The following is a 72,089-nucleotide window of genomic DNA, read 5'->3' on the forward strand; positions in this document are numbered from 1 at the left end:
CAGGAGTTACCCTGGGAGCAGCCCTCAACCAACAATAAACAAGATTTGGTGGATAAAGATTTTAAAGTACAGAAAGCTTGCCCAGTCTTTTCTTTCTGTCTCCGAGAGGGAGATTGCTCCGTAATGGAGTGATTCAAGTGGTGAGAGCTATCAAAGTAGACCCCTCCTGCTTATTTGCTATCACAATCCTTTTCAATGAATCAATGAGTGGATAAATTCCACCCCAAGACAGAGTTAGACATGATCTCATACATGAAGTTCTTGGTAACACAAAGGTGACTGAACATAGAAAATACCAGACGTAGATGTTCTCTATCATCTTTAAGGTTTAGCTCAACAAGAGACTGAACCACCAGCTTCTATGGCAAGAATTTCAAATATGAAAAATCACATTCAGGCTTATTCTAATGCAAATGAGTAAAAGCCCAAGTTTGAAATGCAGATACGCACACACGTAGAGCAGAAGAGGCTCACTTGTGGGCATTAGAATTCCTGGGAAGACTTTTGGACCTTGGGATCAAATGCTTCAGGGAACAGAATCGAGAACAGTGGAGAATCTTGCATAGGATGAAGACCCCTCCGGCTGCATACATGTGCGTGGTAGTCTGTCAAACCCAAAAGACTATTGCAATGGAAATATTAAAATCATGGGGCCAAAGCATCATTTCTTGGTGTAAAGTGAAGGGAGCTGTTCTTTTGCAACTGGCCAGCTGGGACCTTGATGTAGTGACCGATGTGGTGTGGGGTCCCTTCGCGCTCTCACCAGGTCCATGTCCATCCCCCAGCTTCCAGGGATTCAGACTGGCCGACAGCTCACAGTGGCTCCATTTCCCGCTAGCGCGTTGCCTGGACCACGAAGCACAGCCTTGCAGGAAGCCATGCCCCTCCCAAGGGCTGGCCCATGACAATGAGTGATTGATGTGGAGATTCAAAGCCCAGCCCCACTCTGAAGGGCCATCTGAGCTCCAAAGTCCCCAGGGCGGGACCAACTGCAGGAGCTGTGGGCCCTGACCTCAGAAGGACCGCATCCTTGGTTTAATGTTCTGCTGTTACCATCTTGAAATTCTTAATAATCTTATTTTTGAGTTTGTGCTTTGTAGGTGAAGTCCATCCGGACCGTGGAGCACGCACTCGAGCAGAGGAGACGGGCAAAACATGGATGGTCTCCTTCAATGCAAACTGTCACCTGATTTGCATGTATTGTTCTCAATCCCCCAGGAGCACAGGGGTGTTCCAGGGACCAGGATGCATAGGGGTTCAGCAAGACTCGAAGCAAATTAAAGTTAAATGTGTCACATCTACCGCTGAGGCCACGTGTTTCCTTCAAGCCAGAACTTGCTTCAGACACAGAAAGAAGGCAGCAGCGTTCTAAGAAACACGAATCCCACCATACCCTTTCTTATTCCTGCTATGTCTCTGTATTAGGCAGCCATGTTTAGACACTTACTTCTCCTTTCAGAGTATTAGCAGAATATGCCCATGTCAATACTGAAATAAAATCAGCTGAGTTCGTTTTGTGCATTTCCACTGTTCTGATAAAAACAAAATATTGACACATATGCACGCATGAGCTACAAAATACAAAATGTGTGTTTTGGTGATTCTCCATGCAAGGGAAATGCTATCACATCTGCATTTAACACCGGTGTTACCGAGTCCAACCTCACTCTGCTCACCGCACCACAGGCCAATGAATCGGAGAGATGGTGTTGAGGCAAGGAAGACGACTTTATTCGGAAAGCCGGCAGACGGAGAAGATGGCGGACTAGTGTCTCTGAAAAACCATCTTATCGGGGTTTCTTGCCAGTTTCTTTTAAAGCACAGAGAGGGGAGGATATGAGGAAGTAAAGTAAAAAGGCCATAAATTTTGCAGATATCCCCTGGAATGACCAATCTCAGGGAGGGGATGTGTTCATTTCTTCTTTGGCGCAACCATCACAGGTGGGCAGAGTCAGATTTTCTCCCTGTGAGCTGAACAGAGACACTTTAGTTTAACATTCAGGCAGGGGGCAGGGTTCCCTGAGGCAGGCCATTATGTGTGATTATAATAACGAAAGCAAAGGTCAAAGTCAAAGAAACAGATGAAACATGGAGTCCGATTTAGTTCTTTCCTGTTACACCGGCAGTGCATAACATGGGAAAATTCATGCTAATGGTTTAGCATTTTATTTTTTCTTTTCTTAAAACAGAAAATAAAAACCACCATGATAATTTGAGAGACGACAGAAGAAAGAAAAAGGTGTATATTTTAGTGCCTGCAAAGGTACTTTTTCCTGCTTTTGAAACCAGAGGCCCTGCATTTTCCTTGTGCACTGGTGAAACCGTGCACCTCAGATTGGGACTTGAAACCACGTGCCGGGACTCGAACCTGGCCAAAACCCACAGTCTTCCAACTGAGATCACACACCTGGTTTCAGGACTTAATGAAGTTCATGTTCTTGATGTCTCATTACAGACAGAATTCAGTGAGAGACAAAGTGATAGGTAAGAAGAGGTTTTATTTAGAGAGAAACACACTCAACAGACAGAGTGTGGGGCATCTCAGAAGGTGAGAAAGGCACCAGGGTATGGGGTTGTCAGTTTTTATAGGGGTGGATAATTTCATAGGCTAATGAGTGGGAGGAGTATTCCAGCTATTTTAGGAAGGGGCGGGGATTTCCAGGAATTGGACCACTGCCCACTTTTTAATCCTTATGGTTGGTCTTGGAACTGTCATGGGGCCTGTGCGTGTGTCCTTTAGCTTGCTGATGTGATCGTATACTGAGGCTCAAGGTCAAGTGGAAAAAGTCGACTTGTCCACCATCTTGGACCCATTTGGTTCTAATCAGTTTATGACATGTCCTCAGGTTATGTCATTCTTTCAAAGGTTGTGCCCTGCCTCCTTCCCTCCTGTTTCACTATTATTCACATAAGTCATGGCACAAAATAAAGAATTATTGCTAGGAAACAAAGAAAAATTCAAATGACTTCTGACCACTAAGGGAAGTGGTAGTGAAGAAAAAAATATTAGCAAATATTAGAAAGAAAATTGTTTCCTTTTTCTCACATTGAAAGACAGAGATTGAATGAGAATTTTGTGGAAATGTGTGTTCATCTCCTCACCCCACAGCAGTTTGGAAATGTTTGCAAAACACTGTCCACAAATATTATTCTGTTTGTTAGTTTTTGTTTTGACTTCTTTCCTCTAATGTTTTGGAGAAAGTTAGTAAAATTCTCCTCAAAGTCCTTTCCTTAATCAAGGTAATTTGCCCTTGATGACCTTGACCAATGTGGTCATCAAGGGATGCTTTGCCTGCTCATTCTCAGTGCTCCCACTGCTAGGTGAGCCACTGTTAAGTGCCTGCTGTATACCAGGCTCTGTTCTGGGCAAGCACTGGGGATACAGTGATGAACAAAACAGGTACTGTCCCTGCTGTTTTATTTTAAAAAAGAAAAATCGAAATGGAGAGAGTATGTCCACTTTTTGTAGTGTTGGTTGGTTCTGATGTTTTTGATAAAGCATATAAACTGTAATAAGAAAACTTTAGGGAAAAGAAGCTTAATCATAAGGCAACTGTAGAAGAAAAAACAGAAACACTCCCTTTTCAGGATTGCCGTAACTCAAAACCGTGTGCATGATGCCTTAAAGTGCTCTGAGTCTAGAGGATATATTTTAATTAGCTTTACAGAGTTTTATGAAGAATTTAGTGCTCATTTTCATTATGAAGGAACTGAGTCATTATTTTTGCACACTTAATAGGTTTTTAAATTAATAATAAGGCAACCATATCCCATGATGGTAGCATTATCTGTCATCTTCTTCAGTCTAGGATAGGTAGCGATCTCTACATTCCTAATTCTTAAAAGTCAGTGTATAAAGTACATCAAATGTATGGAAAACTGTAAAGATAAACCTTGATATGTTAAGACTGGTTCTCTCTCACGGTGAGTGGCTGGGTGATTTAATTTTCTTCCTTACCCCTGTTTACATTCTTCAGCTTTTCTTCAATGAACACAATTGCTTTAATGTTAAGAGAAGAAAACAAGTGAAAAGATAACAAGACAATTTATGTGTATACCATAGAGTCCATGTAAAAATGTGTGTGCAGGTGAGAAACAGCATGTATTGCGGGGAGGGGAGGGGGCAAGAGGACTATGTATACATCTCTTTCTCATCTGGTCTTCTTTTTCCAAAATTCTTACTTCAGGTAGGAATGTCTTAAAGCTTCAAGTAAGAGAAAACCCAAAGAACTCGGCTTAAATCCCAGAGACATTGAGTCTTTAGTTATGGAGAAGTCTGTAGGTAGGCAGGCTCTTCAACTCCAGACGATGCCAAGAGGGTTCAGGCTCTGTCTTCCTTCTGACCCCCTCCCTGTGTCAGCATGGATCCCGCCCTGTGCACCACATCCCCACTCACAGAACAGCTTCCCGTGCAGGAAGCAAAAACAGAAGAAACAAAGGGCGTCCTTTTCCTACACGTCTGTCTAGTCAAGGAAAGCAGCATTTCCCAGAATCTTCTAGAAGACTGTCTCTTACATGTTATTGGGCAAAATTAGATGCCCTACCATCATCCTAGGAAAAATTGTATAGATGAAGTAAAATAAGACACCATGATTGGTTCATACCAGCCTTGTGCAGTGGAACTTTTTATGACGATGGGACTTAATCCACATCCGCCTGCTGGACATCGGCCACTAACCGTGTGTGTCAATTAAACACTTCAAAGGTGGCCTATGTGATGAAAACCTGAATTTTTGATGCCGTTTACTTTTCATGAATTTAAATGACTCATGTGGCAACTTATTGGACAGTGTAGGTTTAGACAACTCACCCCCTCTCGTATTGGAGTCACATTAGCAAAGAGCAGGAAAGGAAGGCAAGGTCGTTGGATAGACACCAATAACACCATTGGTTTGTGTCTTGAACTGTACTTATTAACTTTTATTTTTAACAAAAACAACAAATAAGGCAATGCTTCAAGAACCCTGGGTTTGAGAATTCTGCACACTTCTACGTTCCCAGAAACAAGAGCTGAACTAAGTCATGGCACAGCAGGAAAGACCTGGTGAAGGGCTGGCTTTTCCATCCCAACTGCAGCTGAATATCAGACCACCTGTTCCATGTTGATTGGTGAGAACCAACTTAATGTTCATTTTTCCACATAAGAAAGTGGGTATGGTAGGATGTCAGAGGGCTAAAAATAACCATGGATTAGAGCATTTGAGCTGCCTTTAACAATGGTTGTTTTAGCCACACCCATCCATGTGTGAGGCTCTGACCCTGGAGTGGATGTTGGACTCATCTTCCTCTCTTGCCTCTCACCATAGCTCATCCCTTCGGAGGAGCATATGCGACCATTTCTAACAGGGACACTGATGAGTGGTGGGGAAGAACACTCCCATCTGGAAACCTGTAGGTCTAACAACTGGTTTTCATCACCACCACCTGAGTCTGAATCCCAGCGTGGGGAATCCAGGTTCAGTGAGAGCTGGAATTCCCCCTCCCCTCCAGAAGGCTGGGTTTCTGAAAGCGAGTATGAAGAGTTTTGGAAGTAAAATTTTATTGAGGATCAAACCCTGTGAAAGGAAAGGGGAGAACGCAGGATTGGGCAGAGGAGAAAGTCTAATTGAGGTTGGGTCATGATAAAGCTTGAGCATCACGACGGGGACCTCCAGTCACCACACATCAGGAAGAAACTGTCAGACTTGTCTCTCTTTTTCACACAGTCACAAGGCACAGACCAGCCTGGGAAGGGTGTGAGGTCAGGCAAGGCTGCTTTCTGTGGCTGAGGCAGACCCTGCAGGAGCCCACAGCTAGGAATCCCCGTGCTCACACCTCCACAGCTGCGAGCAAGTCCTGCCTCGAAGGGGAGTCTGACAGCACATCTCCATGCCCGCAACACGTGGCCAGGATAACTTCCTGTGGGAAGCTTACTGGAGCAGAAACACTCAACAAGGACTTCCCTGGTGGTCCAGTGGTAAAGAATCTGCCTTCTAATGAAGGGGACTCAATCCCTGGTCAGGGAAATAAGATCCCACATGCCTTGGGGCAACTAAGCCCCTGTGCTTCAAGTAGAGAGCTGGTGTGCCGCAACCTACAGAGCCCGCGTGCCCTGGAGCCCGCGCGGCACAACTAGAGAGAAGCTCACGTGCCACAACAAAGAGCCTGCACTCTGATGTGTTTTTTGTTGTTGTTGCATTCATTTTCCAAGCTGTAAATCTGCACCATTGAATGGATGAAATGCCCTATTGAATTACCTGCTTTTCTCCATTCTATTACTTCCAGGAGTTCTTTTAAAATAATGTCACCCAATTTTTGAACGTCTTTTTAAAAAATTTCAATTGTTTTCCCCTTGGCTGTTTTTATATGCACATACCATGCACATAAAAATAGCTTTTTACAAATTTTTTGTTGTGAAAAAATATCTCATCAGTATGTATACTTTTTTGAAGACGCATTCAATCAGTAAGAATATTTGATGAATGCTCATTAGGAAGGAGAAATGTAGCCCTCATGCCTCATGCTGATTTCTGCATGCAAAGCACTTTTGCATTTTATTTATTTATTTTTTAACACTTTTACTGGAGTATAATTGCTTTACAATGTTGTGTTAGTCTCTGCTGTATAACAAAGTGAATCAGCTATACATATACATATATCCCCATATCCCCTCCCTCTTGCATCTCCCTCCCACCCTCCCTGTGCCACCCCTCTAGGTGGTCACAAAGCACCGAGCTGATCTCCCTGTGCTATGCAGCAGCTTCCCACTAGCTAGCTATTTTACATTTGGTAGCATATATATGGCAATGCATCGTATTGCCTTTAACTCCTGCAACAGCTTATGAAGTGGGAAGAATAAGAAAGAACGTCCTCATCTCACAGACTAGGCGTCTCCCTCAGAGCAGCTGAGTGGCTGCCAAAAGACACCCTACCCCCAAATTACAAAGCAGCCTCTCATGCCCAATTCTCCCCATAAATCGAAGTCTGCAGAGTTGCATTTGTGGGACACATTTATCCATGTTGTATTCTGTATCTGCTCGCCCTCGCCAGGAGATTTGGGTGTCCAGAGCTATGGTCATAAAGAAAGAAAAAGAGGTGAAGGGTGAGGTGAAACTAGTGAAGGGCAGTTTATTGAGTGCCCCATGCAGAATGTGATGGGACCTCTGTGTAGCTCACCTAACTGAATCTCCACCAAGACCAAGTACACAAGCGTTGCTATATCCATTTTATAGATGGAGAAATCAGAACTTAGAAAATTTCGCATATGTTGCTAAGAGCAATGAGCTCTCAGTAGTTGTGGAACTGGCCATTCCAGTCTGTGTCATCTGATGTCAGACTCCTGGCATCCTCCTGGGCTCCCTCTTCTTCTCCAGTTCCCACAACACCCCTTCCCCACCAATGCTTCTTTTCTCCTTGAAAGAATTCATGCAACTATGACAAAGAATTTTAGTATTCTGTAACTACCTTATTTTTTGTTTAATAAAAACAGTTATAGGAGAAAAATTAGAGACATTGTCTTGGATGCACTAGACTCAAAGTTAGCAGTTTCCCCCAAATGTTACATTTCAGAAGAAAAGCAGCTTTCCAAATGGGTTCCACTTGTAACTAAAAGTCATCCAGAGTTTTGCCCTGAACTTGGAACTCGCTCAGACCATCTCACCCTTTTAAAGCTCTACTCATTGATTCTCTACAATGATCTGGGTCATCATCACAGGGATAGGACTTTAGGGTGGGTGTGCTTTTCCATGTCTAACCCAGCTCATCTTCAAATCTGCTCCAGTCACCAGTGGGCAACATGTTGATCTTCATGCACAGGTAGATGATATAGATCTGGAAGACTTTATTACACTCACTGCAAAGAGCTAGGTCACCAATGTTTTGAGGATTGAAAGTCTGGGCTTTCTCCGTGTTAAAAGTTAGTTCAGCCATTGCAGAAACTCAATTACTCTTTGCTCCAAATGAAAAAAAAAAAAAGAAAAATGAGAATCAGCCTTTGGCCTCCTGCAATTTTTATTTTATATGGGGAGTATTAATACGAATTAAAAGGAAAAAATATTTACGTGTGCCTTCTGTGTTGTAGGAAATATTCTAGATAATTTTAATGACGCCTTTAATCCTTATAATAACCTTGTGTAGTGGATTGACCTCATTTTCCTGGTGAGGAGCAAAAGAACAAATAGACTTTGGGGGGGACCAGGCTAAGGTGGAGGCAAGAAGCATGGACTCTGCAGCCAGACTGGATTCATCCCCAGCTACCACCCACTAGCTATGAGACCATGGATATGTTACTTAATCTCTCTCAGCCTCAGTTTTCTCACCTGTAAAATGGGGATAGTACCTACTTCACAGGGTTACTATAAGGAGCCAGAATTTGAACTTATGTGAGCCTGACTTTATGTTAAATTTTTACTGAACTAAAAGAGAGAAAGAAAGAGAGAAAAACAATAATACACAACTTATAAATGTAGAGTTATGACCTTGAGATAGGCAAAGATTTCTCAACAGGACACAAATTGCTGTAGGCACAAAGGAAAAAGAGTATAAACTGGACTACATTAAAATTAAAACTTCTTGGGACTTCCCTGGTGGTCCAGTGGCTAAGACTCCATGCTTCCACAGCAGGGGGCACTGGTTTGATCCCAGGTCAGGGTATTGAAAAACATCACTATACAAATGAAATGGCAAGCCACAAAGTGACAGAAGTTACTACGGTGCATTTATCTGACAAAGGATTTGCCACAGTATATAAAGAATGCCTACAAATCAATAGGGAAAAGTCAGACAACCCAGTAGGAAGATGGTCAGGAGACTCAAATTGGCACTTCACAAAACAGGACACCCAGATGACCAATAAGCACACAAAAAGATATATATACACACACATATCTATATAACCGAACCACTTTGCTGTACACCTGAAACTAACACAATATTGTAAATCAACTATACTTCAATTAAAAAATAATAATAGGGCTTCCCTGATGGCTCAGTGGTTGAGAGTCCGCCTGCCGATGCGGGGGACACGGGTTCGTGCCCCGGTCCAGGAAGATCCCACATGCCGCGGAGCGGCTGGGCCCGTGAGCCATGGCTGCTGACCCTGCACGTCCGGAGCCTGTGCTCCGCAGCGGGAGAGGCCACAACAGTGAGAGGCCCACGTACCGCCAAAAAAAAAATAATAATAACAATAATAGTAGTGGTCACTAACACTTTGATTATTTATCATATGCCAGACATATGTAAGTACCTTACATATTAAAAACCCATAAATTAGGAGTGGAGGGAAAGAGAGTCAACAAATCTGATGGCTCCTATGCGACAGGCACGGTGCTAGGTACTCAATGCCCTCTCATTGTGAGGTCAAGACATACTGATTGAAGCACCAGTGTTATCACTAATTTACTGTTTCATCTTGGTTGTGTCCCGGGGGCCCTCTTTTTTTTTTTTTTTTTTTTCACGGTACGCGGGCCTCTCACTGTTGTGGCCTCTCCCGTTGAGGAGCACAGGCTCTGGACGCGCAGGCTCAGCGGCCATGGCTCACGGGCCCGGCCGCTCCGCGGCATGTGGGATCTTCCCCGAACGGGGCACGAACCCGTGTCCCCCGCATCGGCAGGCGGACTCTCAACCACTGTGCCACCAGGGAAGCCGCCGGGGGCCCTCTTGATCACTATCTATTTTTAAAAATCTCAGGGGTTCTCGTTACACTCTTTTCAGCTCCTTTGCAATTCTATTTATCATTATATCTCTGGAGCTTGCCTATGCATAAGCCATAAATAAATATGAGTTAAATTAGTGAATAAACTCTTCATAGCCTGCACTCTGTCAGTTACTCAGAAATCTGGTTCCCATCACCTTAGAAATAAAACATCTAGGCTTTGTGTGTGTGTGTTGTAAACATTTATATTTAGACAAGCACTTCATTATTTCATTCATGGTAAAATTTAAGGAAATAAAGTTACAGCATCCTTGTGAATAAGCTTTGTCGTAAAATCTCAATAATTTTGAATATTCTGATGTCTCCTTTTGATCTTACTCCCCCCTCCCCATGATAACATCTACAGTCTGTTGAGAAACTCTAAATCAGATGACCCTTGGGTATGGGGACCACAGATCTCAGAATCTCTGGAGTGGGATCAATTTGCAATATACCCTCTGTCTTTTTCTGGGCAGATATATGCACAAATCATAAACACAACATTCTTTGGAAGACTGGTCCCCAATTTTTGATTCAGAAAATATGGTCACCAGATTCTCAAAACTTCTGGAAGCTTTTCTTGGGAATTGTTCAGGGGAACTTCGGGTGCGTGGAGAACAGCTTGCCTGAAAATAAATCTAAGTGTCCCAGTACCTATTTCCATGTGTCAACAGCCCGTTCTCCTAAACCTGAGAGGGTCTCCGTGCCTCCTGGCTGGCCCTTCCCACCTTCCACCTGGTCTGCCTCCTGATCTGTCTGGCCCTCATCCCCTGCCTCGCTCTGAGGAGACGGCCCTTCCTACCTCTGCAGCACTGCTAACCAAGGGTGCTGTGTGACTTCATGTGGTTTGCGACCCTTTCACTTCACAGAACTTGTGGGAAGAAGGTTGATGCTAAGGCTGTCTTCGATGACATGCCCCCCGAAGCAGACCCTAAGACAAGAGGCTTTTTTAGGGAGGTGATTCCCTAAAAAACGGAAGGGGGGGTCGGAGAGCTGATACAGGAAAGAGATGGAAGGTGATAGATGGGGTTTGGAAAGGAGCACAGGGGAGGGCAGCTGGGGTTCAGACTCAGGGCAGCTTCCGGGAGACCTTCTAGAACCTGTATGTCCCACCAAGGGGTGAGGAAACAGGGGCTCTGATGGACCAATTCGCATCTGAGGTCTGTTTTGAGTCACTCCTGGGGGCTTTGCCAAGCCCACAGAGCCAGCCTGCACCCCACAAGTCTCCAGAAAGCCCTCAGACAATGAGCCACGGGTCTTTTCCGTAAGAAGCCCAGGGAGTGTGTGAACAGGAGGCCAAAAGCCTCTGCCACCAAGACCAGAGACGCCTGAGAGCCGGGTGTGATGAACGTGTGTCCAGACCAAGTCCCGGCCTGGAGAGTTACAAGGTCTAAGTTCATCCAGGTCCATCCGCTGATTCAGCTCTCTCGCCCACCTCGCTGCTCCTCACAACATCTTTCCTCTGCTGGGGAAAGCTGTTCCCCATCCTGAGTCCTGAGCTGTGAGCGGATCCTTAAGCTAATAAGCGAGCGCTTAGGACACAGGGCACATAAGCCATGGATTTCCGTTGTGGCTGGACCACATTTTGCTTCCATAGTAGAGGCGGTAGAGGACGTCCCCACAACTGCACATCACATGCTGGACAATTGCTTTGTAACGTTGATTGGATGTGACAATGTACTAGGTGTGGTCCTAGCCTGAGGGACTTCGAATCTAAATAAACCTCTAAAGGTCTTTGATGTACGGTATTTTCCTTCCCTTTCATTTGGTGCTTCTCCGTGGTAGGTGCTGACATGTTTATTATTCACACATAGGTCTCCAGGATACCATCTCACCAAACACTTCAAATTTATGCAGGAACTTCTTTCCAAGGAGGCCAAAGCTTCTAAATAAACCATCGCTATTATCACACGATTTGAAACGGATTTGAAATGCGAGGAAATCGCTACGTGAAGGAAAAGCCGGAAAACAGGTTTTCCTCATCTCACATCTAGCAAAACCAAGGCACACCAAGGGATGCTGCTTTCATAACGGCTCGTGGCTACGTGGAAGCAAGAAAACACGTCTGCACATCTGTAAAGGAGGCAAAATAATGAGTGAGATGCCGCCCACCCCCACCCGAAGGCCTGATACGGGGCCAGGAGACAGTGACTGCAGGTCATAGGCATAAGACTGTAGGGATGCCATAGTCTTAACACGTAGCTTCTCCTTCACGTGAGTCACCCTAGCATCTGGGTAAAGCAGGACAGACTTGAATGCAAGGACCAGCTCCGGCGTCGACCACGTTGGGAACCACAGAATTTCCCTGAGCCTCGTATTTCTCCTCGGAGAAGGTATTTCACCAGCATCGCCTTCCCCAGAGCGCAGCTGTGAGGCTTGGAGAAGACGCACCTTTTGTGCAGGTGGAGTTCTGGTTTTCATCCATCAGTCCCTCCCTCCGCCAAGCGACTTGGTGGCCAGAGCGTGTTCCTGGTCCCATCCAGGATGAGATCGGCCACGTAACTAGATTTGGCCACTGGGCTACTGGAAGAAGGATGCACACCGAGGCCATAAGGTGCTGCGTGGTTTGCTTTGGTCTCTTGTGGGATTTACTTAAGTAGAGAGAAGTCCCGGCTGTTAACATCGTCCAGTCCCATCTAGAACACGTTAGACTTAACCATAGGGTTATAAAAACAGTAATAGTTCACAAGTATTAAGCTCTTACTGTGAGCCCGGGCGCTGCTCTCAACCTTTTACAACATTTAAGTCACATAATTAACTCCCAACACCCCCATGAGCCAGAGCGATTATTATCCATGTTTTCTATGCAGCCACAAAGGCCCATGGAGGACAGCTTACTTGCCCAAGGTCTTCCACAAGCTTACGGTTTAAACTCATGTGATCTGACTCCAGGGCCAACCTGTTCACCACTGCACGTCACACAGAACCGAGAAGTGGAGCACAGGAAGGACAGAGAACTCTCCAGAACACAGACCCGTCTAGATGCCGTGAGCCATCATGACGGAGACCTCCAGGTACGGAGTGAAACCAGCTCTGTGTCCAAATCCTGACTTAACTTTCACTGGCTGTGTGGTCCTGGGCAGACGAACTGCTAAATGTCTCGAGGCCTCGGTTTTCTCACCTATAAAATGGGATAATACCAGTCATTCACTGCTAGAGCATTTATGTAGATGAAAGACTGATGCTGAGTCATGTTAGTTACTGTCTTCCTGGCAGCCAGGCTCGCAGGTGATCCCTGGGGAGCCCTGAGCATGTCTTTTGAAGAGTGGAGGGGGCAGGACAAGTGGCAGAAGCCCTGATGACAAACTTTTCCCACCTCTGTGCCTTGTCCTGGAGCAGCTCTGACGAGGACAGAGTGGTTCTTTGTCCTGTTGCTGTAAAAGCTGATTCTGTTGGATATTGGTTTATGCTTTTAGATCAGCAACCAAAGCTTCGGGGCCCTGACGTCACTCCTCTCTGCTAATCCACGGGTTCAGAGACGCCAAGTGTGCCAGGCAGGGGCACGGGGCCAAGGACACGTCAGCGCGGCTGCCAGCGGCAGAATGGGTGGCCTCGGCTCTGAGGCCAGCTGCTGCCTGACTACATCGGGCCTGTTTGGTTTTCCAAAGGGTAAAACTATCATTTATTTTAGCACCAACTTCCAAACTCGCACACCCACCCTCTCTCCATCTTCTAAGCCATCACCTTATCTTTGCTGGAGAGAAAATGTCTGCATCCATCCTTTTAACAGACTGTTTATTATAAGAATGAATTTGTTCTAGTGCTCAGGGCACTTAACAGCTTTACACATGGACTTGGTGGGAGTCTCTGCTCTGACGCCTGTGTATCTGAAAGTCTCCCGGATGACTGAGGGGCCTGAAGAGACTCTTTCCAACGCACAAAAGGAATACGCAATCCTGTGTTCAGATTTGCAGCGGCTGGTCAATTAGGCCATCACTGCAGGGCCAACCTTGAAATATTGTACCTCACCCTGGTGCCCTTCCTGAGGTCAGCAGCTCGGGGTGACGTAGGAGAGCAGGGCAGAGTCTATAAATTATTATTAAGTCTTTGATTTTACTATGAGTTTCTAAGACAACAAAGTAGAAGCTCAGAACCAGAACGAGGGCCTTGGCTTGCCTGCCCGAGCGCTAACCCTTCAGCCCCAGTTCATCAAGAAGCCTATAAAAAACCTCCATGAACACACTTCAAGCGCTGCCTGACTTCCCTAATGAACGCAGAAACGTCCACCACGAAGGGTGATTTACGGGGAAATGAATGCCAGTAACCGTCCTTTCGTCTTTTCCGTAATAAGGCCTCAGGGCTGACAACTTTATAAAGCACAGTTGGGGCACCAGCAAGGCAGACCACTTCTGAGGGAGTTGCCTCTAGATTATTCAGGGCATCCGCTGAGATTTCATTTGCAAAAACGCCCCGACGAAGGCCAGGGATGTGTATAACGTCGTACAGCTCCTGCTCCTTCGTATGCCATTTTTTAGAATCAATGAAGCAAATTTTATTGAGTGGGGTCTGATGACCCACACGTTTTTTAAATGAGGAGATCTTTTTTTAAAAAAATGAAAAAGAAAGGAAAAAACACACAAACTAACTTCAGATGGTGAGTTTGACCTCTCCTGGTCTGAGACTGCAAAAAAAAAGAGCTTAATTTTTTTTTCATCTAAAGTTTAATAAAAATCATGTTTCCATTATTTCTCTGACTGTGTAAAGTCTCAATGCTCATTTCTCAATTTTGGAAAGAAATCAGCCCCAAGGCTATAAACTAACAGTTGTCATCACTATAAATAAAATATTAAACAGTCTGCACTTTCTTTACGTTATGATGAAAATTGCAACCTGCTTTGAAATTGCAGAGTGAAATCACTCTTGCAGCAGCGGAATCCACACCTTAGGACTAACAAATCTCTAGGTCTCGAGCCTGAAATTCTACACGCGCTGCCTTTGGTTTTCATTTCTAGCACTAAAAGGAGGAAAGTTGAGGGGGAAACTCTTTTCTCCGACAGCTGTGACAAAGGAAAATGATATAAAATTGGCACTGATGTGTCCGATAAAATGGTTCAGCTGATGAGCCAACAATGAGAAATCTGACTTTGGTCAATGAGACAGCCTCAGTGTTCCTTGGGTTAATAAGCTTAGGAAGCTTCTCTTTCTCCCCAGTGACCCTTGCCTTGCCCACTCCTGGCTCCCCCAAAGTGCCTCAGCTTCCAATATCTCCATCCTGTCTCCCAGCTCACCCACACCTCAAAGAGCCCTGCATCCTCACCATCAATCCCCGCCATCTTCTAAACTGGTAGCTCCACCCCAGGTGGGGCCGGAAGCAATCAATCAGGGGACAGGCAGAAAAGACGAGAACTTCTATTTATATTTGTTTTCTCTATCTGAGTAAGAAACCAGGCTTTGGTTCTAGTTGTGATGCAGATGAGAGCTGTGGCATTAGTGGTCGGTGTGGCTGGTAGTCACGTGTCACCTCCATTCCTCGCAGGATCCCAAGGGCAGAGGCGGAAGGTGGTGTCCTCACTCGTGGGCTGGTTTTCTGGGTCTTGTGACATTGCAGTTCACATGTGCCCAATTTAGTGGATTTATGGATGATATTATCTGGTTTTAACTATGCTAACCCTTGAAAAATGGCTAGATGGCTTAAAAAAAAATTCCTGAGAAGTACCCATGGATCAAAGTTAATACTAGTAATGAAAGCACAGCCAACCAAGAGCCAGATGAAGGTAGCGCTGGCATCCCCCTCTTCCTCCCCACGTACCTCCTCTGGGCAAACGCAAGGTAAAATCGACAACCCAGGACAAGCCACCAGCCAGCCGTGTTTAATTACAGAAAGATCGCCTCCCACCCAACAGAGGGTGCCCCTCCCCCAGGCACCCCCCGCCCGAATCACATGTGGACGTTGAACCATTGCGATTTGCAAGACTTTTTCAAATTTTTATTTTCTTTCCTCATCTTCTTTTAATTCCTATTTTTCTGTGCATTTAATGTTCATAGAAGCTTAAAGCAGCAGAACTTATGTCACTGATAAATAAAACATGCTGGAGAGCCTGCATCAAATTGGTTTATAGATAGGGGTGTATATTTAAAAAATAAAATAAAATGAGCATGAAACCAAATATGTAGTGTTCACATGTCTTTGGGGGGTTTCCCCAGAAGCAGTAGAGACAAGGGTTCACAGGTAACTGTTTATTTGCAAGTCCTAGGAAGTTTTGGCAGCAAGGGACACAGAGAAACAGGGAAGAAGGGAGTCACATCCTGGTCCGTTATCAGACAAGTTATCCTGAGGGTAACAGGAGCTTGACCTCACTGGGGAATTCTGAGAGTCACTGTCGATGCAGCTCAGTGTCACCCCATTCAAGATGAGAGGGCAGGGAGCTGGGGTATTTATACACCAGCTCCTGTCAGTCACTGAGGAAGGCTGCTCCCAGGGAGACACTAATTTCCTGGTCCTTCTGGCCTGTGCAGGAGAGCAAAGCATGTTCTGAGGGCAGGAGAAAGTTTCAGATAAAGAAACGCAGGTGATGGCCTTTGGGAGTCAGGTCCGCATGCGCTGAAAGGTACAGGTCATGGGATATGGGTGGAGCTGCACCACCTCTAGGAGAGGACCTTTAACAACGGGCGTGTTGTTTCTGCTCACATCACTACATCCAGTACTTATGAGTACTTTTCTCACCCAGTCCTACAGGCTTGACCTACCCATGTGGTCTCTCCAAACGCAATGCAAGCTCCTTTAAGGCAAACCCCTCACATGTGGTTTTTGCCCTTGGTACCTGGCGCAGGGACCAGTACGCTGAGTGCAGCCATGCATTTGGGGAATGTTTGTTGAGAACCTACCATTTGCCAGGCAATCCTCTAGGTCCTGGGAATCAAGCTATATTAACAATACAAATTCATCTCTTGTGGAGGTTACACTTTGTTCATAAATGCTTGGATACTTCATCCATCTCTGTTGGCCCTTGAACAGTTAGATTTTGTTGCATAACAAACAACGTCAAATTCTTAGCAGCACGCAACCACAAGAATTTATTTTGCTCATGATTTTGTGGGTTTTGTGGGGCAGCTCTGCAGCAGTTGGGTCAGCTCCACTCCATCAGTCTCTTCCACCCCCCATCCCCTCCCCACCCAGGACCAGAAGGCCAGCAGGGCATGTCCCTCTCATGAGATGGCAGAGGTTCAGTAACAACAACAGAAATATGTGAGGCTTCTTAAGGCCTAAGCTCAGAGCTGGGACGTTGTCACTGCCACCCTGGTATCATTGGCCAAAGCAAAATCATAAGGCCGCACCCAGTGTCAAGGGGTAAGGAATAGACTGCTTCCATAGACGTGAGGAGACTGCAAGTCCCTTGACAAAGGATATAGATGGAGCGGAGGGGTAAAAACTCAAGGCACTAGTGTTCCTAGTTACAGTTTGAAAATAAATAAGCAGAAACATATTTTTAATATATCATTGTTATTATTATATTGTTATTATTATTTCTGAGCCCCTCAGAGCTAGTGCAATGCACCTCCATTGAAGTTCTGCCTCTCCTTCATTCCATGTGTTTCCAGGTGAGTGATTACTTTTCCTCGAGGCAGCAGGTGGGTATCTGGCTTGGCATATCCAGTCCAAGCACATCTCCCAAGACACAGTGATTAGTACAGGGATGAATGTGTGACCCTAAAGAGATCAGGCAGAAGCCCTCCTCAGGGATGCTGGTTGGGAATCTACCTGTCCTGAGGTTGAAGGGTACAAAGCCATGTTACACTGGAGCTGCTGGAGCCATCTTTCCCACCAAAGCTGGGGAGCGGAGACAACACAGGCGAGTGAAGAGGACAGCGTCCCGTTGTCAGTTCAAGACCCCATATCCTCCATACCTGTGTTGTCCAAACTCCTTGATGGCCTAAGAGTGAGGGCATTCCCAAGGTTGGTTCTGCAGCTGCCTGTGTTAAAATAATAACAAGATTATTGACAGTGCTAAGTAGATTAACCCACTCCTCGCCTAAACCCACACTGCGATGCATCTCCTTCTCTCTTACATCACACATCACTGTCTCTGTGTCTAAAATACTTATACCCAGACATGTCAATTATACCTTAAGAAAGTACCTTTTGAAATATCAATTTGCCTCTGCAAGTCAAACCTGCAAGAACTGTAGTATTATCTTTTTTTGAAAATGAAAAAACAGAGATTCAGGAAGTCAAGCCCCCTGGCACTGGCATGTGCGCGCGTGCACATGCACACACACACACACACACACACACACACACACACACACACACACACACACAGAAAAGGGGCTCTGAAACAGCCAGTTGTTCGGGTTCCTTAGGCAAATCCATTTATTTTTCTGGGCCTTGACTTCTCGATCCATAATATAAGGGGCTAAGTTATGAATCTGTAATCAGAAGATGAGAGTTTTTAATGAGTAAATTTCAAATGATTTCTTCATTGAAGATCTTATTTTTAATGTCTGGGGTTTGTCAGGAAAGTTCACCTATAAAAGGGTGCTTCTCTCCAGCCAGACTAAGGGGGTGGAGAATAGGTCCTGTTCACATGATTCATGAAAAAACCACAGACAATGACAGCGTTCCAGCCTGGAGAAGCCCCTTCCACTGCCCTCTGACAGCTTGCTACAGAGATGCCTGTACACAGGATGAATCTCAAGCAAAAGGCATATTATACCCTCACATCATAAATTTTACAAAACTGCTTCATGAAAAATAACTTCAGGTCCAGGAACTCTGCAAGAAAAATGTCCAACCTGTCTTCAATTTAGGAACTTTGAAAAGTTTGCATACCAGCAGGTCGAGACATGGTCCTACACCTCAGAGCTTCAGTGTACTGAACTTGGCCAGAAAATGGAATGCCCGCTTTCTGGCAAACCACACGATATTCATAGGTGCGAGCTCTTAACTGGGCTTTGTCAAGTTGCCATAAACGTATGGGTCCAGTTCCTCCAGTTCTCTAATAAATAATAAGTAGTTCAACTTATTAGATGAGTGTTAATATTCCACATTGAGAAAACCAAGAATTTAAAGAGCAATAAGCACTTTGTAGGAAACTAACCCAAAACCCATCAGTCTGAAATCAGCCGGGGCCAGTTAAGGAGGACGTATGGCTTTTAGTCTATTTATATTGTATTGTTTTGATTTACATTCAGAAAGTCAAGGCTTGTGTTTCCATTAGTGTCTTGAATATATAGCAAGTCCTTTGTCTTGGCTTCGGTTCCTTTCCAGAGCACACCCTGGGGTAAGGCCTGGATGGGGTACTTGCTTTAGGAGGTGATCCCGGGATGGCGAGGAGAGGAAAAGAGCAGTCCAGGGTGCAAAAATGAGCCATTTACCTTCTTGGGCACCTGGGGTGTAGTCCCAACACGGACACCCAGAACCTCCCCCCCTGAGCAGGCCAGACAGTCATGCGTCATCAGCACCCACCTCCGTGGGTGGGGAGGGCGCCCTGGTGCCTTAACTGATCAACACTCCTAACCTGCCCAGTTGGAGGCCCAAGTGGGCTCCCCATTTGGTCTGCAGACATTTCAGGAGATGAGATGAGGGAATCCATTCTGTAGGTGCTCTTCAGTGTGGGCTGAGGAGACGCAAGGAGCCAACAGCATCAACTTCATCCTAAAAATTATGTTTACTTATGTTTATTGACTTGACTTGATCTATACTTTTTAGATGTCGATTTCTACTAAATTTTCTGGTCTTCTTTTTCTCTTTGTCACATCTTGTCACTATGTCACATTGGAATTTGATGCCAGCCCTCTCCCAAGAATAACAAACGTGATCACACAGATGTGAATTTCTCCTTCGGTCTCAAGACACCTACAGAGCCATGGAATCCCACCTCCCAGAACCCAGCTGAGACTCTCTGACAGAGACTGGCACACACAAAAAAGTGAAAAAGGATAAAAACGGAACCCGCCTCCCCTCATTAAAAAAATCACTCAGCTTCATTTCAGCAAGACCAAGGAAATGGACCAAACTAGGGAGCCCCTGGCCACACTCGGTAACGAGGTGCCCTGCAGGAGAGCCAGCACCTCCCTTTTGGTCTGGAAGGTGTAAAGTCCAACTTCTGCTGCCCACACATCAGACACACATGTGGCCACGATCAGGAAACTCTCAGGAGACCTTGGTCCCAGACCCATGGGGGATCAGCCAGGCTGGAGGCTTCATGAAACGGAAGTGACTGCTTGAAGGAGGGGACCAGCCTCAGAGCCCAGAAGAGCACTAACCATCTGAATGTGGGTTTGGAAGCATCAGGCCCGGGAGACTCAGTGACTGGTCAGCCCTCTAAGCCCCAAAGGCACCAGTCCTCATTCTGGGGACCACCAAATCGTCTACCCAAGTGTACACAGAGGAAAGCAACATGGCGGTCCTGCTTTCAAAAGTTGCACAGTTTGGGGAGGGAACAGGTGGGACCATGAACCACTACAGTGCAGAGGAAATCCCCATAAGGGGGAAAAAATCAAGTGGGAGCTCAGAGCTGGAGGGAGAGAGCAAACAGGGAGCTTCTGGTAAGGTGGGGGCTCATGGGTATCTATGAGCTATGTTTAGGAGGGTTGTACCAGAGGGATGGGGGTGGAGAGGACCACCCCGGGCATCTGTAAATGTGAGCAAAGGCACAGGGAGCTGGAAGCATGGGGCAGGTTTAGGGAAACAGACCCAATGCCTGCCTGAAAAGTACCCATGGAATAATGGAAGTTGCAATAGATACATCACTATTTCCTGAATGTTTAAAAACTATTCACTTTAATATGTATTGAATAATATACCATTCATATTTCTTTGTCTCATTCAATAGATTATGTCATATTTTAAACTTACTGAGATGTATGTCCCTATTTTAAGTTGAATACTGAATTTTGAATCCCTTAGAGACTCTTAATCTCGTCCCCAATTTATCCCCCCTTCTTCCGTGGGACCCCTGTGTCTGGCAGGGCACATGGGCTCCTGGAATTAGATGCCTCACACACAGCTGGGTGTGAGCAGAGGGGTGAGCTCCAGCCCAGGAGATGGCACATTCAGGAGCTTCTAGAACATTAGCTGGAGGACACACTTTGCCCCTTCCTCTTCCTAGTCGAGAAGCACAGCCATTAGAACCAGCGTTCCAGCCTGGAGAACTTCTCTCCAGAGCTCCTGCTGCTGAATCTCAGGCTCCCGAAGGAGCAATGTGAGCTGGGGTTCATCGCCAACCCCCCACGTGGGAGAACCCCACTGACGCAGGACCAATACCCTCTGCATGCAGGACGTGCTCAGGGGACCAAGAGAAGGCACCCTACCTATGGAAATACAGAAGGATTCACAGAGAAGTGACTTCTGACATGGGGGATAGGTGAGTGAACACTGTAAAGACAGTGGAGAGAAAGCACGGTCCAGGTGAGGGGTGCCAGGAGCAAAGGGCAGAGCGAAGGGCAGCCCAGGATGCAGCTAAGGACACGACGAGGACATGCATAGCTGGGCAAAAGTGCCTGAGGGACACAGTCTGCAAGCTTGTCCCAAACACGCTGCGGCCCAGGGCCCCCGTCCCAGGGGTGTAAATGTGCCCACGATGATGCCACCAGGGAAGGAAGCCAGCATAGCAAGGTGTCTCTCCTCCATCTACACTGCATACTGCTTAGGAGACCACGACTGAGCTTGGACTTCTTGTCCCTTCAGAGTCCAGCTGAAGAGTGCCCGGCAGGAAGAGCCAGGCCCTGCCCATCCCGTCCCTTCTCACCCCTGACCCCACCCTGCACCACCAGGGCCTCACACTCAAGCAGGAACACCCGGCCTGCACTCCCCAACTCCATCCACACGGACTGCAAACACCACCCCGGCCCCAGCCAGGTCCACAGTATGCACCCCAGGGGTGCAACCTCCCAGAAGGAAAGACCCCCAGGAGGCCTGAACACAAGCAGGGACCACTGAGCAGGGACTTGCCAGACCCTGGACCCAGAGCAGGTCTACAATAGGGCATCAGCTCTGAGCAGGCCGGGCAGGGGGTTTTGGCCCTCAGACTCCCCAGCTGAGGGGAGGGGAGCAGCTGGAGGAGGCCAGGGTGGGGTTTCTAAAGCTCAGAACACAAGCAGGGTCTAAGTCCCTGCTGCAAGAATCCATGTGTTGCTTCTCTGTCTCCCTGTTAACACTGGGACTGTGAGGGCAAGATTGAGTTCACAGTTACAGTCCAAGGACCCAGACACTGGCCTATTTCACTCTTATTAAATGACTAGAGTTGACTAAGTGCCGGGTGACTTATTGCTCTTGTGTTAGCTCAGCAGGTCCACCTGACAAGGTGAAGGTGAACATTATCAGCCACAGTTTCCTGATTGTCTTAGTCCACTAGGGCAGCTACAACAAAACACCAGGGACTGGGTGGCTTAGAAACAGCAGAAATGTATGTCTCTTTGTTCTGGAGCCTGGAAGTCCAATATCAGGGTGTCAGCATGGTTGGGGGGGGCCTTCCATGTTGCAGTCTTCTTTTATCTTCACATGGTGGAAAGGACGAGCTAGCTCTCTGGGACCTCATTTATAAGGACACTAATCCCATTCATGAGGGCTCCACCCTCATGACCTAATCACCTCCCAAAGACCTACCTCCTGACACCATCATCTTGGACATTAGGTTGCAACATATGAATTTTGGAGGGACACAAACATTCAGGTCATAGCACTGGTGAAGACACTGAGGTTCAGAGAAGCCCAGTTTATGGAATAAATGGGGATACTCAGAAATCCACATTCCTTCCACTACAGCTCACATAACACACTACACAGAACCACAATCAATGATTAGACGACTTCACTTATAAAGAGCTGTGTTTGTTTCATTTTACAATAAAAAAGGGACTGAGTTCTAATTTCCTCTCATCACTAAAACATTTTAACTTATTTTGGGGGGTCCTGAAGGTAACAAAAATTAGGCTGAGTGATGCTTGTTTCTGGCCTCATTTGCCAGCATCCACACCACTCTCTTTCCTGGCAGGCTCAACAGGAGGGCGGGCACCTGGCCACCAACACCTGGAGTTCCAGAGTCAACATGGGGGTGCTGACACACACGGAGAGATGGGCGGCCTCTCCTCCTCCGGATCACTGCAGAATCTTCTCTAGGCAGAAACGTATGTTGGATTAGTAGCCGTTGGTAAGTGCTCTGTGTTAAACTTTTATCAGATAAAATTTAAAATTCAAAATAGTTCCAGTTTACGTTAAAGATTGAAGAACACCAGAAGAAAAGAAAGTCAGGGGATTAAGATTCGTTTGTTTTCTTTTTCTGTTTGTAAATCCTTATATTTTTACTCCCACCTACAGACGATGCCTGAAATTTCTTTAACTGTCATCTCACACTTAGAAGTAAAACCACTAGGTGAAAACCTTGAGGTCATTTTCAGCTCCTCTGCCCACCTTGTTCTGAGCACCCACACTGGCTGTGGTTCGATAGAGCCTAAGTGCCAAATGCCTCCCAATTTTCTTCTCTCTTTTAATTTCCATCACCTCAGCCTAGCTGACACTTCAGCTGCTAGAAGCAGCTCGTCATCTGCCCCCAGGCCACCAATGCTATATTTTCTTTAAGTGAGACCTCACCGCTCCAAATCTGTGATAGTTCCAATTGCCTGCACTCTCACGTCTCATTATGGCCTTTGAGACTCCCCCATGACTGGGCCTAGATGTCTTCCCACCCATAGTCCATCACAACGCTTGGTCTGCCATGCATGCCACCCACACCCAAGCCCCTTCAGGTCCTCAGGCACACGCCCTGCCTGTTCACCGACTTTAACAGCGTATGCCATCCCCTGGCCGGCACTGTCCATCTCCTCACTCACCCACTCATGTCTGTTGAAAGCCTTCTTCTCTTTAGAAGCTCAATTCAAACGCCACCTCTTTTCCATCCTCCAAAACTCCCTATATGATGCTTCTTCCTTTCGACTCCATCGCATCTTATTTCTGCCTCGTGTCTGTTTCGCCTTCTTAATTGTCTGTACTTAGAAGTCAGGGGGGCTGTGCCCTACTCGTCTTTGTGTCTTGCACAAGGTAGGTTCTCAATAAATATTTATCTCGGTAAACGTATTTAAGTGGAGGCTGACGGAAATTCTCACTAATACGTAAATGATTGACAAACATCTATCGGGAATACTGCTAGTTTCAGATACAAAGAGGAAAATTCCAAGAGGTTTGGTTGCCCAAATCAAGTTAAAAACATTGGAGGGAGCCAAAAAGAAACATTTTCCAACTTCGAAATGCAGCTCACCTATGGAAATGGTAGCGCAGGTTTGTCCAACGAAAAGACTGATTTTTCCCAACTCTGTTAACTCAGATGAGAGAAGAAAGTTAATTTTCCCTACTGGAGATTCTTGCCAAGGTTGTGATTTTAAGGACTTTCTAAGCCTTTTATTTGTAATTCAGTTTAACTGCTTTCTAGGGCCTGAGATTTGCCTGCTGGGTTTCCCAGTCCCCAAAGAGTTCTGAAACACAGAGTTAGTAGTAAAAATTAATGTGTCACTCTTTAGAGGCAGGGGAGAAGGTCAGCTAATGTGGAGCCAGCGATGATGCTTTAGCTAAGGAACGGGGCTAGTCAGTGATTAATGAGCAGATCTGAACTGGCAGGACCAGATAGACTGTCGCCTCTGATTCAGTTTTGTTTTTGCAAATGTGGGACTCCTACAAACAAGACGGGGAGAGACGCTGTGTGCCAGCCATGTGGGAGAAGCGTCTGCACAGCTCAGCTCTGCCACCTCCTTGCTGGCTTGGAGACCCTCCTGGGTCGGCCAATGTTTTTGAATCGTATGGTGGTTTCATGTTGTGGATAAATGTCCAGTGTTTACTTGGACGAAGACACCCGATTCATTTTGCTCTGAGTCCTGATTTGGTTTACAGCCTACCTCTTCAGAGGCAGAACGCGTATTAGCTCACTTTTCCCACCACCTGGTCTCCAAGGCATCTTTTCACGTTGCGGTTGGAAAACCCAGTGCTCTCCCAAGCCTGGACACAGGCACTTGTTATGACTGATGGGCAGCAGCACCCAGAGTTACTGAGCTTCAGCTGGAGTGAGAGGACAGGGCTGGATAGTTGGATGGGGCTCCGGGAATAAAGCCACAGTGGTGTCGGAAATGCTGAGATGCTGAAATCTGGGAGTTACTGGATCTAGGGACGGACATCAGTTATGAAGTTTGCAAAGAAGAAAACTCTAAATGGCAAATGTTATACTTGCTCTAAATCATAATTCTTTCAAATATAAGTAAATATATGATGCTGTATTTTAGAGTTTTCAAAAATAAATACTCTAGGTCAAAGATTTGGGTGCAAGCAGTTTATATTGAGAGGTGATCCCAGGAAGCACTGGTGGGTAGAGGTGGGGTGGGGGAGGGAAATAGAGAAGAGATGAATCGAAAAGATAAAATAAATAATTGAGGTAATCTTTATAAATGGAAAATAGGGATGTGACAAGAATAACGCTTGGATGAAAATGAACACGAGCCCAAAATAGTATTATCAGTGTAAACATTCACTGAGCATCTCTTGTCATCACTTAAGGAACGTAGTGCAATAGAGTTGGAGCCCTGGGGGGATTTGCCCATGCCCTTGGTCACTTTCCCATGTCCTACGAGGCTTTCGTAGTACCCTGTCACCTCCCCCTCCTTCTTGCTCTTTTGGATGGCCAAGCCAAAAGAAAGAATGTTGGTTCCTGTATAAAGATTACTCATTGTTCGCTGATGGGCCCCTCTTCGCTGGTTGGGAGAAGCTGGAGACCACCCAGTTATTCACCCCTCCATCGCTGTCTCTACTCTCCCTGTGTTCTCATCTTGCATCTCCATCTTTCTTTTCCCTCCTTCTTCTCTCTTCCAGCTATATTTCTGCTTCTTCTCCCAAGTTGTTCGACCTCTGTCCCAAGTAGATTGATTATTATACCAACATTGGCCAACAAGAGTGCTTCTCAGCATCTAATGACTTAAATGTCCAACTGCATTGTGTCCTGCAACCTTGGGTATATTATGCATTCTGGAGAGTAGAGTTTGCATGAAGCAAGGATGCTGTTACAATGACTTCAAGACAGGAGCCCCACGTATACACCCTGTGCACTTTGGGAGGACTCATTGGGTCAGTTAGATGCTAATATGTTTGTGCCACTTAATTCATCTAGAAGATTAGAATATAGAAATAAAGGAGTAGAAGAGAACTACTAATTCCCCTTATTCATTCCCTTTGCCAAAATTTAAGGAAATTTTCAGATATGCATGATATGCAAAGAGGAAGATAGTTCCAAGCACAGGTCAGTCTCCAATGACACCAACCTGTCACATTTCTTTTGTGAGGAGGTTAATTGTATGTGTTAAGCCCAGTGGGATCCACCAGCCAGCCATGACCTTGGCTGACAGCCTTCAAATCAAGTCCTTTATACAAGACTATCTTCCTGGGTAACTTTCTCAAATCCAAAGAAATTCTGACTATCCTTGAACCTCAAAAAAAGCATCCATTTCTAACTTATTATTTGTAACATCATTCTGAGACCTTGCGGCCATTACAAGTAGAGGACCATTACAAGTAGAGGACCGAACACTCAGTCAGTCCCAGGACCATCAATTCTGGGTCATAAGAGCATTCAAAATGGAAACAACAGTCACAGAGCACAGAAGCTGGCCAGTCCAAGAGGAAAGAAGGTTTAGGTCTTATCTATAGAATGCCCATTTCTCCCTGGCCACTCTTCTTACCTGGGTGGGAGCAGGTGGAACCAGAGAACAGCCAGTCTCAAAGCTGACCTGATCACAGGTCGCCACATGCACAGAGACCTGACCAGGACTTCACTTGTCATGGAAAAGTTTAGCTTCCGACCCCACCCAAGAGCTAAGAGTTCCAAATATGCCAACAGCCCCCTGAGCATGAAACCTGAGGCTCCAACTTGAGGAAACAAAACCCATATGATCATCATTATCATCAACATTGGCCACGTTGTCCAGACCTGCACCATCCAGTTCAGTCACCGCTGGCCACATGCGCCTCCTTACATCTAAATGATTTAACATTAAATACAGGAAGGCGTGTTTCCTTATTAGCGCTAGTCACATTTCAAGTGCCCGCTGGACACACGCGGCTGGAGGCTGCTCTGTTGGGCAGCCCAGAACCTGGCACGCTTCTAGCGTCGCAGAAAGCTCTGTTGGACGCGGCTGGTCTACGTATCGCCTGTGTGCAGGCACTTCCCATGTGTTACATCACTTAATTCTCACAGGAAACCTGGGAGCAGGGGTTTATTGACCCCACGTTCTAGATGCAGAAATTGAAGTTCAAAATCTCCCAGCCATCTGTCCTGACCGCACGTCCGTCTCTCTCGGACGGGCCTGCACTAATAGTGTGTCTCCAAGCCAAAGCCGGATTTCCCTCACACTGGAGGCTGGGAAAGAAATTAAGGTCGGAAACCCTCCCCTGCTCAGACTGCCAAAGGTACTGGCTGAAGTTGAAGTCCATTTTCAACTTCACTCTTGTTGGAGAGAAAGGAAGGGTTGGGGCCGGGGGTAGTGGGTGGCGGGGGGGAGGCGGACATTATCATTTTTTTCTCAAGTAAGTCATCCTTTTGCAACATTCCCACCAGAAACGCTCTGGTTTTTGTTTGTTTTAATATGCGGGGTTGATCTGCTCAAACCCCAAACATGCTTTTCCATATGCTTCTCTTTCCCCGTTTTTATATTTCCTTTCAGTACAAGTGCTGAATTTGTGCCATATTTTTATTAGTTTTACGCTGATGTTGTTGACATTTTTGAGACCTATTTGATGTCTGAGAGACTCACGAATATTTTCCTTGCTCTTTTGAAACATTAAAAAAAAAAAATCTAACACAACAAGAGGAGAACCATGTTTGTATGTAGATCAACCACTTTTACCCAGAGACATTTCAACTGTGTCTGAGGACCCCTATCTTTGACTAGTTATTTATTAAGCTGCTATTAGTCCCGGTAGGAAAATATTTTCTGCAACATTCTCCCTGACTGTGTTCCCAACTCCTCAGAGTTTGTGGGAAAGAGAAACTCAAGGCATTAAGATGATCGAGCTCATCCCTGCAGTAAAATCTCTGCTCTCCTGCCTGACCCGGCTCCATCCCATCACAAATTCTCGTCCGCCACGTGATGCAGGCAGCAGAGGGGGTCACGTGAGCTACAGGTGAGCTGGCCCCAATGATTTGTGGGCCTCAGTATTTGCACACGTGTGGTCATGAGGGACCTCTCTGGCCAGTCCAGCAGTTTTCCCCTACATCTGTTAGTTAATCGGAAATCCAAATGTACGAGACAGCACTGGAGACCAGAGCCGGGATGTGGGACTTCTCAGGCTGGAAACAAAGAGTATGTGACACTGATTTCAGCTCGGATTTCTCTTTGCACAACTGAAATGTACTGTGCTTCTTTTGAATAGAACCCATGGCTCTCACCAAGCATGGTCCAGTGGGCGGCAAGACTCAAGTAAGGCTGTTCAGTCCAGTTTGAAACCATTGCCAACAGCCATGTTTCCTTCTCCGTCTGCTTCTCATCCCTCTCTTTTGTGTTTCTGTCTATCCCTTGCTCTCCTCCACCCCTTCTTCTCTCATTCTTTCTTCCCAGCTCCCACTTTCCTGAGTCTCCAATTCCCAGGAGGAGCCTCCGAGTCAGATTCTGGGTGGGCAAGACATGTCTGAAGTATCCACCAGGGCTGCATTGGCGTCTCTTACCTCCCTCTACACGCCATTCTTTGGGGACAGCCAGGCCCTTCCCCTTGGACTCTCTTAAAATGCACAAACACTCTCCTCTAAAGGAGGAGAAGTTAAAGTTAATTAAAGTTCCCCAAACTTTTATATGGACTATTTTTCTGGGGATGCAGAGTGCTGAGACAAGTAAAGGGCCAGAAAAGGCAGGAAGGCTGAAACAAACCTAGCCCACCTCCAATTTCGGCCTGAGGACTGCCGGCAGCAGCGAAAAGCCATCCTTCTATGTGGTTTGCTCCTATAACTGAGAATTTCATCACGCAGACTCTTGCCAGGATCCTTAAGGCCTCAAGGAAAACACAAGGTCCTGATGAAGAAGAGAAGCCATGAAAAGGGCATGGTGTATCCTAGCATCTTGTAAGAGAAAGCAGGTTAGAATAGGCACATGAGTTGTGGCTATTCCAAGAAGGAGAGAAGAAAGAAAGAGAAAAGCTGTTGACAGTAGCTTCAGATGGTCTATGCAGGCAGGACTGGTCCTCTGCCGTGTCCCCCTGTCTAGCCATACCAACTGTTTGCTGCCCGGGTCCCTGGCCAGGCTATACTGGTCGCTAAGGATTTTGAACATCACGCCCACCTCAGACGTATTAAAAATACATTGTTCTGTCTGGCCTTAATGACCACCCTATACACTGATGTAGCCATTGGAAGGCTCCAGGCTACAGAGAAGAGAAAAGACAGTTGAAGTTTGGCTAAATGAAAAGAAAACGGTCAGCTCATGTGGCTGGAGGGCTTTAGGGATAATTAACAGTGTTTTCTGGAAGCCACCGCTTTTCTCCTTTCCACTTGGGCATCCGACATCCACCTTAAGGCCGGTTCTCCACAGGGCCCAGACATCTGCACTCATGCTTCCTGGCTCCATCTAGCAGGACAGAGACATGGGATGGCTTCCAGAAGCTCTCTCGGAAGAGCAAAGGGAACCTTCCCAGAAGCTCAAAGCAAAGCTTGCCATGCAGCTCACCAGCCTGGACCCAATCAGGTACCTCCTCCTGGACCATATCGGGGAAGGGCTATGGCATTCCCCGCAGGACAGATGGGCTTGCCCAGGCCTGGAGGTGGGGCAGCTCCAAGGCAGGGGGGTGGCCAGTGGGTAGCTGAATAGCGGGCTTTGCCAAGAGAAGGAAGGAGGGAGTCCTGCTGACCAGTGCCAACGTGTCCACTGCCGATGCAGCTTCTTTACGCCCACTTCCTGGTGTCGGGCTAATGTTACTTCCTCAGGATCACACACACCGTCCCCTAGACCAGGGACACTCAGAGTGTGGTCCTCCAGCCAGTGCTGCCTGCAGGGTGCGGGAGGAAGCTTTCAGCCACTTTACAGAGTCATTTCATGCCTGTGGAATCTAATAATAACCAAATTTGGGCTTGTATTTTGCGTGTCTTTTTTCATTTCATTTTTCTAGTCATTTGATGTACTATACTTTACAAAGTGTTGCTCCAGGATAGATTTTTTTGTTTAACAGCTGGTCCTCCCCCATGGCTTCCTGTGTCTCCCCTCCAGAAAGTGCAGCTTTAAAGGGAGGCCGCAAGATCAGGAACAAAGCTGATGCCCCACAGGGCTCCTGGACACTGCTGGCTCTCAGTGTTTGTTGTCTGAATAAACGAACAAGGGGCAAAGCTGGGACTGAAGTCCAGGTTTGTAAATTCCAAATACTCAGCTGCCTCAATTGTGCCCTAAGGAGACTGAGAAGATAAATATGTCGCCTGACCCCAGGAGTGGTCGGCAACTATAAAGTGACCTAACCTGGAGATGGAGCCAAGAATGCCTGTGAAAGTGTGACTCTCTCCTGGGTAGGAGGCTATGAACTCTAGGGACTGACAACTTCGGATGCCCCGCAAAATGCTGCCATGGCCAGCCTCTGGACAAGCCCTGACCCGTCCATCGAGCTCCCTGGGGACCGCAAGGCAGCTGCTGGGGGAGGAGGAGGGGAGAACGTTGAGGTGGGAAGTGGGGATTCTGTTTTCCTATCAGAATGAACCACGCTGCTGCTCCGGAGCTCAAACAGCCAGACAGACCTCTTTAAAAGTCACATTTGCATTTGTGAAATCTGTGCGGTGGGGGAAGGGAGAAACGTCTTCGCTGCTCCACGGAGAATTATGAAAATGGCCTTTAATAATTCTGAGACGAGGGCTTCCCTGGTGGCGCAGTGGTTGGGGGTCCGCCTGCCGATGCAGGGGACGCGGGTTCGTGCCCCGGTCCGGGAAGATCCCACATGCCGCGGAGAGGCTGGGCCCGTGAGCCATGGCCGCTGAGCCTGCGCGTCCGGAGCCTGTGCTCCGCAGCGGGAGAGGCCACAACAGTGAGGGACTCGCGTACCACAAAAATAATAATAATAATAATAATTCTGAGACGAGACTCTCCCGAATCCTCTCTCTGCCCCCATGTAGACCTCAGTGCCAGCTCATTCGTATCACCCATCCCCCTATTTTACACCAAGGGATCAACAGGGTGATAGAAAACCCAGGGAGGCATTGTCCTTCTACTTACAAAGTAATATTTCTAAATACATCTCACATCCTGGCAGGTCATGAAGTGAGCACCACCTCCCTGCCTGGTGCCCACTGCCCCTTCCAGCCAGGCCAGGATCTGTTGGCTGAGGGACAGATCGCCACTTTCTTTTCCTTTTTGTTTTTAAATTTTTATTGGAATAGAGTTGATTGACAGTGTTGTGTGAGTTCAGGTGTACAGTAAAGTGACCCAGTTATACATATACATATGTCCACTCTTTCTTAGATTCTTTTCCCATATAGGTCATTACGGAGTATTGAATAGAGTTCCCTGTGCTATACAGTAGGTTCTTATTAGTTATCTATTTTACATACGGTAGTGTGTGCATGTCAATGCCAATCTCCCAATTTATTCCGCCCCCCCTTCTCCCTGGTAACCATAAGATTGTTTCCTACACTTGTGACTCTATTTCAGTTTTGCAAATAAGTCCATTTGTACCACTTTTTTTTAGATTCCACATATAAGCGATATCCTATTCAACAAAATACTAGCAAACTGAATCCAACAACACATTAAAAGGGTCATACACCATGATCAAGTGGTATTTATCCCAGGGACGCAAAGATTTTTCAGTATATGCAAATCGATCAGTGTGGTACGCCACATTAACAAACTAAATAAAAACCATATGACCGTCTCAATAGATGCAGAAAAAGCTTTTGACAAAATTCAACACTCATTTATGATAAAAACTCTCTAGAAAGTGGGCAGTGAAGGAACCTACCTAAACATAATAAAGGCCATATAGGACAAACCTACAGCTAACATCATACTTAATGGTGAAAAGCTGAAAGCATTTCCTCTAAGTTCAGGAACAAGACAAGAATGTCCATTCTCGCCACTTCTATTCAACATAGTTTTGGAAGTTCTAGCCACGGCAATCAGAGAAGAAAAAGAAATAAAAGGAATCCAAACGGAAAAAGAAGTAAAACTAGCACTGTTTGCAGATGACATGATACTATACATAGAGAATCCTGAAGACAATACCAGAAAACTACTAAAACACATCGGTGAATTTGGTAAAGCTGCAGGATACAAAATTAATGCGCAGAAATCTCTTGCATTCCTATACACTAACAACAAAAGGCCAGAAAGAGAAATTCAGGAAACAATCCCATTTACCATCACGTGAAAAAGAATAAAATACCTAGGAATAAACCTACCTAAGGAGACAAAAGACCTGTAAGCAGAAAACTATAAGGTGCTGACGAAAGAAATCTTTTCCTTTTAAATGGAAACAGCCTATGCCACTGCCTGCTTGAGAACCCTCATTGATTAGAAAAGAAAACTTTTCTCTCTCCTGTCTTTCAAAAGCCATAGCAAGGCTAAATGAGGTGGGGGAGGGGTGCAGAAGGGAAAAAAATGGGAATTTCAACACACTCTGCTTAGGAAAGCCTCTCTGCATCCTTTAATCTATTTGCCCTTAAACAGCAGGGGAAAACTATGCATTTACATGAGTAAACAGCTACTTTCATTTCAAATAGGGGTTTAATCTGTTTACTTAAAGGATTTAAAGCAAATAATTCAAAAAGCCTTCCAAGATGCCAGCCATCATTTCTTCCCTTTAAAGGAAAGACTGGGCAAATTTTGGAGTACGGGTGAAAATTAGTTTAATTAGGTAATTAAAGGGCAAACATTGCAGGATATGAATATTTAATACAACACCAGGCTAGATCCCTTCCCATGAAGTGGACAGGCACTGAGTTTCCAAAACTCCTTGTTTCTCCCCTACACACATACACAACACACATACACAGACACACACACACAACACACATACACACACGCACAAACATCTTATGCATCATACCCTAGGTGCTAAATGAACTATAGTAACTCCTGGGTTTTAGCATTTTTTTCACTTTGATGTAAATTAGGTATGTGTATGCAGAGAAGGATACAGAAAATATTTAGGTGACAGGAGTGTCTCTTGTGATTCATATTCATGTCCAAAATGAGCAGCACGGACCATGTGGAGGAGTATTGCCATCTTTCTGAGTTATTTGCTTAATCCAGTGTTCAAGAGAAACACACGAGAGGATCCTTTTTCAGATCAGTATCAGTTACTTTGTTACCTTTTCAAAATATGTTTTTTATAAGTAGAGTTGACATTCTCTGAATCTGTATAAATCTTTAATATAGAGCAAATTCACAAGGGAAGTAGGAAGGCTGACTCACTGACCTACCTGTAAATAGGGCTCCTGTCTCTGTAACCCCACGTGGCGCTATGTGCAACCCAGAGCCTGGCTCAGAGGAAAGATGAGCAGATGTCCTAGGTGATGTAACAGTGTTGGGCCCCAGCCACCATGCTGTGAGGAAACCCAGACACACGGAGGTGCTCCAAAGCGAGGGGTTTTGGAAACTGGGTGCCTGTCCACTTCGTGGGAAGGGATCTAGCCTGGTGCTGTATTAAATATTCACATCCTGCTGAGACTCTAGCCACCAGCCAACATCAACAGTCAGGCACCTGAGTGAGCGAGCTTTCAGGTGGTACCAGCCCCAGCCTTCAAGCCGCCTCAGCAGAGAAGAAATGACCACTGCCCAAACTGCAAATTCCTGAGCAAAACGTGTTGTCGTTTTAAGCCACGAAGTAGTGCGTCATTTGTTATGCAGCCTTAATAACTGGAACAGATTTTGTAACTCTTGAACCTCTTGACTGTGCTTGTTTCTCCACTTAGAATATACCTATGGGCGGCTGTGTTAGTGCTCCCCTTACCCCCACCAGAGGAGAACAGGTGGCACAAGACTGCTTTACCCTAGGCGTGTCCTAGATTCGCCCTTCGTACACCGTAAAACTCAGTAGAATCCTTAGGAAAAAATGTGCTTCCCATCGGCAACTCCTGTTAATAGAGTGGTTGGTGTTCTCAGTAAGCCAAACATATTTCCTCAAGACTTAGATGTTGCAAACCAAAAGGATAAGCAGGATAAGAGAAAACTATTCCTATGCAGATAGCCCTGATTTAACAAAGGTCAATCCTTCATAAATCTGCGATGGGGGTTTTGTCCCTGCTCTGCCTCACAGCCCTGGAAGAATCCTGGAAGCCACCTGCTCAGGAGACAATGGGAGGCAGTGGGGTACCCATCCCCACCACCATCGTGCCCCTGACTCACAAGCACACATACCCAACCCTGCGTCCCCACAGCTGTTCAGCAAGGATTCTGTCTGATGCCAGTTCTTCCCATGGCCCCTATTGCCTGATGCCCTGAGATTGGGGAACAGGAACAAGGGGGTCAGGCATAGAGTGTCTGGGAGCTTTGAAATGGAAGTAGTTTTCTATAATAAAAGCTGAAGAGGATCCCAAGCACCGGTGTGTCCTTGGAACTCAGAACACACTTCCTTATGGAAACGAGCGAGTTATTTATAAGTAAACTTTTGGAGCACAATGAAGTCACAGTCTGGGGGCTTAGCTGCATCTCTCGCTCTCCCCTGGGAAGGTGAAGGATATCAAGCTTTTACATCACGTTGTATTTATTATATGATATCTTATCACACGTGTCAATGTAAGCTCCTTGAGGGGATGCTCATATGACAGCCATCTCTGTGTCCCCATAGATGCAACCGCTGGCCCTGGAACATAGCAGGTGCTCGACTAATGTTTAAGAAAGGAAGGAAGATGGCAATAGCTATGAGAGACCCAATGAAACCTATTAAACCCTTCCTGCATAGAAACTTCTACCAAGCAGAAGCTTCCAAACTCTAAGCCAGTGGTGCATTTGTCACTTCGATAAGTGGCATCTTTGCGAAGTGGTGAGTGGGAGAGGTCCTGTCAGTCTCCAGTTTCCATCATGATCATGCTTTCCTCCAGCCAGGACCATGATCCCATGAAGAGCCCAACCCCAGTGGCAGCAAGGCTGGCACGTAGCTACAGAGCAGGCATTAGAGCATTTATGTGGGTCCAGCTATTAAACTAATTTATAGTATCCAACAATTATTTCTTAAATTACCCATAAGCTCATCCTTTCCAGGAGAGCAAAATTATCTTACTTATAGTGTGTGTGTATGGTTGAAAGGTCGGGGTGGGGGGGGACGGGGATGGTTGGTGGAGAGAGGAGTGTAGAAGCTAAAATTAAATTTTGACAACCTCACAATCCGGATGTTTCCCTCTGCATCCTTATTCCCAGGAGCAGAGGTCTTTGTTGTCAGGTCACACCCCTCAGCCCATCACTGATTCCAGCCACAACTGCAGGGCACAGCTCTGGGGATCCTCAGCCGGTGTGTACCTTCTGCTCTGGGGCTTCCCAGGAGCATACAGAGTGATAGAGGATACTACGGTCCCCAGGGCAACCTTCGGCCGATGGAGAAGTGCTCCAGCCACCTGTCCTTCAGGCAGAAACCAGAGGCCCTGGTGGGGCTGAGCCGTGCTTGCTAACAACAGCCCCCCTGCTCAGGCACCCTCATTGGCTCTTCCTTCTGTCCTGCCTCAGTCTCCCCGGCCCTCCCGCCTGCTTCCTGGGATCACAGCCCAAATAACTCTCTGTACCCAAATCCTGGTGTCAGGCTCTACTTTCAGGTAACCAAACTAAGACCAGCCCTAAGTCTGAGAGGGTCAGAAAATGGCACCAAAATGAGAAACCGTGAAACAAACAAGTGTGTACAAGAAAAATTATGAGTCTGTATCCAGCTCAGTCAGCTAACACTTTTCTGCGGAAATGTCCAAAGTATGTGGCATGAAAATGTTGATCAAAATCATCTTTACTCACATTATTGAGCACTTACTATGTGCCTTGCTGTACATCCACACATGGATGACCGCATTTCAGCCTCCCAACAACCCTAAAGAATACTTTATATTATGTTTCTTTGGGCAGTATTGACCTTCGGATCTTTTATTTACGATCTCATCAGGTCTGACCCTGTAGTAGCTCTACTCGGCACTCCACTAGTGTTTGGAGTCCTCCAAAGTGGGAGGAAGACCAGACCTCAGAACGCTCAGCTTCTAACTCAGCTGGACAAGCTGCTCACACGACGGCAGATGGTGAAAGGCACTCAGGTTGGGTCCCAGCTCTGCACTTACTTACTATCTGTCCTCAGGCAAGATTTTTAGCCTCGCTACGCTTCAGTTTCCTTATATGAAAATGAGGATAACAGTGGTATCTTCCCACTAGGAGGCTATGAGGATGAAATGAGCAAATGCATGAAAAGCTCTTAAAGGATCTGGCATGTAGCAAGAAAACGTTTTCCTAACTGTGTCATTTGGACCAAGAAGACCAGGGATGCCCTTTTAGCAATGAGATTCATAGCAGCAGGGCCTGGGGATCAAGCAGTCACAAGAATCCCACCACCAGCTCCATGAGAGAACCTTTCAGAAGACACTGGGGATGCCCGTACCATGTAGAACTTCCCCAGGAACTGCATCAGCCTCTAGGGAGAGCACAGGTCCAGGGAGCGACGTTTACATCTTGTGCCTTGGAACACGGTGGGTTAAAGGAAGAAGTTTACAATTCAAGGACGAATCATCCATCTCACTATAAATAACTCATATTCATTTCCTTTTATGGCTGAGTAATATTCCATTATATATATGTGCCACATCTTCTTTATCCATTCACCTGTCGATGGACACGTAGGTTGCTTCTGTGTCCTGGCTGTTGTAAATAGAGCTGCAAGGAACATTGTGGCACATGACTTTTTTGAATTATGGTTTTCTCAGAGTATATGCCCAGTAGTGGGACTGCTGGGTCATATGGTGGTTCTATTTTTAGTTTTTTAAGGAACCTCCATACTGTTCTCCATAGTGGCTGTATCAATTTACATTCCCACCAACAGTGCAAGAGGGTTCCCTTTTCTCCGCACCCTCTCCAGCATTTGTTGTTTGTAGATTTTCTGATGATGCCCATTCTAACTGGTGTGAGGTGATACCTCATTGTAGTTTTGATTTGTATTTCTCTAATAATGAGTGATGTTGAGCAGCTCTTCATGTGCTTCTTGGCCATCTGTATGTCTTCTTTGGAGAAATGTCTATTTAGGTCTTCTGCCCATTTTTGGATTGGGTTATTTGTTTTTTTGATATTGAGCTGCATGAGCTGCTTGTATATTTTAAAGTCTGTCATACAAAGTGAAGTAAGTCAGAAAGAGAAAAACAAATACCGTATGCTAACACATATGTGTGGAATCTAAAAAAAAAAATGGTTCTGATGAACCTAGGGGCAGGACAGGAATAAGGATGCAGACATAGAGAATGGACTTGAGGACACAGGGAGGGGGAAGGTGAAGCTGGGATGAAGTGAGAGAGTGGCATGGACATATACACACTACCAAATGTAAAACAGATAACTAGTGGGAAGCAGCTGCATAGCACAGGGAGATCAGCTCGGTGCTTTGTGACCACCTAGAGGGGTGGGATAGGGAGACGTAAGAGGGAGGGGATATGGGGATATATGTATACGTTACGTATAGCTGATTCACTTTGTTATACAGCAGAAATTAACACAACATTGTAAAGCAATTATACTCCAATAAAGATGTGAAGAAAAAAAAAGCACTAGTCATCAACCAGTTAGGAAGTAGGTGTTCCCTCCTGAGAACAAGAAGTAAAAGACAAGGGGGCTGTAACAGACGGGGGCGAGCGCTTACATGGAGAGGTCACCCAGACTGAGGTGGCCAACTCCAGCTGTGTCCTCTCACGACAGGCAGAGAAGGCGGGTCCGTGGAGAGACACAGGGAACCAGAGCAGACACAGAGAGAAAAAACATGCCACATGGCTGCAGGAAAAGAGGCAGAGAGCCGAGATGGAGACAGAGACATAGAGACAGAGGAGGAGTAGCTGTTACGGCCCCTGCGAGTTTCCTAGTTCCATCTGGCTCTGCGGCTCCCCTTTTCCCTGAGCTGTCACTGTGTCCCTTCGATAAACTCCACTTGACATAAGAGCGCGTTTGTTCTGCTTGTGTTCTGTTCCTTACAACGAAAGAGCTGTGACAGGAACACTGCTGTAGAGCCAATGCTCATCCCGGGGCCAGACACAGTAGGATCTGGACAAATATTTCTGAACTGGATAAATCGAGTAAATGCATTCGATGGCCATACTTGCTGACTAATCTGTGGCCTTCTTCAAGCTTCTAGAAACAAGGGCATTGCCCTTTTCAGTTTCTTACTTTGTTAGTATCACTATCATTTTTGGATACTAGGATGACAAAATAAAATGTTACAATGCAAAAGGAGGAAGCATCTGATCCTAATTCATAAAGATGCATTTGGTAGAAGACAGACCATTCCAGCTCACTTACTATATTTAGTGCTCCCTCATCCCAGTGAAATTTTCTTTTGAACGAACTTGCCAAATATTTGACTCTCTAGGACTGTGTATAAAAAACACATTGGCAACACCTTCAAAGCTGAGGAACTACTGTTCCTGTTCAAGAAAATTCGCTCCGATGGGATGGCTGCTTTCAGACAGGTAAATTCTCCTGACCCTTTCAGAAGCTAGAGAAGCTTTTATAAAGTGCCTAAGGAAAGTGGAAATCAAGGGCAGAGCCATCTTTCAGGAAAAGATTTGGGCTTCAACATGGTCTAGAGACACTTAGAAGTAAACTCCAATATGTTCCCCAGATTAATACATGTTCAACTGTGATTCATATAAAAGAGCAGAAAATCTCAAGTGACCAGGAATTTGTGGACTTCAGCTACTTCCTGAGTCCAACAGATGAAAAACCTCCACAACTGAGCTCTGGATCCTCGTCTTCTCTGGACAACACCGCCTCACTGTTGCTAAGGAGATCTCGGAAGGAGGAGATGTCAGCCCCCCTGGACGGGGAGCTCAGCCCTCCCCTGATTTCAAGAGAAATCCCAGCATCGAAAGCCTTTTTATCTAAGTTCAAGCGATGACAATCACAACAATAATAACAGTAACAGTACTGATGAAAGGCTCATATAACACTTAACTACCTTGTTATGTGCTGCTCTCAGCCAGTCGACAGTGCTTGGAATGCCTGGGACGCTCACCTGTGCTGGACCACTCTCACAGACATCACCCCAACAAGAGCCACCCTCTGGTTCTATCACACCTGCAACAAACACCAGGGAAGTTTTTTTGTTTGTTTCTGTTTTAAATAGGGATGCGTATTTAAAGCAGTCTACTTTACTTTTTTTTTTAAGACAGGGGCCAAGTTGATTGAAACTTATTTATTTATTTATTTATTTGGCCACACAGCATGTGGGATCCTAGCTCCCCGACCAGGGATGGAACCCGTGCCCCCTGCAGTGGAAGCACAGAGTCTTAACCACTGGACCGCCAGACAAGTCCGAGGGAAGTTTGCAAAGACAAGGTTTATTACTCACAGATCCTGGGGGGTACGCGGTACATCCAGGGCCACTCAGTGAGGTCACAAGGAGAGAGAGAGGGAGCGAAAGAACAGACCTGGCATCCTGCCTTTATTGGGGTCAAGGGTGGGGTGCCTAGGGTTTCGTGGGTATACTCTATTGGTGAATTTAAAAAATAAGAGCAGGGATTAAAGCACAGGAAGGGGAAATCAGGGCTTCAAGTGGTCACTTATCTGGGTCACCCAGGCTTCCTGAAAGGGGAGCTTCCTGGTGGGGGGGGGTCACATGCCTCCTTATCCAGCTGTGTAGCTGGCGATGTGGGTATTGCGATGGATGTCTTTCAAGGGGATTCCTTAGCAACCAAAAGCCTAATGTCAGGGGCTGAGGTTACGATCAAAAGAGCTCATTGCCAGGCACTTAGACTACATATCTGCCAGGTCTGACGGCTCTCACAAAACCTCCGTGAAAAACCACGGGAAACTTCCCCATTTCGTGGAGCAGCACAAGGAGAACCTCTTAGTCTAGGAAATGGAAGGAGGGGGTTCGGTGGGTTCAGTTTACTTTAAGGGGCAGCTTGCACTGACCCCTCAGCTTCCTAAATAACCAGCTTCCACACTGTGCCTCTTCCCTCAGCCTACAGATGATTCCATGCAACAGTATCAGCTGAGGATCCACATCCGAGTCTCGGCTCCAGGGCCGATAACTCAGAGAGGCCACTGCAAGAAGCCAGACTCTGTCCTGCCAGCACGTGCTCCCAAGGTCCTCTCACGTGGGCCTGACTTGGAACCTTCCGGAAAGGGAGAAGGCTCTTCTGGAGTTCAGGTCAGCTTGGTTGAACAGCTCCAAGGGACATGGTGGCTTGCTCCAGGACAAATCCTTGGACGAAATGGTCCCAGCGCAGTGGGAATGAGCTGCATCCTTCTGGAACCAGCTGGAGGCCGCTCGTGCTAAGGACCCAGCCCTGGGCTGCATTTGTGGGTAGAACCCGCTTCTTATCCTAGAGATCACTGACCGTTGGGGGCCCTGTCTACTGCATAAAGGGCCTGCCTTCACTGGCTTGTCTGGGCCCTTTGGCATCATCCAGCTGGCCTGCCCTTGAGCTTGTCTTTGAGCCCAACTCACATCAGGCCTTGGACAAACCTGTAAAATGAACGGGAAAAACGCTGGTGGTTGGTGGGAAACAGTGGACACAGGGAAGTAGAGGCAAATGGCCGTGACACAAGACCTCACACGTGGCAAGAGCCCAGGAGACAGCACCAGCATTTAGGTGTCACCCCCGCGCTCAAACACCAGCCAGGGCTCTGCATTCAGCATAACGCTCTGCACCAAAGCCCCAGCGATTAAAGTTTAAACGGCCCCAGGTCGGGAGAGGTTTTCTAGACTAATCAGTTCTATGTCCTGGAGAGTCAACAGTGGTGCCCTTTTCCCTGTTCCCTGACGTAGCAATCACTGCAGCCTTCCTTCGATCTATAATGTTCTTCAACTTCAAACAGCTGGTTTATAAAATTGCAGCCAAGGTAGTTTTTCTCACCACTGAATGTCTCCCTCTTACTCTGTTCTCCTCTCCTCCCTCACCTTGCTTCCTGTAAAGCATGGAACGGGGTCATGGGTGGGCGTGCATATGGGGAGGGCAGGGGGACCTCGGCTTCCAGGAGCCCCGGACCAGTGCTGCCCGGTCCTCCCTTTGTCCCTTTTAAAACCCCTCCCGGACATGAGTGGAAGAGAAGGGATGGAGGGCTGTTGAGACCAGGCTTCTCTCTCCCGGAAACCCCAAGGCTTCCCCAGAGCCCAGCCCCCTGCAGCTTCCCCTTGCTGCTGTAACAGGTCTCTCCCCATCCTCCTGGTCTCCTCCTCAACCTCATCATCAGGGGCTGAGTTGTGTGCTTCCAAATCCATATGTTGAAGTCCTAACCCCCAGTACCGCAGAATGTGACCTTATTTGGAGATGGAGCCTTTTTTTTTTTTTGTCTGTGTTGGGCCTTCGTTGCCTCGTGCAGGCTTTCTCTAGTTGCGGTGAGTGGGGGCTACTCTTCGTTGAGGTGCATGGGCTTCTCACTGTGGTGACTTCTCTTGTTGTGAAGCATGGGCTCTAGGCACACGGGCTTCAGTAGTTGCAGTGATGGGCTCAGTAGTTGTGGCTCGCGGGCTCCAGAGCGCAGTCTCAGTAGTGAGGGTACAACGGACTTAGTTGCTCCGCGGCATGTGGGATCTTCCCAGACCAGGGCTCGAACCCGTGTCCCTGGCATTGGCAGGCAGATTCTTAGCCACTGTGCCGCCAGGGAAGTCCCTGGAGATGTAGCCTTTAAAGAGGTAATTAAGGTAGAATGAGGTCAGATGGGGGGCCCTAATCCAATCTGACTGGTGTCATAAGAAGAGGAAATTAGGACACAGACACAGAGATGACCATGTGGGGACACAGGGAGAAGACAGCCATCCGCAAGCCAAGGAAAGAGGCCTCTGGAGAAACCAACCCTTCTGACACCTTGATATTGGACTTCCAGCCTCCAGACTGGGAGGGAATCAATTTCTGTTGTTTAAACTGCCCAGTCTGTGGCATTTTGTTACTGCAGCCAGAGCAAACTCATACACTCATAACTCTGACCTCGGATGGCTGAGGAGGAGATGGGTTTCCCAGAAACCAACCTATCCCGAGGCTAGTAAACAGCACTCAGAGCCCTTTCCCCGCTTAAAATGAGATGGAAATACAGAGTTAAAGACAGTTAGGGGCTTCTGGGATGTTCCGAAAGCACTAGCCCCTCGCTCTTCCCGCTGATTTGTTCTGCTCGGAATCAGGAGGGGGCGCCCCAGCCTCTACATGGGAAACCATTTACCCCAGAGAGAGTGGCAGGCGCAGAATTGTCGCTGGGAATCCAACCCTGCCACACCCATCAGCCCCAAGTAGATGAGAACACCTAGCGAAGCAGCCTTTCCTAAGGCATATTCCACAAGCTTCAAGAGAAATTTGAAGAATAGGTCAAATTATTCACATTCCTGTCCTTTCAAAACGCATCTTACTCCTACCTGCTGGCCGCCTTCTCCTTCTTTCCTCCCCTACATGCAGAAAAATTCCTGGGAGCCTCTTGAACGCATTTGTGCATTTCACCTCAGTCCCTTTCCTGGGTAACTCATTCCATATGTATGTTGCCCTCTGTGAGAAGGAGCTCTGTCTGAGTTCTCTGTTTACTCTGAGTTTCCTAATTTTATGACCAATTTCCTAACAATAAGGTCAATTAGACCATGGGATCCTGTCCAAGGAGAGTGACAGAGTCCCGGTCAGGGTCCAGCCCAGCTTTGCCCAGACAAAGCACTGGGGAATTTGGTACAGAAGATGCAGTGGGGGTAGCCTGAGCCGGCCGGCTGCATGATCTAATTCTGCAGATATTTTTCCATCACTCAGTTCTATGATGCTGAGTAGATTCTCTACAATAAAATAACTGTTTTGCCATCTTCAACAAAAGCAAACTAAGCTGCTTCTTTTTCCATCGTGAGAATCTTACAAAGGAACAAATCACAGCTGATTAATAGATGCATTTTAACGATTACTGTGGGTCTTTTTTCATTATTGGGGTAATACCTGGCAAGGGCTTACTTCATGCTTCAAACTGATGGATTTCAGAAAAAAGGCAACATGAAGAATAAACCGATACAATTTTAATGGATCAGATGCCCATTTACCAAAAACCACAATTCTCGGATCCACGTTTCTATTAAAGCAGACTTTCATTTGGTGCTACGGATTTGACTAAACCCAGCATTTTTCTAAACCAGAGAAATCTTATGACCAGCAATAAATTTTCTCCAAGAGATCATTTTCCAATCAGTTCCATTACAGCAAACCTAGGCCATTACACTTACCTCCAAAACATAAAATTACATATATTAGCGTATACCAATGAATTTTTAATTTTTTGCCTGTTAGTTCAAACCACATGAAATATTTCTGCAACCGGATATTTTTATTGAGACCAAAGCATACATATTCCAAACAATGCATTTCTATTCAGATTCTTCTGAAGCCTAATCAAAAAAGTTTGTATTATCTGTTATCAATAAGTTATTATTCAAACCATCTTTTTACTTGATTCTACTCACTCTTTAATCCACTTGGCCAGCTTCTGCCATACCTTGCATATCTTTTCCACTGAGATTTCACAGTATAGCTTATTGACATTGTCATTATTTTGTAGATTGTAAAATGTACGAGTCTCAGAATTTTGGAACTGGGCAAGGCTTAGGAAGAATTTCACTTTCAAAGACCACAAATTTAGGGTTTTCTCTTAGTTTTCTCTGATGGCATTTCTTTCAAGGATAATGGTCTCAACAACTCCTGGTGAGCTTTTTAGGGCAAAAAGCAATTTAACTGTAGTGAGAGGAAGCATACAAAAAGGCAAGTGAGAGATCATCCTTTGGACGAGTTGGACTTCACCAAGCTTTTAGAACACACGTACATAGGTTCCAAGCTGACACCTTGATCAGGTTGATTCTCGCCCTGACACCTCCTGTTCCAACAGCTTCCTTGAACTTGTCACTTCTGCCACGACTGAGGACAATACCTCAAAGACTCTGCTTTCAGCTCCTAACTTGCCCCATCTTGGCTTAAGGCTGGAATGTAGGCCCCTACATTCCTGGTAACAGCCATCTCATAACCCCAGCTCTCCTGCTTGAGTTCCAGCCGGGAGCAAGCCCAGCTGCTAGCCTCTCACTTTCCAGCCAGATGCAGTCCCTTCCCAGAATGCACCTTTGGCCTGGAGCTCCCCTCCCCCATCCCTAGTCACCAGTTTCAGGCCCAAATCAGAAGTAGAACAGAACCACCTAAATCAACTATTTTGGTTTTCTGGTCTTTAGGGCTTTTTTCTGTATCTTCTCCTCTTCTATATGTTTAATAGCTACTTGTCAAAATCTGTAAGACCTAATTGCAGACATATTCTGATTCTGCATGATTCCCTGACCTCTGGTCTGTGTCTCCTGGAAATGCAGAGTCCTGAGGGCTCAAGTTATGTGGTCCACCATGACCGCTGGTTGGCTGGTCCAGGCCTGGGCTCTGCCCCAGCACCTCTTCCCAGCTGACAGCCCTTCACTGTCCATCCCTGTGGCGTTCAAACCACCACCCACCCACACACACGTCTGACTTGGAAGCCCTCTGCATAGCCCCAAAGTATCTGAGCTGGTATTTTTCAAGGCCCCATTCTACAAGACCACACTTTCAGACATGAGATCTCTCCCTTAGGGCACGAGAATTTGTGGCTACTAGAAAAATCACCTCAAATTACACTGATGGGGATTTTGGAGGGAAGAATGTTTTCATTACACGGCAGGTACGGATCTCCATGCATAAACTCAGATATGCTAGAAATACCTTTCCTTTATTTCTTTTAAATCCATCTAGTTTCTGACCCTGAGTCCCCTATCCCGCCTGACTGGCAATACATTTAATCTCAGACGTTCTTTCTTAGGACTTCCCCCATGAACCCCCAGACCCAGGTCAATACCAAGGCTTTGGGAAGAGAAGGGGACCAGATGAATTGTCCTCTCTTTGGTCATCTTCTCACAACAGGGCGTGGCTGACACACCATCATCCCTGAACTTGTGGTTCCTGAAGGTGTGAGGACTCTCAGAACAATGGGGCTTAGTGTCTGGGTCCCTGTCTCATTTGACGGCTCACTACCTTCTGCACATCTCCCAAGGAGAACCCAGAACCACCTTAGAAACTCACAGACCTCCTCCTTCTCTCCAGGCCTTGATTCAATTTAGCAAAAGAGAAAACCCTTTTTCTAGCCAACCCCACCCTCTTCAGCTGGTTGAGGTTTTTCAAGACAAAAACAAAAGCCTGGAAGCCCAAAGTCTGCCTCTGCTGGTCCTTAACTAGAGGCCCTGGAATTACGAGCCTCTGCCAGTTAGAAAGGTGGAGAAAAAAAAGGGGGACCGAAACATGAATTTATATCTCAAAGTATTATCCAACCTCTTTAGTGTTACTGAATTTAACAATATTTTATTGAAATATACATACATTTTTTATAGTCAATCCAGACAATCCTTGCAGGAGCCCAAAAGAAACATAAATAATCATTAAAATGCAAAATTTGGCTTCTTTACAGGAATGCAGCACAGAACTAAATATGCTTTGTATCTGCCACTTAAATAGCTGGAAATAAGGAAAAGACATGGGGACTAATGCGGACTAAATAAATAAAGCCGTGCAGACAAAAAGTAACAAAACAGATTTCATTCTCTTTCAATAGGGATATTTTTCTGAAAGGATGACATGCAGAAAAGCTTTGTGGGAGAGCCCTCCGTAGGGTCCCAAAGGAACCCAATTTTGAGGAAAATCAAAAAGATTGCCCGAACGAGCCTGGAAGCAGAGTCTCCCGGAGCCTCCAGAAAGGAGCACAGTCAAGCCATCACCTTCACTTCAGCCTCGTAAGAACCTAAGCCGAAAATGTAGCCACCCCAGGCCTGGATGCTGTCCTAAAGAACCATGAGCTGGTAACAGGTGTCATTTTGAGCCTCTAAGTTTATGGCAATATGTCATGTAGCAATAAAATAGTCACCAAAGTCTTAATTCTGATCAAAGGAAAAATGGTAAAATAAAAAAGGAATTTTTAATAAAAATAAAAAGTTATCCTCTCTCCCACATCATTTTCTAAACAAATAAAAGAGGCATTGCTGTAAAAAAAATCCAATCTTAATTGAGTTTAGCTTTCTTTAGAGACTTCACCATGAACATTCACTTTTTAGAGTCCTTTGGCCTTTGGAAGTATGTGTATTTTGACCAAAGTAATATAGCAATAAAAGTCAACATTCTGCCATTTTTTTTTTGCATGGTTTTCTAAGCTTGTAAAGTGAAGGGTCACATTTGCATAAAGCTGCCTGGTACCACCCAGAGTAAGGTAGAGAATAGTTTAAATGGCCAACCCATGGGAATGGTTCTGCTGTTCCTGTAGGACCCTCCTTCTTCAGGCATCCCAGTTCAGAACTGTATGGCATCTCGTGCTTTAAATGTATAAATCCCTGTTGAAATGACACCCCGGTCTGTCTGGAAGTGGAAGTTCAAACCACAGCCTGCATTCCATCTACTGTTCTACCGGAAGCTGAATGAGAGAGCTCCGTGACCCGTCCACTTTGGTGAAGAGCATAGAAAACAGAAGAGAAACACCCTGGCCATGAATGTGTGTGCTTTGAAGAATTTTTCACCCAGAAAGGCTGCTGGGGTGGAGATGACAGCTCCAGCAGCGTAAGTCAGCTGCCCGTTTCCAGATGATCACCTTCCGTCCACGTATCCACCAGCTGCCGACTGGTAGGTAGTTTTGAGCTGCCCTGAAAGGAATCTCCCCCCAAGATCGAGAAATAAGCACTGGTTTTCCTAGGATCTATATGTCACACAGATGGGAAGCAATATTGAAAATATATCTATGAAAAATGGCTTCCATACATCCGGAGGCAATTCTAAAAGCTAAGACTTGGTTCTGTTATATAAGATGAGACAGCGCAATAAACCAACATGGGCGGTAAATTCAATATACTTATTGATATTCATGGGAACATAAGGATGTGTCTTAAATAAATGAATGTCTCCTTTCATTTCTGGTTACACGAGGGAAGGAAGGAAAGAGGGAGGGAGGGGTGGCAATTCAGGAATGGGAAGAGAAGGGGAGGGCGTGATTCCCTCCCAGCTCTGCTTCTAGGACATGTCCTGGACCAGGTAGGGTCCTCTCTCTGCAGGCCCTGTGCTCCCCGCTAGGCTGTGCTCCCCCACCTCTGCCCTTGTCCCACTTCATTTTTAACGTTCGTCAAATTGCCCATTCACCCCGATGTGCTGTGAGGTGTGTGAGAGCGAGAGGTTGGATTTGCACGGTCATCTTTGTAGGTCCAGGAGGAAAGCAGGAGCTTCACCTGGCTTGGGTCCTCCCAGACAGCAGGCCCTGGGGCAAGAATGTGCATGCAAGGAGTTTGTCTGGGAGGTGATCCCAGGAACTGGGGGTAGGGGAGGGATACAGGGAAATACAGGGCGAGGAAGAGCTCAAGCTATGACTGTCGTAAACTAGGGCTCAGTCCCCTGGGAGCCAAGGCAGAACATGTCTCCTGCCACCTGCGGGGCGAGGAAGCTGGGTACTCAGCCACACCTCCCTCCATCATTAGTCCCAGGCCCCTCCCGCAGGACACGGGATCCAGCACAACCAGCCCACCCTGCCACCAGGGCAGAGCCCAGGAGCACACGCTCTCATACGGGAAGGATGCTCTCCGGCTGAGGGAATATGGACCAGGCTCCAACAGCCTTAAGGGACATTTGTTGAAAGAATACAGTGTGAATGAGGAAAATTCTTTCTTGTATTCCAATTCACTTTTTAATATTATGGTCTGTCATGTTGTATAGGTCGCTTTGATATTTTTTCTTCATTTTCTTAACTGAGGTATCATATGATAAAGAGCCCCAATGTTAGATACCCAGCTCGACTTTAGTCCACATAAGCTCCAGTGAACTCCTACTTGGGTCAAAATACCAAACATTCCCATCACCCAGATAGGCTCCCACCCCTCTTTTCCTAGTCAACACCAAATCCACCCAGAAATAACCACCATTCTGACGTCTGTCCTCATAGATGACTCTTGGCTCTTCTTGAAATTTCTGTAAAGGGGTTTATTCAACACATTTTTCTTGGTATCTGATTTCTTTCACTCCACACACTCCCTGGCTACATCTATGCTGTTGTGAGTTCCAGTTAGTTGTGTGTGTGTGTGTGTGCGTGCATGTGTGCATCATTGCTGGGCAGTGTTCAGGCAACTCCATCTTGGAGTCAAAACTGAATAAATGAGTGAGTCCCTGAGTCACTTCCAACCCTATCTTCTGTGACATCTCGTGACATGGTCCCAGCTCCTGGAAGTCCTGCCACAAGGAATTCTCACTCCCACTGCCCCACAGCTCGGTATCAGGGGACTTATACTGTCCTCCAGGTCCAAGGAGCATTCTACCAACCCCCGTGTGGGAGCGGCATCCACCCAGTGGCCTCCTTGGCATCTCCTGCCTTCCAGCCCGCAGGTGTCCATTTGGCTTCTGAAGTTGGCCTCACGGCCCATGAAATGATGAGCCCCACCCCTGGGCACTCTGTTTTGGTGTCTAAGATCAATGACGTGGGGTGTAACAGTGGCCACCACTACAGAAACGTTACTCCTTAGTTCTGCTTCTTCTAAGTGAGCTCACACCCTCCTTGCTCTTGAAAGATTCTTCCAGGTTGATGTGTGGAAAATCTGCCTCCATCAGTGAAATTACTGAAGACTGATGGGAACCGGGAGGCAGGAGGTTGGGAAAAGAGAGCCCTGGGCGGGTGAGGATGAGGCAGGAAAGGACACCATGGACCATTCCATTCCTCCGGTCCCCCAGCCCTGTTTTGACGCACTGCAGATGTCTCTGACATCTTGTCAGGGGCAAGGGATGCTAGAATGAGTTAACAACCAAACTAAAAAGCAAAGAATCTTGGGCTGGGAGAGAACGTAATGTGGGCTGTCCTGACTATAGGATTTAACCCTCCGAGTCACTTTAACAGACTTCCTTCCGTCTCCTTCCCGCCCCCCTCTGCCAGCTAAGGTTAAAGCTTGTTTAATTAGCTGACAGGGCACTTGTCAGAGGAGGGATCGGGGAGTGACGGCGCCGTGGAGGCCAGTGCGGGGCTGGCTTGATCCCGATCTTCGCACAGACCACGTGTTCCATCATCGCGGGGACTCACGGTGATCATCTGGTCCGAGTCACTTCACGTTTTATTGTTTCCTTATGATGATTATTCAGTTCGTTGTACTTGAGAATATTAATGTTTTCTATTTTGTATGTATATTTTAATTCTTGGCTTTCATCTCTATATTTGGGTTTGTTTTAAAAGTGCAGTTAAAAAAATTAAATCAACCAAAAATTTGCCAGACCTTTTAAATGTGGTCCCCGCTGCATTTTTGAAGTTGTGACTTTAAGGCTGAGAAATTTTTTCCGGGGAATGAGAGTTCATCTTGAAAGGGAACAAGGTGAGCCTCCAGATGGCAATCCACCAGGCAGGGGGCGGTGAGGCCGAGCCCGTGCTCAGATGGCGGCACACCCGTCTCCGCCTCAGAAACAAGCTGCTTCTGGTTAACCCCTTAGGCGAACAGACATCGGCTGGCTTCCACTTAGACAGTCACTGCAGCCCCGGGGCATGGATAGGGACCTGCTCCTGTTATCACCGCTTGATCAGGCAAGATACTAAAGCTAAGACAGGTTAGGGGACTTGCTTGAGGTCACACAGCAGAAAAACAAAGGGTGTGGGAGGAGGCACCTTACCAGGTCTGGAATCCAGAGCTTCCAGTTCAGAGTTTGATAATCCATTCATTACTATCAGCCTCCTTCCTTTGAGAATATTAGTCCAGGGGAGTATTTGTACTGTCTAAATCACTAACTACAGACTATATGGACAGGTTTCCAAGACGTAAACCAGTACTGTGCTGTTTCCCCAGAAGTAATTCACAGTTTTCAGCGACCACTGATACCGGATATATGGACAGACATCTGCTGGACAGACTTCCCCCTTCCTCCACCACCTCATGCACTTCATCTGCCTTAGAGTCAGTTACTCCTGAAAATTTCTTTCATACTAAAGAGTTGCCCTCTTCCATCAGATGGGAAGACCCAGTGTAAGTAACCCTTGCTCCAGCACCAGGGCTACCCAGTATCCGTTATCACCTGGCACATTGTTAGGTACGCAAATTCCTGGGTCCCATCCCAGCGCTATGGAATCAGAATTTCTGGGGGTGTTCTCCAGGCATCTGCGTTTTAACCAGCTCTCCTGGTGACCCTGATGTCTGCTAAATTTTGAAACAGTACTTTGCACTCAGGAGGTGCTTTTTTCACATGTGGAAAGATGTGACCCCTCAGCTAGGAGGGCTCCTTACGTTTGGACACAAACTTCCCAGGCTAAGATACGGCCATGTTGGGATTCCCAGGTTGGATTAACACGGATGGAATAAAAATACAGAAATGGTATCAGGAATAATGAAAAGCATACAGCTTAAAATAATCGCTGGAATACTTGGGATTCTTGATAGAAATTACAGGAGGGAAAGAACTTTTGAAAAGCTAATAAGAACAAGAAGAGAATACTAAATTCTGGGGAAACACTGCAGAGAACTGAGATTTTTCAATAGCATGCCGACTAACCTTAATTAATGTTCAAAGGGGCCACCAGCCCTCTCACGCCACTCACCCGCACCTTCGCCTTACAGTTCGTTAGCGCCTTTCCACCTGTGCTCTCAGGGTCTTTTCCCCTTTCTGGTAAAAATCTTTGGAGAGACACAAACTATCAGCTACCACATTGAGATAAAATGCAATGTCTTTTTTTTTAATACTCCATGTTTCATTTAAACATTTTAATGCCGTATGTGTAAGATAGAACCTCCAGAACCTCCAAGAACCTCCATGGTTCTTGGCTTTTATGTTATTAATCTTAATACTTACACAGCTATGTTTATCATTCTGCCAGTTTCTAAAGTACACAATCTTATTGCTTGTTTTAACATTGGGGCTGATTTTGCAAACATATGAAACTGAATTCATAAGAGGGAATTTCTCTGGCTGTCCTGGAATCTGCTAGATTCCACTTTCTCACTCTGCAATACTTCTCAAAATCACCTAGAAATAAAAAAAACTGAATGTATCTTAGAATTGGCAGTCCTGTTCTTGGTTTGGCTTTATTGCCAGGAATGGGGCAAAGAACATTTGCACTGCAAACTGACTTCCCCAGACCCTGACTCCAGAGTGGGTTAGAAAAATTCTAAGCATCTCTTAACTCTAGAACACCAGTCTTGGACACAGGAGATCTGGTGACTGGTTCTGACTCTGTCACTCATTAGCTAACCCTTTGTGTCTTGTTCTCATCTGGAAAATGGGAATAATATAGGCTCTGAATACCTCGTGATTTTCTTGTGAAACTCAAATTATTTTTTAAATGACATAATGTGTATGAAAGCTCTATAGACTGAAATATTTCTCTGATTTCTGCAGGTTGTTATTATTACTGTCATTATCATTACTACTACTACTATTCCTTCATCCAGGAGCACCCTCTGGAAGATATCTTTCTAGATTTGAACTTACTTTTTTAGTATGAGACCAGAATTTGATACCTGGCATCTATGATCTGTTCTTTATCGAGGATTCTCTTCTTTTGACTGTTAAGGGAAGCAGGTGAGGAAGGCTATGTTGATGCTGCCACCATGTCAAGAGTATCCACAGTCCCGAGCATGCAACCTGATTTTCACTGAAAGCTCATGACACCTGCCTATGGGGGCTTTCTCTGGCCACCAGAGTTCAGGGTAGACTGGACATTTGGGGACTTAATGCCCCAGGAATATCCTCACCTGATGACAGATGGAAATTGGAGGATAAATACCCCCTTGCCCTTGCCCCTCAGGTTGGGACAAATCTCAGGTATGTCCTACACAGTCTCCCAAAAAGGTCTCCAGGGCTTCCCTGGTGGCGCAGTGCTTGAGAGTCCGCCTGCCGATGCAGGGTACACGGGTTCGTGCCCCGGTCCGGGAAGATCCCACATGCCGCGGAGCGGCTGGGCCCGTGAGCCATGGCCGCTAAGCCTGCGCGTCCGGAGCCTGTGCTCCGCCACGGGAGAGACCACAACAGTGAGAGGCCCGCGTACCGCAAAAAAAAAAAAAAAAAAAAAAAAGTCTCCCGTGGGACTGAGCCCCAGGTGCCCACAGTGGTCACCTGTTCGTTACTGGACTGCCCACCTTCCTGTCCTGGCTCACTCCCCACCCGCACCTAGTGAACCTTGATTCGTGGAAGTTTCCAGTGGCTTGAAAGTACTGGTGAAAGTGAGACACCAGTCTAAACGGTAAGACTGATGTTCCCGGAGCACAGGGACCGAAGCACGTCTTATCCCGGCACTGATCTCAGCCCCTGACTCTGCTCAGCCCTGCTTCTCTGAGGTGAGGACAGAGCAGAGTCGGATCCCAGGCTTCCCGCTCCCTCCCTGCCGGCTCTCCTGCATCATCTAAGTTCCTTCAAAGAGAATATAAAATTCTTAAGCATCTGTCACCACAGTCCCTTGCAGTAAGAAATGGAAGGTGTGGCTTCTTTGAAAGAAAAATGACAAGACAGCTTGTGGTGTCCCCCAAGGTGTTGGCAGGTGGGAGACAGATTCACTCAGGGCCACAGATGGAAAAGCCTGTCTGCCTGGCCAACACTGTTTCTAATAAGTTGTAATCACTGTTGATGCTTTCAGGATGTGGTGCTCAGCCCGAAAACCAGTCCCCTTACAGCCCAGGTTTAGGTGGAGGCCCTGGGCCACCCGAGCAAACACCACGACAATGGAATCCCGCCCGACGTCGGGCAGCCAGCCTTTCATCTGTCCCCAGGAGTGACAAGGAGGCCTGGCTTCCTTCGGCTGGGGGTGGCAGCTGAGGACCTGGGGCTTGTTTGTAGAACTTACTTAGGAAACCGATACCCTCCAAAGTGCCCCTTCATTCCGAGGTCACTGGAGTCGGCACAGGTAAAAGGATTGCTCTGGTGGGGCTGGTCCCCACCATTGTCTGCACAAGCCCACGCTGAATGGGGTAACTTAACCCCCAAAGAGATAACCAACCGCTGGGTGTGTGCTCACATTCACAACTGGAAATTCCCATGAAGTACCGGGGTGGTTTTCCGGGACTTTTGTTTCACTAACGCTTTAGCAGCAGAATGTGAGGTAGTTCTGGACCAAAGAGGTGAGGCTGTAGAAGGAGATGTCCAGGGTCCCCTCTCCACCCCCCCCCCCGCCCCCATGTCCTTGTCCCAACCGGATCCACCAGGGGAGTCTGCGTGGAGGGGCCGCGTGGAGGGGCCACGTGAATGCAACGCTCACGTCTCCCAGATGCCTTTGTTCAACTGTGAATTCGACTTTAAATTCTCAGCATGTTTTCTTTAAAGAAAAATATCTTAGAAACCCCAAAGACGAGAGAGGAGGAATTTTGAGGCTGGGATGCATTTTGTGATTTCTGTTTGGGGATGGGACAGGCCATGAAATGACCAACCCGACGTCTGACCCATGTCCTTGCTCTGCTCAGGACTTTGAGGGTTTCAGGCATCCACCCTCCAACACCGCCACCACCAGCAGCAGCCAGCCCAAAAGCCCAAAAGAATAAAACTCTCCTACTCTTCGCCTGGACATTCTCAGGCTGATTTTAGCCCCAATTCCCCTATACTAATAGAATCTCATTTATTATGTTTCGGAAATAGGGACATAGAAGAATGCAAAGGTTATTCATAACCTCACCATCCAAATAACCCTTGTTGACAATTAAAACTCTTTTAAAATAATATACCGTACACATGGTGAGACAGTTCAAATATTATGGAAGGTAAAAATAACTTTAAATAAAATCAACATTCACCCCAAAGGTAACCACTGCTAACATTGCCTAGGGTTTCCTTCCAAACCGGAAACAGAAATGCATATAGGATCAAAACGTACGTGATGTATACAGGAAAAAAAAAATGAAGAATATAACATTCTCACTATTTTAATTCTTACCCTTTTCACTAAATTGGGTGAGTTTGCCACATCTACTGCCCATGGGTCTACCTCACTCTTTCTTCTTTTTTTTAGACTTTTTTTTTTTTTTTTGGCTGTGCCGCGCTGCAGGCAGGATCCTAGTTCCCCAACCAGGGATCGAACCCATGCCTCCTGCAGTAGAAGCACAGAGTCTTAACCACTGGACCACCAAGGAAGTCCCTACCTCACTCTTTTTAATGGTCCATTCTAAGGATGCATCACAACTGCCCTGTCCACTCCCGAATGAGATGCTGGGAAGAACTACATGAACGTAGGCAGGAGTCAGCCACTCCCCGCCTCAGCGTCCTCCTCTACAATGAGTGGATACATGGAAAGCACTTAAAAGGATGTGGGATGCATAGTAAGCCATTACTATTATTAGCTATCAGCGTGGTTTCTCGTTAGAAAAATTTTAGATAAATATTAGCTATATTGTCAGTGCCCTTTCCAATTAGACTTTTAAGGTAAGTTTCCAAAATGCCAACAAAAAGTACACCAACGAGACAGCCCACCTTAGAGTTTTGAATCAGACCCTTCAGAACATTTACAAAGGCTGAAACGTCTACGGCCCATGGTGGTGATGGAGTTATGTTTTCTAAAACACAAGAGAATTCCCCAAATGAAGCCACAGCTTGAGTTTTGCTTTATGAAACAGCAGACAATATCAAGGGACAAGTGACTGAGGAGAAATAGATAGGAACACCATAGCCAGTTGACAATTCAAGGAAAACTGTGGTGGGCAGAATGTAATTACCTGAGCTGGAACTTGGCCAGGGTGTCTATTTGCCCAGCAGAAGGAAATTAGACCAGATGTTTTGGGGAAAATATTTAGTTTTGGCCAACATTTCCCAAGATACTCTTTCCATCAGCAGCAAGGTCATTATATCCAGGCATTAAAAAGAACCACAGAAGGTTAAGGCTTAAAGGAACAAACCCTAAGACATCAGTTAGTTCAGCCTCTCATTCTACAAATGAGAGATGCACCGACCCCTCAAGTGACAAAGTCAGTTAGCAGACAATCCAGGGTCAGCTGAAAAGTCTCAACGCCCAAACCAGCGTTCACTCCATCGCATTACACTGGCTTATTTGAATAGAGTCCTAGGATACCCATTAGTACTCAAAAAGAGCAAGACATATGTGAACTGGAAATAATTGAAAGTTTTAAAATTAGGTCCTATTAGTCATGTCATACGAATATTTAAGGACCTCAGAGATCGGGACATTTTTGTTGTTCTTGGAGGGGAATGATTTACTCTGCTTTGTGTCCTAGGGTTCCTCCCCTGAGGAGGAGGCGAAATGATAGGGTTCGAGGACTCCATCCTTCCCTGCCCCCCACTTTGACCTCAGCAATATTGCTTCTGCAACATTTTGTATGTTAAATGGTTGTACATAAAAGGTATTGATGTAAGTTTCCACTGCTAAAACAAAAAATGTTAGTGTCATTTTTTTTGGCACAAAAGCCCAATGCTGTATAATTTTTAACATTTTATTTGGGGATTTGGGTGATACAAGAAATGCAGCAGATGTCTAAGTACGCCGAGCTTTGAGAGAGTGGTTTCCCCCCACCCCATTTTTTTCATCACCAAAGTGACCCAGCACTTCTAAAAAGTCATTTGTTAGACATCCACATGATTTATTTAGATCCAGCCAATAAGGAGAGAGACACCGGAAACTGACAAGCTTTTCATGTGAATGTACCGCTCTTATCTCCACAGTGTCATTGGCACATGCAGCTGTTGAAAGTATGCCTTGGGACTTTTTTTTTTTTTGGTAATAATTTCTTAAAGTCGGACAAAGAAGAAGATGGAAAAACTCTAGAGATCCATTGTAAAACTATATGACCGTACTTAACACTATCGAACTGTACAGATGTTGGGGGTTTTTTGGCAATTAAATTTTTCACGAAAATTTAAAAGGAGACGTGTACCCTTCTTCAGTCCTTCCTCCTTCCTGTCAGCTGGAATGCAGATGCGATAGCTGATGCTCCAGCAGCCATCTTAGACCATGCAGTGGAAGCCACATGCTGAAGATGGTGGAGCACCAAGGGTCTGTGTAGAGAAACCTAGTCTCTGACATTAAGGGCACCATGCCAACCCTGCATGGCCTACTTCTGGATCTCTTTTATGTAATAGAAAAATAAATTTCTATTATGTATAATTAAAAAGAGATTGCCAAAGGAGGTATTTGCATCACATGTATCGAACATATCATGAAAATGAGGCTGTAGTCCCAAATCATTTTTATCTTATTTATTTTACTAGAATGTTCTAACTGGGCTATGATACAGAGCACTGCTTCTCAAAGTGTGGTCCTGGGACCAAGATCACAGCATCACCTGGGACTTGTTAGAAATGCCCCCAAGTGCCCAGACTTAGACCTACTCAGTGCTGGGCCTGGTGAGCTGTATTTTAGCCATCTGTCCAGGGAATTCAGATTTCTAGGAACGAAAGAGAACCATTCATCTAGAGGTAACACTAAGTAGTCCTGTTTGTACAGTGCTAGGGCTAAGAGCAGGGGTCTGCCGTGGAGTCCTGTGTTGGAATCTCTTGTCTACCACTTAATAGCTCTGAAACCCAGAAAAGAAGCGTCACCTCTTCAAGCCTCAATTTTCCCAACCATTAGATGGAGAAGAATGAAAAATACCTCTATCCTAAGGTTATTGAGAAGATGCAGTAGGGTAATTTGCATAAAGCTCTGAATCGGTAAGCATTTACTGCTAAATGCAAGGTCAGTAAGCATACCTTGTTACTGTTTCATGCCATGTGAAGTCTCATGGCCTGATCACAAACAAGTACGATAACCAAGTTGAAGAACAATAGGTGAATGTCGGGAATTTCTTTGGAGAAAAGGAATGAACAGAACGGAAATTGTGCTGAAGTCACTTGCCAAGAAAAAACAACAAATTGGAAAAACAACAACAGTATTACTACTAACAGAAAGCATTTGTTAAATGCTTACCACGTGCCAGATGCTGTTCTAACCACTTTGCACCTTGAACGCATTAAATCCCCCTAAGGACACTCTGAGGCATGTGCTATAATTATGTTTGTTTTACAGATGAGGAAACAGGAACAGAGAAGTTAAGCAATGAGGGCAAGGTCACACAGCCAGGGAGAGGTAAAGCCAGATTCCATCACAGGAATTTGGCTCTAAACCCCATGTTCTTAACCTTGGCCCTTGCATTCCCAGGTATATTTCTGCTTCTGTTCAGGTGTGGCATAAATAGAATGGTGGCCTCTAACCCAGGTTAGAATAAAGGGAAAGTTCAGTTTATCGGTTTTTATTGAGCACTTACCATAAATGAGTGCCTTAGTCTGGAGCCTGCTAGAAGCATCTTGGAGACCAGGATTTGAGAATAGCTTGGGGGTGGGGGTGGGGTGGGGGAGGAGTTGTTCAGGGAACACCTACAGGGAAAGGGAGTAAATACAGGGAAGGGGAAGCAGGCTGCAAAGCCAGGTCTGAAGGTGGGCAGCTGGAACTCTGTCCCACAGGAGCAACCCTGCAAAACCCTCTCTGGGAATTATCCCACCAAAAGGGGAGAGAGAGCTGGCATATTTCAACCTAACTCCTGGGAGATATTGAATGAGGGCTGCCCCTGAAGGTATTAATCCTTTAACCACGTCCAACATCTTGACAGCTGCCCAAAAGCAGAGCGGATTTTCAAGATTTTTTTTTTTTAAAGCTCCAAGCTAAAGTTGTTTCTTTGCAAAGGAACCTTATCCAGGTCAGTAGTTTCACCCTGGAATCCTCGGAATTCTCAAGACTTCTTAAAACACAGATTTCTGGCCCCATCCCCAGAGTTTAGGACTGAATAGGTCTGGGTGGGACCTGATACTTTGCATTTCTAACAAATTTCAGGGGAGCATACTGCTGGTTGGAACACACTGGTTGGTCGCAGCCAGGAGGGATTGCCACAGGCTCCTGAGGAAGTCACTACAAATTGTGTGTCTTTGTGTTTGTGTAACGGGAATATTTGAAAAAGAAATTATAAATCACTCAAAGGTATACTTTAATCCTGGAACTTCAAGCTAAATCATAGAAATGGGCATCTCTCCGCCCTCCACCAGCTGATCTTGGTCAGGCACAAGTGGTGGGGACACCCGTCTTTTTTTGTGTCCCCAAGGAACACATTAATCCCCTCGGTTCTCATAGATATCTCTTACGGAATCTGAAATCATTCAATGTCTAAGTAAAACGATATGTTTGCATTTCAAAACTGATTGTTGTTTGTTTTCCTTTTTAGAGGAGAAATTGTAAACTGCTTGTTCACTTGCAAAGAGTCATCAAGCACTCATTCCAATGTTAGGTGATCCTGAAAGCCCCGCTTTTCTGAGAAACCAGCCCCTGAGCCCACGGCTTATGCAGACTCTGCTAAGATTACAGAGGACTCACGTAAAACCATAATCTATATTTTGATGAGACTGGAAATTATCAAAAAAAAATCTTATGGTTTGCTGAATATTATACAGAGAAATCATCTTAAATTACCAATTTCCAGAATCAACAAGGTATCACTTTACTAATCTAAAAAAGCCCATCGAGTTTTAGTAACTTAATAAGTCACTGAGAGCTGCTCCTGGTGACTTGACTTCCTGGCTCAGGAATGAGGTTTGGTTAATGACACATCATCTCTCAAACTTGTCTACTGCTTGGCTTTGGATATCAGCCAAAGACCCAGAATTAAGAAGCTGTCATTCCTGAATAAAAGGTCACAATACAAAACATTTTATTTCATTATATGGACATTTTGAAACAATCGCTCAAGATTTGAAACCAATTAGAAGAGTTCTATTGCCTCTGTATTATTTTTCTGCATTACTACTAAAAATGAAATTCCACACGTTACCAGTTGCTAAAAATCGAATACCAGCAATAAATATACTCAAGAAAGTAGAGAAATTTTTCCTCTCGATCCTCAGACTTTCTTGCAGGTTTATTTGAAGGCCACTTAAGACTGTTGACAGTTAAGGGCACTAAATGACTTTTTCCCTTTGACTAGATGAGCTTAGTTTAGCAATTACAATAACTTTTATTACTTCACATTGTTATTAGAAATATTGTGGCACGTTATCCTATACCTAAAAGATTAATTATTGTTGATTTGAACAAAAATACATCATTCTTAACTGAAAGCTGTGCTGTTTTTTAATCCCTGAATTCTCATTTTAAAAGGCGGAAAAAGGGCTTCCCTGGTGGCGCAGTGGTTGAGAGTCCGCCTGCCGATGCAGGGGATACGGGTTCGTGCCCCGGTCTGGGAAGATCCCACATGCCACGGAGCAGCTGGACCCGTGAGCCATGGCCGCTGAGCCCGCGTGTCCAGAGCCTGTGCTGCGCAACGGGAGAGGCCACAACAGTGAGAGGCCCGCATACTGCAAAAAAAAAAAAAAAAGGTGGAAAAAATCACAGCAGTTTGGTAATTTGCTTAATTTGATTTGACTCACTGTCCTTTAAAGCCAAACATAAGTTTTTCCCAAATGAAAGTTTTAGATCTATATTAAACCAGTGTTGTAATTTTATGAAATTACTCATATAGGTAAGAAATTTCCTTTTCGTCAGATAAGCTCCACATTCCTGTATCTGATTTTCCTAAGATGCTCATAAAAATTAAAAACACTCCTTTTCTGAGAATACTTGGTTGCCCCAATGTCCTTGCTTATTTACAGAGAAATAGATTTTGTTTCAAAACTATAAATCTATGTAGCTATGTAAACAGAAGAAACTCACGGTCATCCTACACACTCATCTGATGCAAACGGATGGAACTAATAATGTGATATAATAAAAAATATCGTTTACCCTCAACAATGTTGCCTGCATAATGTTACCCCATTCCGGTATTCATTTAGTGTGCTTCAGTGCTAGTTTTCTACCACTGGCAAGAGGTTTCATGACAATGGACTGATTCTGTTTAGAACATGGTATGTGCTGTGTGTCAAGTTACTCTGGGACTCCCTGTAGGATAATGAAAGCTAAGCAGAAAGAACAAAAACAATCTTCTTAGATGGAAGCTTTGCTGTTGACATGCATGTGTTCATGGCGGTTTCTTAAGAGGTAACTTTACTTCCATGTAATTCTTCTGCATAAATATCACAGAAGAAGTATCTAAGGAAATTCCTAGACACTTGCTACCTGTCTATATAGAGCAATTTTGTCTTTCAAAACCTTGAAGAACTCTGTGATGGTCAGAATCCTCCCACTTACTACTGTGGAAGACAAAAGTGAATAGGACTATGTGAAAAATTAGACGTAGAACTTACTTCAGATCCAAGATCACAGAGTAAATAAGGAATACAAATCGATGCATTCAAAACATGATTATCTTTTCAAGTTGAATGCACACTTGCTATGGAATCCAGAAATCCCAATCCTGAGTGTTTGCCCAAGGGAAATGAAAACTTATGCTCACACTAAAACCTATAAGCCAATAGTTATAGCAGCTTTACTCGTAATTGCCAAAAACTGGAGACAACCCAAATGCCCTTCAATGGACACATGGGTAAGTGGTGTGGTCCATGTATACCACAGGATGCTACTCAGCAGTAAAAGAAAATGAACCGCTGATGTTAAGGATAGCATGGCCAGCCACAGTGACTTCCGGTGGGTGAAAGAAGCCAGACTTAAAAGACTATGTACTGTATGATTCCGTTTAGTTTTCCACTTTCCATTTAGGAAGAGGTTAGAGTAAAGGCACAGACCATACCTCAACAGTTGCCCAGGGCTGGAGTGGAGGGAAGTATTGTCTACCACGAGGCGGACGGGGGAATGTTGGATGATGGTGGGATTGTTCTACGTGTGGATTGTGGTGAAGGTTACATGTTTACGCATTTGTCAAAACTCACAAAACTATACCCTAAAAGAGTGAATGTAACTGTATGTAAATTATACCTACGTTTCTTAAGGCTTCATTTTTTTAAAGCAGTTTTAGGTTCAGAGGAAAACTGAGAGGAAGGTGCGGAGATTTCCGTACGTCCCTACACAGCCTCGCCTCCTTCACAGCCACTTCCCCATTAACAACATCCCCCCACCAGGGGGCACATTTGTGACAATGAAAGAACCTATACTGGCGCACCATTCTGGCCCAGAGTCCATAGTTTACATTAGCGTTGTACATTCTATGGGTTTGAACAAATTGATAATGACAAGTGTCTACCATTATAGTATCATACGGAGTAGTTTCACTGCCCTAAGAAACCTCTATGCTCTGACTACATTTCTTAAAATTATTATTCTCCTCCAATGAAAAAAGTTTGCTTGCTCCAGGAAGCCCCCATGTGCCTTTCTGTGCCTCCTTAACCTTGGAGAATGTTGACAATCAGAGCATTTTCAAGGTTTTCATTCAATCACTACCCTTATTCTAGAACGTTTACAGAACCCATTCTAGACATTTATTAGAACAGGACCTATTTCCTCTGCAATATGTCTAAAAATGTCTAAAATATGTCCCGCCTTGCTCAGCATCTTCAACAAGAGAGAGCTGACCTCTCCCCAAAGCCCAAAGAGGAACCTGATTCATCTCAATGTGCCTGGAACCCCCAAGTTATTCCACACACTGCTCTCCAGCCACAGCCTCTTCAACATGTCCTGCTGAATGTTGGAACCTACTCATGAGACTTTGTGCAGTCTTTCATCCAAGTAATTTCATGGTCTTCCAGCCACATTTCTTCATACTTTTTATGAAAGTATCTTGAGATGTCTTCAAATTCCTTCTTGACCTACTAATAAAATGTAGGTTCAAACACTGGCTTTCCTCCTTCTAGTGGAGTGATTTAGGCAACACACTTAACCGCTATGTACCTCAGTTTGATCATCACTAAAGTAAGGATACAAATAGTTTTTGTTTTGGGGGGTTTTTTTGTTTGTCTCTTTGGTTGGTTGGTTGGTTAGGTTTTTTTTTTTTTTTTGGCTATGCCATGCAGCATGCGGGATCTTAGTTCCCTGACTGGGGATAGAACCTACACCCCCCTGCCGTGAAGCACAGAGCCTTAACCACTGGACCTCCAGGGAAGTCTCAAGAATGTCGTAAGGTTTAACTGATAAAATCCACATAAAGCACTTAAAACAGGGCCTGATGTGTAGTAGTGATTGGGGAAGAGCCTCCTGATCTTTTACAAAAGGGAGAGAGGCCAGTTTAAACTGACCTGCTTGTAACGGCCCCGTGTTGACTCCTTGAATTTGCAAAACTGCCTTCTAAGAGCCCAGGGACCAAAGATCAGCCCATTTGCCTTTTTCATTCTTCCCTCACCTCTCTTCTTATCCGTGATCCCTCAAAAGTGGCCAAAACCAGTGGTTTTGTTTTCATGAGTCCTTAGTTCCAGGATGTAGATTGCCTGATTTCAGGGAATGAAACACATCAGGGGGTTAAAGATTTGGACTCCACACGTCTCTGATAACATTCATTCCGTGCTTTCCTGCCAAAGTCATGAGCAAACACACACAATAATGGTTACGAAACATAATGAAAAGAAAGAAAATATTCCTTCTGAATGGAGCAGATATATGAAAATACATTGAAGCCCTCTGTGCTATTAGAATTAATGTTCCTTGAAAAAGTAGGTTAAAATATAAATAAAATCTCAAATATTATATATATTATATAATATATATATATCATATATATATATATATATATAATATATATATATCTTAAAAAAAAAAAGAGGGCCAAAGCCTATTCCTGAGAATGGATCAGCTGATTAGAGTTGAAATTTTTCCTTTTTTCCAAAAACCATGCCCACATGCATTCTCTAGTCAAGCTTTTATTTTTTTAAAGTGCAGTGAGACATTGGAGACACTTGTTAAATTATCAGAGTGCAAAAAAGTTGATAAACTTTTGTAACACCCCAAGATAAACTTGGGGCGTTATCTTGCATACCTCTAAATCAACAATTTCTAAGTGACTTGCCTTCATAAATTCTTTTTCAAAAGTGTGAAGTGTGGTTTTCTTTCATTTTCACACTTGTGTTTCTTTGATTTTCACACTGTTTATTCAAAGTATACAAGTACAATAAGAAGTACAAAAAGCCTAAAGAGATTTGGAAACAGACCCAAGGACTCCCCACAGGTACAGAACTTAACTGAAGGTGGAAGGCCTGTTAGAAGTTCTAGAACTATGTTGTCTATTATGGCAGCCACTGGCACATGGGTTACGTACATTTCAACTAACTAAAATTAAATAGAATGTAAAGTTCAGCCCCTCAGCCTCACTAGGCACACTTCAAGTGCTCGATATTCAGACAAGACGAATGGCTTCCACATGGGACAGCGAAAATATAGAGCATTTCCACCATCGCTGAAAGTTCTTTTAGACAACACTGGTCAAGAAAGTGGTCTACAGGGCATGTGCATTTTCAGGGCCTTTGGCATTGGGCAGTATGTATTTCACGGGGGATGGAGATGGTCAATTAATGCAGAGATTCAATTAAGAAGAGATCATTTATGAAAGTTTCCCTTACACCTAAGAATTAGGTATTGGAAAATGTGGTCGAATGTGGGTTCTTGATTAGATTTGTCAAGAAGATACAGGAGCCAAACTGAAAAGGCTTTTACTGGCCTATAGCAGGACAGTTTGGACACCAAAAGGAATAAGAGATGCATTGAATTGATACACATCAAATACAAAAAAATCACCGAGCACGTAATGTTAAAACAAAAACCAAAAAGAAACCTCACTGTTACGATTGGAAATTGCTAAGGAAAGGCCTCATCACTTTGAAAATTGATAAAGGCAATAAAGCAAGAATTATGCTGTCTTTCTTGTATTTCAAGAAAGTTATATAGTTAATGAGAGAAAGTTCTCCTTCATAGGAGAATTCCAGCTGACATCCAGGACATCAGTGTTTTGCAGCCCTGCATGAAATAACGGATCTAAGCAGTGTTGTGTTTGTAAATGTTTGACACGGGAAAGGGGGGAGGAAGGGCTTGCTTTGCCACATTGGCCAATTTCTGGGGTGTAAATACTGCACTGTGGCTGATTTCAAACTGCCAGCATGATGTCTCTCAACCACAGTTGGGAAGAGATGTGGCCAGTCGGCTCTTGTGAACTGGTATGAGCCAGTGTAAAGAGGTCTGAGCCGGCAGAATACTGGGTCTAAGTAACAATCATCAGTGGATGATGTTTGATAGAATATGATAAAGAACTTTTTGCTGAAGCATCTGGCTGACAACCCCTAACAAGCATTATAAGCTTCATCTTGCAGGGACCACCCCAGGCCCCACCACTGCCACCCTTAATCTAATCAAGCTTCCAGACTTACCTCCCAGTTTACAGGAAATACCAGGAATAGAGAAACAAATTACACATCACCACAAGGAAGTAACCAAATCCAGGAAGTAGGACATTCTCCAGCTCAAAAGCTCCAGTGTATCTAACAACCATCAGGAAAAAAATAAAGAAGAAGGAGAAGAAGAAGAAGAAGAAGAAGAAGAAAAGAGAAAAGAGAAGAAAGGGATAAACAGAGAAGGAGATGTTAATAAAAGATACGGGCTATAACCAGATATAATGCAATATGTGATTCAAAGAAATCAACTGAGTAACAAGTTGTTAAATTTTAGTATGAATGGATATTAGATGATATTAGAAATTATTGTTAACATTTTAGGTTTAATGCTGGTGTGATAATTAGATTTTTGAAAAGCCCTTATCAATTAAAGATGTATATATACTGAAGTATTTATGGGTGAAATTATATGACATGTGAGATTTGCTCTAAAATACTCCAATAAAAATAAAATATGGAGGGGGAAAAAAAGTTGAAACATACTGGCCGATGATGATAATTTTTAAAGATGGATTATGGATACATGTGGGTTCAATATACTATCTAATTTTGTGTGTGTTTCCAAGACCATTAAAAATAATTTAAATAAACTTTCCTATTAAACATTGTAAAGATAAAACAAAAGATGTTTTCAGAATAAGAAGTAAGTTTGGCATTCTCTATATGGTGAGACAGGTTATGGGGGTGGTAGTTACCTTCTTTGTATTTTTTTGCATTTTCCAAGATGTCTGTAATAAACATTTATTACTCTTGAATCAGGCACTTCCAAATACATTTAATATTTTAAATCCAAGGGGAAAAAATCGGTTTGGCGGATGAGCTATTTAATGGCAAATATCTCTTCCAACTAAAAAATGATTAATGATGTTAATGTGATAAACAAACAAAAATTATTTAGATCTTCCCAAATTTTCTTCTAAGACATTCCGGCATTTGATGAGGAAATCCATGGTGTTTTAGTTTCTAATTTTCTAAAACGTTGGGGAAATACAATGATCCAAAAGTCACTATTTATTAATAGTTTCCTAATGTTTCCAAGACCAACATGGCTCCCTCTGAGAGCAGTGTGCAAGGCCGCCAGGTGGAAAGACCAGGACCCTGACCTTTGTGCTCCAGCAGATTCATGCCCTCTCCACAACTTCCACTTCCTTCTCCATCTTCCCCTGTTCCCTCCAGTGTTTCTCCTTCCATTCTCAACTTGACTCTGTGGAACCACTGGATTGGATTGGGAGAACGGGTTCAAATCCCAGCTTGGCCGCTAAGAAAACCCTGGGCTGCAGCAAACTGAGTGCGTTCAACTCCAATACGTTCTCTTGCCAACATTTGCTGAGCTACAGAAATCCTGCTGGCGAGTACTTTGCATTCTGATGGTATGGGAGACTTAAGGTTTCCCAATCATGAAGGTACAAAATTTAAATCTTGAGGAATTAGGTAAGATTATATGATGAATGAATGCATGAATATAGGGACACTAGGGAACTATTTGGTAATTTACAAATCATGTAAATTATGTCACACATGAATTATAAATTATGAAATGGTTTCCTGTTAACTGAAGATTTAACATTGCTCCCAGAAAAACTTACCTTCCTCCATCGGAATGATTTTCTCCCTGCAGACCCTGGCTAATGTCTTATATCATTTGCTACCCACCTGCACTGTCTGGGCGTCTGTGTGTGCATCACTAATGACTCTAGAAGCATTGCTTATGCCCGGCAACAAGTATGGGTTGAATTAAATAGCAGTAACTGGTTTTGTGGTGTAGCTAAGAGAAATTAAAACTTTAAAAATATGCCAAGGCAAACATTTTCATAAGCGAATGCAGACACATCTTTGTAGTGGTGAAAATAGCACAGAATAAATTAAAACAGTACTCATAAATCAAGTGAGCTGGTTCCAGATTTGATGATGGTATTTACTAAGCAGAAATTGCATTTGATTTAACTTATCCACCCATCACAATGAGGTCTGGGCGGTGGGTATGAATCTTCATATGCCAACAGGTACGCAAGAAATATGCATTTTGTGCCCAAGCGGTAAGAAAAAGCCTGACTTCCTTTGCAGAACAGGAAAAAGCACACACACACGCAAATTAATATCTCAGTAAATTAGCCTTCTATATTAGCCCTCCAAGGTTTAAAGTCATTTCTCGACACCTTTCACTGTGCTGGATTGTATCTGCCAGATTTAACGTAACAACCCACGGCTGAAAGAGAGGCAGGAACTGCTGTAATCATGGGTCATCCTTATGCCTGGGAGTGAAGGGGATTTTAGTGTTTTGTGTAACACTTTACGTAAAACTCAAGATCTGTTCAACAAACATTTATGAGCACCTACTACTTACACATCATGTTCGGTACTGGGTAAAACTAGTGAGCAATAAACTATACTAATAAAAGTCATCATTTGCATAAGTCTTTATAATTTACAAAGAGATTTTGGGTTGTTTTGGGGTTTGTTTGTTTGTTTTTACTTTTTACAAAGAATTTTTATTTAGATTTATGTACATGTTTACCATTTTATATTTTATTATTTCTTTCTACATATTAAATTATCTTAAAATTATTTTCTTAATTCTTGAATAGTATAGTTTATGGTACACTGTGCCTAACAGGATGTTTGGGGGCGATATAGATAGCAATTCCTTCTAATTCTCTAAAATGTTGGGGAAATACAATGACCCAAAAGAAAATACAAAAGAAAAATTAAATAAAATTATTTACATGAAAAGAAAAAAACTAGTGAGCTACACAGACCTATTCCTGCCCTAAAGGATGGAGCCAATGGCCTTGTGGGCAACAGATCAGAGGATGAATATTTAACTTCAAATTCTGCTAAGTGCTGGGGGCGAGGAGGGACCAGTGTGCCAGGATAGAGGAAAAACGGGGTGGAAAGGCACCTCGGAAAGAGTGTTCAGGGAAGCCCCCCCTCAAGGGAGAGACATTTAGGTGGAAGTTGAGAAGGAGGCAGCTGACCCAGGCATGAAGGGAATAGCATTGGAGACAAGGGAACAACATTGGAGACAGGGGAACAGCACATGAGCTGGTAAACAGCACAGAAGACGGATGTGCTCAAATGGCAGAAAGAAGGCTGGCGCAGTTGGAGAGCGGTGACAAAACAGAGAGGGGATGTGGGGAGGTCTCAGGGGCAGCCAGAGCCCGTCCACAAGTCACCAGGGCTTTAGGGTGAGATTGGGGTTTTACTGTAAGGGAACAAGCAGCCACTGATACATCCCAAACAGGGTGACATGATCCGATCTGTGCTTCTAGAAGCCCACTCTGGTTGTTTAGATGGACAGTAGATCAAGCAGGGTCAGGACACCAGCAGGAAGCCCAGGCTGGTGGCAGTGGACCAGGCAAGGGAGAGGCAGGCCTGGCCTGGAGAGCTGGGGCGGCGTTGGAGGGCAGGAGGCGGGTCTGAGAAGTGGCAACAGGATGGTGGGACTTGCCCATTAACTGGAGGCGGGGATGAGGGAGAGGGGGATGAACGACGGCTTGTTTTTTATGGCAAACTTTACGAATTTCCACGTCCTCTGTAGCCAAAACCTGGAAGCAACTCAAATGTCCATCAATAAGAGAATGTCTATTTATGTAGTTTTATATGCATTAGGAAAATAGCATATTTATCCAATAGAACACTACTCAACGATAAAAAGAAATGAACTTCTGGTCAGCTCAACACGGATGGGTCTGAAGACCATTCCACTGAACAAAAGAAGCCAGGCACAGAGGACACATATCTGTGCCCCCATGTCTATGAGGTTCTAGAAAAGGCAAAATTAGCCCACGGTGCAGAAATCACAAGAGTGGTTGCTCCTTGGGTGTGGATGGAAGGGAGGTCCCTGGGAGGATGTTCTGTAGCTCATTAGGCGTGTAGGCAACACAGGTATCCGCCTCTGTCACGTTGACAGAAGCGTGCCTTTAACACGTGCGCGTTGCATCGTGTGTGAATGATACCTCAATAAAAAGAGATTATTTTAAAAACATAAAAGAATGCTTATTAGATTTTTTGCTATGCAGAAGCTAAAAAAGATTCAAAGTAAAAAGTAAAACTAATCAAAATAGCTATTGTCATTTCTCCTCCTTGGTAATTTAACATCAATAATTAAAATAATACATGTGGGCGGAACAAAACCTTGTCCTTTTATATCCTAAGTCTCACCTGTTTCTATAAAGTGTGCAAGGCCAGTCTTGTGGTCTAAATTTTACAAGATTCAGAGATGGCAAGTGAGCTACTCAGGATACTGAGATCTGCTCACACCTGGCCCCGCGTACAGAGATACAACCTTTCAAGGTACCAGGTGTTGAAGGTGGGGGAACCCAGGTACCCATAGATGAAGTGAGCTTGTAGTGAAGAGGGTGAGGGGTGATCCCTTCTTCAGCCTCAACCCCAAGGCATCCTAGAGCGGCATCCTTTACCTGTCTTTCCTGCCCCCTCCCCAGCTGGTGAAGGCTGGGCGTGGACAATTCCAAGGAGTGGGGAAAAGGAGTGGAAAGGGTCTGGGCTTTCAGGGAGGTACAGCTGCTGATGTAAAGAGGCGTGCGTGTGATGCCCGGCTGGGCAGCGTCTGACGCCTGTGTTGTACGTTCCCTCCCCTCCCCCTTCCCACTTCACTTCCCAAATCAATGCCGACATCACATCCTGGTCTCTGAGTCTGCCCCTTGGGAGCCCAAACTTAAACATCCTTAAATTGTCCAAGCTCATTACAATTCCAAAGCCAATCTTTTATTGGTCCTAAATACAGTGTGGTCCATAATACAATAAAGTCATAGAAAGAGAGCAGAGTAAAGGAAAGAGTGCGGTCGTTCCGTAAAGGCTGGGGTAACACCGGTTACCTGTACAAATGCCCACGAAAGGTGGACCACAGCCCAGAGCTCAGCGTTAGAGGAGACAAATGCTGCTATGACGTTCCTGGTCACCAGAAATATTTTTTTTAAGAAAACCAACTAGCAGCTCTGGAGAAAAACATTTTTTTCTGCCAGGAACAAGGAGTTTCTCCTGCTGAGCCCCATAAAAGGGAGCCTGTGTGGACAGAGCCCAAGCCTTGGCCAGCACGCAGGGCCAGCTGTGTCCACTGCAGCCCTCAATCACCCAGGCAGAACGCCACGCGGGGCCCCCGGCTCCCCACCACCCAGAGCCAGGGAGTCTCACCGCGTGACCGTCCAATGCAAGCCCAGCTGGGGAGAGATGGTAGGCTCACACAAGTGGTGGTTTTCAAACTGGGTTCCCTTTGTCCACCTGGGGAGGCCATGGTGTGGTTGATACCATGAGCCAGCAGAGCTCTTCTGCCAGCAGCTCTGCCTAGATCAGTTTGTGTGTTAGGTGTGACATCATGTCCCATTGGAAGAAAGGACTGTGTCAGTTAGAAATTCGTGACCATGACCAATATGCAGGAGGCGTCCCCGTCCTTCTCAGCCTCGCTTTGGGTGAATTAGGCAGCTCAGTTTAAGGCTGTGCCCTGTGGAGGCACCTGAAGAAAGCACCTCAGAACATAGAGACCCAGCCCTGGCCCCTCCCCTGGTGTGTCCTCGGTGGTTTCACCCCAGGACCTGGCGGAGAGACCGGCCCCCCAGCACCTGGACGTGGCTGTTTCCAACAAGCAGTAAGATTCCTGGAGTCACCTAGAAACACGCTCTGCAGATGATTCCCTCTGAGAAGCCCCTAAATACTCCCAAGAACCCCGGGGACACACGTTATGAGAAGCCACGAGGCCAGCAGAACCCACCTGCACCGTGTGTCTGTCCTGCTGCGTCACGGCCCAGGTGGGACCCTCTCCAGGCACCTGTGTCCCCTGGGCTCTGAACTTCTCCTCCCTGACTTCACACGTCACTTCTCTTCTTCCACCCAAACTTCTGAGCTCTGTGAAGCTCCTCTCTAAGGCACGATTCCCTCTTATCCACAGCCCTTCACCCATCGCCCCCGCTGGTCCTCCGGAACCTGGCTCCTGCTTACAGGTGAACTTTCCCTGGAGCCCTCCCGAGGACTGTGCCCCCATGAGCCTCATCTATCTGAGAGTCAGGAGGCAAGAGCAGCCATCTCTTTCCCAAGCATCATGTCTAAGACCTGACTGCTCCCACTTTGCCCCCATAATGCTCCTTCCGGACTCCCTGTCCCTGGTTGAAGACCCTGGCAGCACCTAGCTATACGCTCTCAGCCAACTGGGGCAGTTTCCATCCCAGCTGAAGGCTTCCTGCCCCTTTCTTGAGAATACACTCCAGCCAGTGGACTACCTTGACCTTACAGCGCAGGACAGGTAAAGGCAGTAGACGCCCCACAGCAAGGCACAGCCAATGACCCATGAGAGTGGGGCCCTCACCCCTTGGTGAGCCCAGGCTCGAGCCTCAGTGCAACCCATTCATTAGTGGACCCTTCACTTCTCTCCCTGCTCCTCCTGGTGTCCCTGGGAACATCCCCCAAATGAGCCACCTGCACCCGGCTCCTTGACTCAGGGTCTGCTTCTAGGGAACCCCCCAAAATGGATGGGGCAGCTCCCACACTTCACCCAGCCCTACACTGGTCTTCCCGCTGCCCACCCAGGCCCCTGCACGAAGGACTTTGTACTGAACCCTCTGTCCCTCCTTCTGCCCATGGCCCGCGTCCCCTTGGTGACACTGCATCACTGGACCACAAGCCCTACCTTGCACCCTCAGATGCTGGGCCGCCCTCTCCGTCCCCCTTGGACATGCTTTCCCCGGCTTCCCTGGGATCTTGGCATCCCGAGATGACATGAAATTCACCTTCACGCTCACACTCTCACCAGATCCCTTTTCCTCTCCACTTTCTCCCTGGGCTACACCCACTTGGCTTTTCTCCCTCCTCGCTGAGATTTCAGCATACCCAACCCCAGCAGGGCTTCCTCCCTGGCCCCTGTAACCTCACAGCCCATCCCGTCCACCACACCTGCTCCCTTACACTGTGGGTGCTCAGCTGTCCATCAATCCACCTCCCACCAGCTGGACCCAAACCCAGGCTGCGGCCCTGCTGACAAAGTGACACCACCCAGCAGGCTGGGACCACTATTAATTCACGGCGTCCAGCCTCAACCCAGCCCTCGATGCTGCCCAGAGATGCCTTTATGTTTCTCTACTTGACTCACTTCCTGTAAATAATTGGCTGGTTTGGAAGTTCTCCTCTCCACTCAATCCCAGGACACCACCGCCCACCTCTCTCCCAGCAGGTAGCAAGCCCTTCAGAGAAAAAGAGCCTTCAGATGCAAACCTGCCAACTTCCTGTCCCAACACAGCTGTCCGCAGCAGCCCTCTCATCCCAGCATTTCACAGCGTCTTCCGAGCACCTTTTAGGAAACAGGCATGTCCAGCTCCTCCTCCAGGCCAGCTCTCCCTCCTTTCTGTCCCAGCACCGAACCCTGGACAGCTCCACCCACGTGGTCCACGCGCCTCCAGCTCAACGGACGCAGAGTGAACTGATTATCCTTCCACCCCAACTTGACTCCATCTGCCCTGTAGCCAAAACCGGAAACTCAGGAGTGATCTTTGATCTCACTCCCCGCCTCTCCCACCCATCCACCAACCCCGCGCCTGCTGATCTTACTTCCCAAAGAATCTTGAACCGCCTTCTCAGTCTCCCAACTTGACCCATTCCCATCGGGACCTGTGGGATGATCTTTCCAAAACAAAGGAATCTGGTCAGAGAAGCTAGCAGAGGGGCTTGGAGTGTTTCCTCTAAGAAGTTCTGGATAGGGAGAGGGGTTTCCTGAAGTAGAAAAAGAGGGAGAAGGGAGGAAGAATCCCCTTCTGAGCACCACACAGGGCCAGCGTCCCCAGATTCTAAGCCGTAAAGCATAATTTTGCCTGAAGACCTCCCAAGCAGTTGCTATGCACTGGCCACCATCACCATAAAACCTTGTAATTTGCTAGCGAGTGTTCTGAGAGCATGTGTTACATGGCAAGAGATGCAGCGAGGGTGTCATGCGGGAAAACCCATGCATTGAGATTAGGGCAAACTTCCGTTCAAATCTTGCTTATGCACTTTGTTTGCAGAGCCTGATTCCCCAGCTTAAGGGAAGTGATCCCTCCCAGCATCAGATGAGAGGATCCCTGGGCAATGCCTCGCACAGGACCTGGCATGGACTGGAAACAATCGATAAACACTGTTCCCCTCCCTCCTCCCTCTGCGATGCTGTTAAAACAATGTAGATT

General features: G+C 45.7%; 1 long non-coding RNA gene across 1 annotated transcript; it reads right to left on the reverse strand.

The window, feature by feature from the left end:
• Nucleotides 1-17,296: 17,296 nt before the first annotated feature.
• Nucleotides 17,297-38,783, reverse strand: LOC132438672 (uncharacterized). Its single transcript, XR_009522212.1, has 3 exons — nucleotides 38,724-38,783; nucleotides 17,516-17,581; nucleotides 17,297-17,318 (listed from the first exon to the last, which is right to left on the reverse strand). It is a non-coding gene; the product is annotated as an uncharacterized lncRNA (long non-coding RNA).
• Nucleotides 38,784-72,089: the final 33,306 nt, after the last annotated feature.

The sequence above is a fragment of the Delphinus delphis genome, chromosome 15 (genome assembly GCF_949987515.2).
Source record: "Delphinus delphis chromosome 15, mDelDel1.2, whole genome shotgun sequence".
NCBI lineage: Eukaryota > Metazoa > Chordata > Mammalia > Artiodactyla > Delphinidae > Delphinus > Delphinus delphis.